General features: G+C 45.0%; 6 protein-coding genes across 6 annotated transcripts; 4 read left to right on the top strand and 2 right to left on the bottom strand.

The window, feature by feature from the left end:
- Positions 1-715: 715 nt before the first annotated feature.
- On the top strand, positions 716-1,669 carry LOC136638629 (olfactory receptor 10R2-like). The gene has a single exon (XM_066612666.1). It carries the CDS (start codon positions 716-718, stop codon positions 1,667-1,669), a length of 954 nt encoding a protein of 317 aa, XP_066468763.1.
- An 8,127-nt stretch (positions 1,670-9,796) lies between these two features.
- Positions 9,797-11,226, bottom strand: LOC136638628 (olfactory receptor 10T2-like). The gene is given in 2 exon segments (XM_066612665.1): positions 9,797-9,827; positions 10,304-11,226. Coding segments are annotated over 2 exon segments (954 nt in total).
- Positions 11,227-24,800: 13,574 nt separating this feature from the next.
- Positions 24,801-25,754, top strand: LOC136638627 (olfactory receptor 10R2-like). Its single transcript, XM_066612664.1, has one exon. It carries the CDS (start codon positions 24,801-24,803, stop codon positions 25,752-25,754), a length of 954 nt encoding a protein of 317 aa, XP_066468761.1.
- A 6,547-nt stretch (positions 25,755-32,301) lies between these two features.
- LOC136638626 (olfactory receptor 10T2-like) lies at positions 32,302-33,246 on the top strand. Its single transcript, XM_066612663.1, has one exon. The coding sequence runs from the start codon at positions 32,302-32,304 to the stop codon at positions 33,244-33,246; it is 945 nt and encodes a 314-aa protein (XP_066468760.1).
- Positions 33,247-39,173: 5,927 nt separating this feature from the next.
- Positions 39,174-49,341, bottom strand: OLR1 (oxidized low density lipoprotein receptor 1). The gene is made up of 6 exons (XM_066612662.1): positions 49,254-49,341; positions 47,338-47,436; positions 43,543-43,692; positions 42,006-42,157; positions 40,147-40,259; positions 39,174-39,318 (listed from the first exon to the last, which is right to left on the bottom strand). Exons 1-6 carry the CDS (start codon positions 49,339-49,341, stop codon positions 39,174-39,176), a joined length of 747 nt encoding a protein of 248 aa, XP_066468759.1.
- An 8,300-nt stretch (positions 49,342-57,641) lies between these two features.
- On the top strand, positions 57,642-62,554 carry TMEM52B (transmembrane protein 52B). The gene is made up of 5 exons (XM_066612661.1): positions 57,642-57,695; positions 59,145-59,188; positions 59,689-59,727; positions 61,142-61,311; positions 62,328-62,554. The coding sequence occupies exons 1-5, from the start codon at positions 57,642-57,644 to the stop codon at positions 62,552-62,554; spliced, it is 534 nt and encodes a 177-aa protein (XP_066468758.1).
- The last annotated feature ends 8,500 nt before the right edge of the window (positions 62,555-71,054 follow it).

Raw genomic sequence — 71,054 nt, 5'->3', positions numbered from 1 at the left:
CAATCCTATACCATCACAACCCCCCCCCTTTGCTGGTGCAGCTGCCCTGAAAACAAGTATGCAGCTGGGGGGGGGGGGATAAGTAGGCTTTAAAGTGGGATAAATTCCCTTACACTTCTACTCTGCAGTGGGTCTCCTCTGACCTGTGCCAGTTTTTTAGCTGCGCAAGTTTGAGAAAAGAATTAATGTGGGGAGGCTGAGAAAAGAGGGTAGGATCTGGGTAGCTATCACCACTGGATTCACCCTGCCACAGTCTTATCTAATCCAGCAGGTCCAAGGAGGTTTGCCACTTGATGGGAAGCATTCCCCAAATGACCAGTGACTGAGTGCCATGCACTTCATTGGCAGCCATTGTACGTGTCTCAGGCCAGCCCACAGCCTGTGCTGTTCTTTTAAAGATTGGAGGAAAGGAGTACCTTCTCACGACAGAGACAGCATGAGCCTAGCCTTTCCGTCTTTGCTTGGGCACAAGTTCTCATCGTGGAGGGCAGGTACTGTCCTTGGCTGTTACAGTAGGTTAGTCAAACTCTGTTCCGCTGTCATAAATCGCTGTGCATGACAGCCCAATTCCGGATAGAATCAGGTGGTCTGACTTGAAGGCATACATTTAGGAAACACATTTTTAACAAAATATTTTTGCATAAAGGATCAATTAATCTATACTGTTTTAGTTTGTAACATGTTAATATCTCTCCCACGTCCAAATTTAGCATCAATGGGAACAGAAAACCTAACTGTGGTGACGGAATTCATCCTGCATGGATTTTCCAGTTACCCAGATCTGCAGATTATGTTTTTTGTGGTGTTCTTCATCATGTACGTGCTAACTTTGGCTGGAAATATCATCATCATCACTACAATAAGGTTGGACAGCAGCCTGCATGTTCCCATGTACTTCTTTCTCTCTATTCTCTCATCTTCAGAAGTCCTCTACTCACTCAGCATCATCCCCAACATGCTTGCAAATCTTGTAAGACCAAAAAAGACAATTTCTGTCATTGGCTGTGCTCTTCAAATGTGTATTTTCTTGGGCCTTGGGTGCACAAACTGTATGCTCCTAGTAGTGATGGGGTATGACCGATATGTGTCCATCTGTAAACCTTTACATTATCAGATTCTGATGAACCAAAGACTCTGCAACAAAATGGTGGCTTTTGCAGCAACTGCTGGGTTTTCGTTTTCTTCTTCAGAGACAATCATCATATTTACTTTGCCTTTCTGTGGTCCAAACAGAATTGATCACTTCTTCTGTGATTTAGCCCCTTTGCTCAAGCTGGCCTGTGCCAGAAACTATATAGGAGAAATTGTCATTTTTATTATATGTGTTTTCGTGGTCCTTTTGTCATTCTTCCTGATCCTTCTCTCATACACTTTGATTGTAAAGACAATTCTGGAAATCCCTACTACAGTAGGGAAGCGTAAAGCCTTTTCAACTTGTGCCTCCCATCTTATTGTGGTGGTTGTGCACTTTGGATGTATATCCATTATCTATTTAAGACCCAAGTCCAGATACACGCTGGATGCAGACACTTTTATTGCTGTCTCTTACACAATGGTGACACCCTTGTTGAACCCCGTGGTTTACAGTTTGAGAAATAAAGATATGCAGAAGGCACTCAAGAAATCTCTCGGTAGCAGAAGCAGGTGTACCCAGAAATTCGGACAATGAAGTACTGATGAGTCCTTGGGAAATGAAAGCCTTTTTCTAGGGCAGGGAGCTAAAAATGTTTCAGGACAAGGGCCACACTGTATATTTTGCACACTTTCATGTGCCGAAAAGAACTCAGCTTTATAAAAGAATGAATAAAATGTAAATGAATGAATAAGTTTTACTTGGATCTTTCTGTGATCAGCATGATATGATCAGGGGCATCCCTAGGGTTTGTGTCATCCGGCATGGGAGGCAAGCATGCCACTCCTATGATGAACCTCCTCTCATGCAGTGGGAAAGGCAACGCCCCAGCAGCGCGCATAGATGTACCATCGCCCTGCTCCTGCTGGTTTCATGGCTATAATCTTTGATAGAATAGAGATATTTCAACATTATTGGTTTTATTTTGTTCTGCATGAAATTACATATCGATTGATATATAACATGATGGTAATATTCAAAAATATCCAGATTTTTAAAATTTTGGTGAGTAGTTGTATACCCCCCCCCCTTATGCAAGTCACCCAGTGTGGCCCACACCTCCCTCGCAATGCCACTAGATATGATTCAGAACAAAAGAGAAATTGAAAATTACAAAAAAAAAATGCTGTGCTTAAACTAAGAAATGATGTATCATGAGTGAAAATGTCAAACATTAGCAAATTCACTGTCAAACAAAAAACAATTCATTGTATGCTGTAGAAAATCTTGTGGTGGGCCAGATGTGGCCCCCAGGCTGTTGTTTAGAGTTCCCGGTTCTAGGGGAAGAAGTAAAACTATCCCTTAGAAGAGGAAACCCAGTTAGCAGGTGTAAGTGTATGGACAAAGACAGTCTTATAGCTTTTTTAGAACTCATCATCTGTATTGGAATTGCGGAAGAATTACCGAGGAGATAGGGTGTGGTGTCCACAGTGCCCCTTGCTCTGAGTAAATGCAGGATTAAAGCCCAGGTGGTAGCGGGAGCTGTGCTGCACAGCTGCAGCCACTAGAGCATAAGGAGATCCCTCAGGTATATAGGGAGCACCTGAGGCAGAAGGGTTTTGGGGGGTTTTGAAGGAGTGCAGGTTGGAGAGGAGACTGACTTGGTTTATGGAATTGGGAATCAGACTGTGGATTGTGGTTGGACTTTGGCTTTGGACTTTGATTTGGATACCCTGATGGATTGGACTGACCTACATGGAACCTGACTTTGGACAGTAACTTGGCTTATTGGCAACTCTGATTGATTGGACTGGTTTACAAGGCCCAGTGGATTGGGATTTGGCAAAACATCATCCTAGTTTGGATATTAGTTTGACCTCCACCCCCCCACTAGTTGAAGTGGAACAGCTTGTGTGTGCACATATACTTAATTGCCTGTGGGGTCCCAGCTCTGATGGTGTGGGCTGACCCACATCCTGTGTGCAGTGTTTATATTACTTTTAGATTGCATTTTGCCACTGCTAGTTCTTAAAATGGTTTCACTGTGCGTTATGACTGTATCTTAATAGAAAAGTGGCATATAAATATTCTTCAAAACCCTGAAATCATATTTTGTACATATTTGTACAAAATGTCAAATTTAATATTGCCTGGCACAAATATCTTCAGTGGCTTGTGACCCATATTAATTAGGTGGGGAGGGCATGAACTTTACCCAGATTCCCTTTATTCAAATCAGTGAAATCTGTGGTGGCTTTAGACTTCTTTGTTGAGCTGCTGCATAAACCTTGGATAACTAGTTTAAGCAATTCAAGTTATTAGCTTGTTTGGTATCTGATCCTTTATTTGTTCTGAGGTATTATCCTAATTCTATTCATTTCAGAACACTTGCTTTTGTAACAGTGCCTGTTTAATCTTTAATCTCCCTTTTGTGCACTGTGTCACGGTCAGAGTCAGGACCTTTTTGCCTCAGCAGTAATCATAATTGGACAGCTGGCATATGGTAGAACTGGAACACCATATGACTATACTATAAATATGTACTTATAATACCTACTATAAGTGGTACAGTATCACTACTATAGTACCAGTACCAGTAATGTACTACAGTACCAGACCTATAAGTAAGTATAGTACGACTTACTTGAATCTGCCTTATAGACTCTTGGGGATTTTCTATGTCTCAAAAAATCAGTAAGTTGACAGCCCAATCCTAACTAAATCCTGATGCATGTGCTGCATCCTATGGGGGCAGTCATGGAAGTCTCCTCATTGTAAAAGAAGTTTGTTCCCTTACCCTGGGGCAAGCTGCTGGATCTCCTTGGATCTGTGCCAGCCATTTGCTGGTTCAGGTCCAAGGAGAATAAGGGAGAGGGAAGAGGAGGGAGAACCAGGATTGGATCCTGGTACACACCAGTGCTGCTCTTCCCCTTTCCTGTTCCATCTCCTGCCTGCCCAGGCATTCCCCCATTCCTCCAACTCAGTCATCCTTATGGATGGGCTGGCCCTGTAAACTGGTTGGCAACCTTCCACCTCAAAAGACTATGGTATAAGCCTATAGCACCCAGTATTCCCAGGCAGTCTCCCATCCAAGTACTAACCAGGCCTGACCCTGCTTAGCTTCTGAGATCAGGCATGTGCAGGGTAGAACAGGCAGATTATGAACTGTGCCTTTGTTCTTGTGCAAAAATGCATTACGTCTCATTACTGAGTAATCACAGGCACCCTACTACATCTGGGGAGGTGTGAAAGGGTTACTAAGTCATAGAGCATTGTTTCCAGGCAGGCTTGATCTCTGATTTTAATCTTCTCAGAGATTCATCAGGAGTAAGAGTGTGCATTTCATTTGAAAACAGATGAAAATGAATACGCTCCATTTGTTTTCATTTGCTTTGCAGTAAATGCAAATGAGAATTAAAACAATGAGCCCCAAAAGACAATATGTTCATTTTTTGGTTCCATTTGTTTTAAATGGGTACTTCAGGAGCCTTGCAGCAGCATGTACTGACACAGGGTGAAGGGAAGAGCATGCATTAGCTTTCATTCATTGTTTAAAGAAGAGCCTATCTTAACTGTGGTGTGAAATCCTATTTACAGTTCTGTTTGCTGTTGATCAGGCAAGAGCAATGCCTCAGCAGTGCAGAAAGACCTGGTCACAGCTTGGGTGGTCCTCATAAAGCTGTTAGTTCTTGGTCCTTGTTCACATGACAACAATCATGATAGCCAGGAGGAAACTGCTTTGGTGTCAAATAAGGATCTGGTCCACAACCCAAGCACCCGGACCTTATAGGTTCTTACAGCCCCTGGCCCTGCTGTCCCAGCTTCCAACAGTCCAGGGGTTTCCATGCCCAATTTAGGTTCAGACAATTAAGGGTCTAAATCTCAGCTTAAGTGTCAAGTTGGGGTCTTTCTGTTCCTTGCAGTCTTAAAGGGACACAATGTACTTTAAGACATCACGGTACAGTTCTTAGCCAATTAAATCCAAATGACTAAGTACTGAATCTTGGTAGTATTGCCAGCATCCTGAACATGCCAGTGCCTCAGTTCAGGGACTAGGATGCCCTACAGGCCCTTGCTGTCCATAGGCTCTCTCCCACACAGGGACCCAGGCCACAAGGCTCTGGAGCATAACTTAAACTTTGGTATCTCCACTAAGCAGCTAGGCTGGCTCGTACTAGCTGTACTCAAGACAAAACTCAGGCCTGTAAAATATATTTTGGTTTCTTAAGAATCCAATCCTCTGGAGCCCTAGCGCCGGTGCTGAGCTCCAGCTCCGGCTCTGCACGTCATAAACATGCCATAAAGCATGTTTACAGCACCCTCTGAGTGGGGAGTGTCAGCACTGGGAAGAGGGCAACGTGCCACCACCAGGGTAAGTTGCACTGATGGGCAGCAGTGCAGCTTCTGGAGGTATGGGGAGGGTGGGGAGAAGACAAGAGGAGCGGAGGAACGGGCCCAGGAGGGGGTGGAGATGGAGGAAGCCTCCACCACTGTATCCGGTGCCCCTTCCCGGTCTAGGCAGATGGACACAGGCCTCCTTGGGTCTGCGCCTGCTCAAAAGTGGCTGTAGATCCAAGGAGATTCATTGGTGCCATGGCTGCACTACCTGAGGTAAGAGAGCTTTTCTCGCCTGAGAAAGACTGGAGTCAAAAGCAGTGAGCCACTCATTGTTCCCTTGCTCCTCAACTTGGGGGCAACAGGGGCTTGGACAGGGGGTGGGGTGATGGGGGGATAGAAGAAGGGGTTGGCAAGGGGCTTGCCAATACCTAAGTATTATGTTCCTAAGTACGTTCTACAAGTACTAAATACAGTCAGTTCTCTTTATATGCAACTTCACGATCTGTGAATGTGCTTATCTGTGAAAAGATAAGTCCCCTGCTAATTGGGTAAGAGGCACTTTTTCAAGTGGGTGCTCCTCTTTTATTTAGCAGGGGGAGAGTAACTGGCCCACCTCACCCCAGCAGTGTCTTTTCTAGTGGCTGTCTGCTGGTGTTCTTTTTGCATCTTTTTAGATTGTGAGCCCTTTTGGGACAGGGAGCCATTAGTTATTTGATTTTTCTCTGTAAACCGCTTTGTGAACTTTTAGTTGAAAAGCGGTATATAAATACTGTTAATAATAATAATAAAAGCAGAATTGCCACCTATCTCTCAGTTATCTGCCACTCTTTTCTTGTTATCCACTAATACTGTGCTGGTGCCACAGCAGATTTGCCCCTGGAGAATTGCCAGAAACATTTGCGTCCATTTCCAGACTTGCCCCACCATCTTCGGCGGCACCATCTCAGGGATTCCAGCTGAACCTTCGCAACCCTGGTGATGATGACAGGCCAATGATGAGAAGTCTGTGGAAGGCTACCTGAGGGCTGCTCTGGGTTCATAAAGTTCATGGAGAATATGGTGAAAACAGTCCCCTGGAAACTAACCCCATTTTCCTCATAGGCTCAATGATTCAGTATCCACTAATTTGGTATCCACTAGGTTTTCCAGGAATCCTAACAGATAACAAGAGCTGACTGTCCATTCCACAAGGGAATCTGCCATGGTCCTCAAGACCAGGCCTGAACATGAGGGATGCTACAGAGCCAGATGAAAATGGCATGTAACATCTGGAAACAATTCCAGTGGAGCAGGAGCCCTAAAACAGTGCCCTGTTGGTGCATAAAATGGGGTAACCCTAACAATCTGAAAGCAGTTCAGGGAACAAGTTTCAGCTCTCTACGTTCCACAGGAAAAAATTAGAAAAACTGGTGAGGACTGTTTTTTGATGTCCCACTTCTTCCAAGTGGCGCACAAATGCATCCATGGTAAAACAACCCCCCATGGTGTCTCCCTGTTCAACCTGCACCTTCACACCCCTTAAATGATGCCACTGCGCATGGCCCCCATCCTTGCCACTCTGTTTATCTGCACATCTTTCAAAGGAGAGAGGAGGAAAGGGAAACAGAGCTGCTGGAGAGTGCCCGTCTCAGTTCTTCTTCCGTCTCCTCTCTACCTTTCCTCTCCTTTCCTTCCTGCCTTTTGAAAAGGATGGAACAGGCTGGAAAGAGGCCACTGCTGCCATTCTTCTCCTGATTCACCTCCCCCTGCCCCCGCTGGTGCTACCCTTTCAATGGTGATGAAGGGAGGGGGGGAGGACCTGTTCTAGATAACCTTGTCCTTCCTTCCTTCCTTCCTTCCTTCCTTCCTTCCTTCCTTCCTTCTTTAGTTCTCCATCTTTTCTACCCTTCTTGCCTTTTGAAAGGGCAGCACAGGCAGTGAAAATGATGATGAAGAAGGTGGAATGTCTTTCCATCGTGGGGAAGGCAACACCTGAGATCAGTCTCAACCACCAAGAAGCCTTGTGCCAAACCAGAATGCACAGGTGTGCATTGGAGATGTAGAGAGTTGGCAAGGCAGACTCAGGGCTTCAGTGAATCAAAGGCAAACAAAAGCTTTGTGCAAGGTAATAATGTTTTAGTTATTTTTCACATTTTCATACTGCCCTTCCTCCAAGGAGCTCAAGGTGGTGTATATAGTTCCTTCCCTCCTTCTATCCTCTCAACAACCCAGTGAGGTAGGTGATGCTAAGATATAGTGACTGGCACAAGGTCAATAGGTTCAAAACGTTATATAATAAAAATACTACCTAAGGTCATAGAGCAGTGGTTTTCAAACTCAGTCGCTCAGGGGGCTGCAGGGGCTTGACTGGACTTACCAGAGCTTCCTGCAGCCTCCCAGGGGTGTGGGGAGCCCTGCGCAACCATCTGCAGGGCTCCCCAAAGCTTGAGAAGTGAAAGTGGAGCAATTGCACCCCGCCTCTGCAAAACTGGAAGTGGAGCAAAAACCAGAAGTGGAGCTCCAGAAATTTATGCTGGTTGGGATCCAGCATAAATTTCACTATCTGTGGAATTTAATCTCTGTTTGCAGCACCTGAGTATGCTCACTTTTGGTGAAGAAAATACTTAAAGCATAGGTTGAAGATCAGCATTGGCATTATTTACATAGTAAATGCTAACTTAGGGTGGTGTAATGTCTATGGTGGGCGGAGACCTCGCTGAGTGTGGGGCGCCTACCCTGTCAATGAAGGGCGGTCATCGGCGGAAAAAAGAACGGAAGCAGACACAGCCGTTTTGCACAGGCAGTTTACTTGAGTCAACCGTTTGACATTCATGGGCCCTGTTATGTCACAGGCCCTTGCCGTCGGCGCACATTTGGATCGTTGCCCGGCCCTTCCCAACCCCTTGAGGTTCTGTTGCAAGGTGTTGCAAGGTTCAAAAGCAAGACTCAGTAGGCAAGAGTGGTGATCGTCTGCAAGCTTTATTTCGTTGCCAGCAACTGGAGTCTCAAGGGACTCCTGTCCAAAGCTTTGAGTGCCAATGTCAATCTTAACCAGACCCTTTATAGCATTTTGGGTCCTTTGTTTGAAGAGTTTTACACTTTTCATTGGCTGGGGTTTGACATCATAGATGGGGCTTTACTTTTCATAGGCTGGAGATAGCCTTAGAGACATTTGATTGGTGAGTTTAAAGCTCAAAATGATCTTTGAAGTGATTGTGTTTTTTCAGTGTTTAGAAGCGCAGGGAGACCTACAGAGTGCTCTGGAGGGCTCCCTGCACCCGCCCGGATGCCAGCAGGGATGGAGGTATATTAAAAAATAGCCAGTATGTCCCTTACGGCATTGCAATTCTGGGGATTGCATTGCTGCCTTCTACCTTTCCCTGCCCCTTAAATGGGTAACAGCTGGGACTGCTGGTTCATGACTCACCAGTTTGAGAACCACTGTTCAACAAGGTTTGAGGTTTGGAATAACATTAACAGGTGCAGTGGCATAGCTAAAGATTGCATAGCCCAGTGCAAAGCTCAAAATGATCTTTGAAGTAATGTCACACTTCATGGAAGTGTGGAAGTGATGTCACAACCCAGAAGTGATGTCACAACCAGAGGTGATGTAAAAAGCCCAGGCTTTTTAAAAAGTGAAAATCAGAGGAAAACCTGCCTCCTCCCCCTTGAAGCTCCCACCCACTTGCCCTGCTGCTTCTCCCCAGTCAGTGGCATAGCTAAGGCATCTATCCGCTACCTGGGTTCAAAGAAGATATTGTCGCTCCCCCACAACAAAATCAAATGCAATTAAGTAAGAGTGCAATTTTAACCCCTTATGTCAGTGCTTTCCAGCACTGACATAAGGGCAATGCAGCTCTGAGGGAACAAACACTCCTTACTTTGAGGAAGCCTCCTTGAGTGACACCCAACTGCAGGATGCAGCACATGTCCCATTGGCACCGCTCTGCCAGTGCTGGAAACCACTGACATAAAGGGTTAGGACTGCGCCCTAAATTAATTAAAAGTGTGCTTATTGGCCTTATTGGTTAGAGACACTGTGCTGGGGTGAAGGGGTCCCTTATACTCTCCCTGCTAAATATAAGAGGAGCACCACTTGAAAAAGTGCCTCTTTATCCAGTTAGCAAGGGTAACTGTATTATGATACGTGGAAATGAGAGCTGACTCATATTAACACTTTATTAACTTTATTAACACTGATTCCATGTTTCCTGTGTGTGATATGCATTTATGGATTATGGAGCCATTTTCTGATCTTATATAAATTTGAATTTTATTTGTATATTGTTTTGATGTATGTATATGCCAATAAAGGTTACAACAACAACAACAACAACAACAACTTTATTAACACTGATCCCAAGTTGTATCATAATAACATCTCATTGACTGTCAGAACAGTCAGTCTCATAGGTCAGTTTTAAGTTAAGAAAATCCACTTTTTGTTCCATACAAAACAGTTGTGTTTTCATTCTCTGGTTAATTGACCATAATGTTTGATGGGATACAGATATTTCAATAATGTTTGTTTCATTGCATTCTGCATTAATTTACCTTTCCAATGATATATAATATGATGGCATTATTCATATATTCCAAGATTTTCACAATTTTGGTCACTAGTGTCAAGCTCAGCTTCTTGCCCCCCTAAAGCTTGTTGCCCGGTGCAAAGGTTACACCCTCTTACATATGCCACTCTTAGCTACGCTGCTGAACCAGTGTTTTCTTTGTGTAGCAGTACCCATAATTCTGAGTGTGATAGAGACTAAGAATTCTGTGTTGAAAGAAAGACCTGGTTTACAATAAAGATGAAATCTTCTTTGTTGGGTCAGCATCTATATTGGCCCTAAAAATACGTGATCTCATGTTCTTGCCATCCTGAATTATAAATCTCTTCATGCACGTGGCATACACCTTCTGCCTAATGTATTTTTGAGGGCAAGTTGCACATCCTTGTTTCTGAGGCTGTAAACCAGGGGGTTCAATAAGGGTGTCACCATTGTGTAACTGACAGATATGAAGATGTCCTGATCCAGTGAGTAGGTAGATTTGGGCCTTAAATAGACGATGGAGGCACAACCAAAGTGCACCACAACCACAGTGATATGGGATGCACAGGTGGAAAAAGCTTTCTGCTTTCCCTTAGTGGAGGGGATCTTGAAGATGGTATTGAGGATGAGGGCATATGACAAAAGAACCAGCAAAAAAGAGCCAAAGATTATTACAATGCAAAAAATGAAAATGTAAATTTCAGTGATGCTGCTTTTTTTGCAGGCAAGCTTAAGAACTGGACCCATCTCACAGAAGAAATGGTGAATCTTATTGGGCCCACAAAATGGCAGTTTCACTATAAGCCATATTTCTATTATGGTAAAAAAAAGACTTATTATATAAGCAGAGCCCACCAGTTGCCTACGGAAGCGTTGGTTCATAAGGACTGGGTAATGGAGAGGTTGGCAAATGGCTGCATAACGGTCATAACCCATCACTGCCAACAGCAGGCAGTTTGCAGCTGCAAAAATATTGAAAAAAAATAATTGGGCTATACAACCCCCAAAAGAAATGGTTCTTGTTTGTGTTATCAGATTTGCCAGCATTTTAGGGACTATAATGAAACTGTAGCAGACTTCAGAACAGGACAGAACAGAAAGGAAGAAATACATGGGAGTGTGAAGTGTGCGGTCAACCCTTATTACTGTGATTAGGAGAGTATTCGCAACTAGACTGGTCCAATATAACAGAAAGAATGATACAAACAACACAATCCGTAGATGTGGGAAATTGGAGAATCCAATCAGGATAAATTCATGCACTGCTGTATTGTTTCTGCCTCCCATTGATTCAGGGTGTCACATCTGCAAAGAAATCAGAATAGAAATACTGTGCAAGGTTGAAACAAATAATGGGTTGGTAGAAATGTTGACAATACAACATTACAACATTAGGGGACATCCACTAAAAGTGCACGGCAGGGAGTCAGAAGACACAAAAGAAAACAGTTCTTTATCCAACATGTAATTAACCAGTGGAACTCCATGCCACAGGAGGTGATGACACCTGGCTTAGAGGCCTTTTTAAAGAAGATTCACCAGATTTATGGAGGAAAGGTCCATCACAAGCTATGCTGGGTGTATGCACCCTCCTGCTTTTAGAAGTAGACGGTCTCTAAATGGTAATGAGTGACAACAGGATAGAGGTATCTTGTCTTGTGTGCCCCCTGAGGTATCTGGTGGGCCACTGTGAGGTACAGAAAGCAGGACTAGATGGGCTTCTGACTTGGTTCAGCAGCAGTCTTCTTATGTTCTTACAACAAATCCAGTTCCAGTGAAATGAGGACAGTGATTTATGATGTGATCATATTTGGAACACTATACACAGCTCTGGTTGCCCCATTTCAAAAAAGATATCACAGTCAGAAGAGGTGCAGAAATAGGCAGCCAAAATGGTCAGTGGATTGGAGCACTTCCCCTGAGCAAAGGCTAGGGGCACTTTAGTTTAGCATAAAGGTGAATAAGAGGAGACACAATAGAAATTTAAATATTTAAATTTGGGATCATCCAGTGAAGTGGATGGGCAATAGATTCAGGACAGACCAAAGCAACCCTTTCTTTACACAACACATAATGAGTTTAGGGCTTTTGCAGTCCCACTGTGTGGTGATAAGCACTTGATTAGATGTCCTTAAATTGTACACATTCATGGACAATAAGTCTGGCATTGGTTATTAGTCATTGTGATTGATATGTGGAACTTACAACTGCAAAGCACCACACTACCACTCAATACCACTGCTGGGGAACAGCAGCAGAAACTGCTGGTAAGTTTCCCAGGAGCACTAGGCAGGCTGATCTGGCAGGTCTCTTCTGATGATCACGAGTGTTTATGGTTTCTTTATTCAATCAAACTACATTTGTACTATCCAAGTTCAAACACAGCCTTTAGGATATCACACAGCGCCTGGAAGACAAGCTGTTTTGAATTGTCTGTGAGGTGTCTGCTACCACCCTGCATCGCTTCTGTGAATGGTATGGCTTGAACTGGGACTCCCAAAAATCTCAACCTTGATTTGGAAGAACATAATCAGTTTCAAATGCCAACTACTGAATGTCGAAGAACTTCAAAGCTTTAACGCGCTGGCAGCACAATAGCACCGCTGGTGAAAATGGAATGATGCTGAAAATAAGTAATTTGGGCCTATTGAGAATGGAAAGCTTAAATGAGAGAAGTCACTTACTGAAAAACTGCTAAAGAAAGACTTGGATGCCCTGCAAAAGGAGGCTAGAAGCAAATGCTCCCCTTTATCTGGAAATTAAATATCCCACCATTTTTTATTTATTAATATGTTGGTAGTTCTTGAACTGAAACCATCTTAGATGCTTGCACATTGTGATGCACTTCCAACAGCCCAGATGAGGACCATTTTCTTAAGATACACTCAAACAAACATTGTAATTGTCCTTTGGTAGAACTTGGCATACCATCTCACATCTTTTTTTACTGTTCAAAATACGAAATGGCAAGAGAGAGATTCTTAAAGAAATGGCTGGTGAAATATTCAACCTTCCCTGTTACTGCAAAATTAAAGCTACTTTTGAGAAGCTTCTGTAAAAATTGTGTTGTAGATGTGGCAAATTTTTGTTATCACATGTTTTTAAATTCTTAAATTTATGGTGTATGACCTGTGGGCTATTAAACCAAATAAACTTGAAACTTGAATCCAAGTGGGTGTCTCTCCTAATGTTGCTGTAGAACCTAGGAGAGAGGAAGGACACATAGGACAGGAGATCACATAGGACAAGCCTTCTGCTTTTGATTGCTTGCTCAAATGTTGTTTGCTACTGTCTGGTTCAGGTTTCAAATTTTTTTAGAAAAAATTGATTTTATTGAGCAATATGCATAAAATTTTCTCTGCCAATGAAGCAGTTATTTACGACAGGCCATACAGGTGAGAGACAAAAACGTTTAGAGGGACAAAGAATGGAAATCCACCCTCTGCCAGCTTCAGCAACCTTTGGACTCCAGTTGCATTCATGACAATGTTGCCTTCCTCTATCAAACAAGATTTAGCAATCAAGTACGAGAAAAAGGACAATTTGGCAAGGAGAATTCAAAAGAAAATGCAGTCAAAAAACTTACTATTCAAGAGGCATTAAACAAAAGACAGTAGTGGGATTGAGTATGGCATAGATCTTTGTGTGCTTCTGATCTTTGCTGCCAGGAGCATTCCTTCTTGTTCAAAAGTAGAGAAAGGAGAAGAGGAGAAACGAAGCATCATAGTTACATCATCCAGGAAGATAATGTGATGTGGATGGAAACCAAGGCTGAGTGTTGGATTCTATGCGGAGAACTCACAGCACATGCCCCACCTTTACTGATATCTCCAAATAAAACAGATTTCAGCCACTGGGGCATGACTAGCAACCCATAAATAGCAGCAATTGGCAATTTTATTTGCAACTGGTGATATTAACAGCGACATTTATTTCCACAACACATGTTATTCTACATGAGAATACATTCCCTCATGAAACTGTTAATTGGGCTGCTTGAAAAACATACCCAGTTCATTAAGAATGGCTAAAAAGTAACGATCGCTGAAATGTCTGTTTTTAAAAAGCTGCCCATGTGCAGTGCACAACAAAAGACGACAATTCCATGCACAAATCAATGTTAAGTCACCAGAGAAACCCTAATGGAAGGGTCAAAATTTGGGCAGAGTGGGCATGGAGGACATCTATGTCCACATTTTTGCCATCTCTCTCTATCTTTTTGGTACTGCTGTTCCTAATATATTTTAATAAACATCTTAGGTTTTCTTTTTTTTTTTTTTAGCTTTTATCTGCCTGATATTTGCTCATAAGGGAAAAGTGAACTGCCACACCTCCCTGATTGCTTAAGCTCCATTGCATTTTGCTCAAGGAGATTTCTTCCTCACCACACAACATTAGTAAGCCAGGAAAGAGGTTTTACCAAGGATGGGAACTCATGTCAAGTGACTTGAATCCAAGTTGTGAAAACCAGCATTTTTTGCTGACTCGTGTACACTCAAGTCGCGCATGTGGAAGACTCGGCAAAACACTTGAGTCGAGGGCCCCTTGACTTGGCACGTGTCCCCAGGCGTGCAGACTTGACTCTGTATCTAGGTGTGCTTACTTACTATTTTCAGTAAGGGAAAAAGAGAGTGCAGTTCCATACGCTATAAAGAGATTCATTACTTGTAGCAAAGAAAGAAGTGATATGACGGGCTGTCTGTTGTGCTGTTTACTTTTTCTTTGATTTGTAATAGGTGTTTTTAAAATAAATGCATCTAATTAAACCTGTTTGCATATGTTGCCGTATATTGCATTACTGCAATATAATATATTGTATAAAATATATTGTATCTGGGTGTGCTTACTTACTATTTTCACGGCATGAAAAACCTCATGGGGTCATCATTCAAGCTGGGCGAGCAGCAGGGAAGTTCCCGCCAGGAGGCAAGGAAGGGTAAATGTTTTGCTCTTGCATTGGGCTGCAGGCAGCAGCAGGCTCTGGTGCCCATCTCTATTGGAACTGATGGTCATTGGAAGAAGGATGGGCAGTCTGGTTTTTCCTTTGGATGAGGTAGGGCAGAAAGAAGAGCTCAAGGGGGTTCTTGCTTTAGGATTGGTAGGAGAAGCCCAGGGAGGGGAAGCTGGGGGAAGGTGTTTCGTAGCAATCACACTTTCCACCCTCATGGCTTCTTTGGCAGGGAAGGGTTAATGTTTGCTTTTGTATCCAATCAGGAGGGGGAGGCAGGAGCAGGTTCTCTTACCCATCTATGAAGGAACCAATGGTCATTGGTTGAAGGTTGGGTGGTCTGATTTGTTTCCTTGGATGAGGGAGGGTAGGAGGAGGAGCCCTTCTGTCCCTGTTCTCTTGCAGTCTGTCCCATCCCTTCCTGCCTTGTTTACAGATGGGATGAGGCAGCATGGGAGTGTTTTAAGAGAACTCTGACAAGCACATAGACAAATGTGTGTGCACACGCACACACACACACACCAGCAGCAGCTCTGTTTTTTCCCCGTGCCTCACGTGTATCAAAAAGACTCGTGACTCGGAAAGTGCCCATTAGAATTTGTCTTCTAGTCAAGAGCAGTCGGATGGAGACTCGTGATTTGACTCAAGTCAAGCCACACTGGATTTACCCATCCCTAGATTTTACCAAGGCAGCCACTCTGACTGGGTTTCCTAGCTTTGGATGGTGGCAGTAAATAAACCTAGATTCATTTAGATTCATCTAAATGAATCTCTCCATTTCACAATGGAGAGAAGTGAATAGCGGTGTGCCCCAAGGATCTGTCCTGGGACGGGTGCTTTTCAACCTCTTCATAAATGACCTGGAGACAGGGTTGAGCAGTGAGGTTGCAAAGTTTGCAGACGACACCAAACTTTTCCGAGAGGTGAAGACCAGAAGTGATTGTGAGGAGCTCCAGAAGGATCTCTCCAGACTGGCAGAATGGGCAACAAAATGGCAGATGCGCTTCAATGTCAGTAAGTGTAAAGTCATACACATTGGGGCAAAAAATCAAAACTTTAGATATAGGCTGATGGGTTCTAAGCTGTCTGTGACAAATCAGGAGAAAGATCTTGGGGTGGTGGTGGACAGGTCGATGAAAGTGTCGACCCAATGTGCGGCGGCAGTGAAGAAGGCCAATTCTATGCTTGGGATCATTAGGAAGGGTATTGAGAACAAAACGGCTAATATTATAATGCCATTGTACAAATCGATGGTAAGGCTACACCTGGAGTATTGTGTCCAGTTCTGGTCACCGCATCTCAAAAAAGACATAGTGGAAATGGAAAAGGTGCAAAAGAGAGCGACTAAGATGATTACGGGGCTGGGGCACCTTCCTTATGAGGAATGGCTACGACGTTTGGGCCTCTTCAGCCTAGAAAAGAGACGCCTGAGGGGGGACATGATTAAGACATACAAAATTATGCAGGGGATGGACAGAGTGGATAGGGAGATGCTCTTTACACTCTCACATAACACCAGAACCAGGGGTCCACTAAAATTGAGTGTTGGGAAAGTTAGAACAGACAAAAGAAAATATTTCTTTACTCAGCGTGTGGTTGGTCTGTGGAACTCCTTGCCACAGGATGTGGTGATGGTGTCTAGCCTGGACGCCTTTAAAAGGGGATTGGATAAGTTTCTGGAGGAAAAATCCATTACGGGGTACAAGCCATGATGTGTATGCGCAACCATTTCCATTTTAGAAATGGGTTATGTCAGAATGCCAGATGCAAGGGAGGGCACCAGGATGAGGTCTCTTGTTATCTGGTGTGCTCCCTGGGGCATTTGGTGGTCCGCTGTGAGATACAGGAAGCTGGACTAGATGGGCCTATGGCCTGATCCAGTGGGGCTGTTCTTATGTTATCTAGCTGTCCAGCAAAGGGAGTGAAGTAGAAAGAAGGAACTATTTCTAGCCACTAACCACAAGGGGCTACAGCCCAGGAAACCCTCCAGTCAAGCTCCAACCTTCACAGGACCTGCACATGACCTCAGAGGAGTAGGCACTATGTTACCCAAGTAGCCAATCAGATCCATCACAGGTTGAGTGGAAGTCCATGTCACCAAATGTCACATGCCATTTTCATCTGGTGCTGTAGTGTCTCTCATGTTCATGCCTTGTCCTTAGGACCATGGAAGATGATCCAAGTTAGGAGGATCTCCTCCCTCTCTTGTGGCATGTACTTAGGAATATGGTGCTTCACTCTATGACAGGGCTTTTCAAACTGGGGCGTCACAACGCCCCAGCCTGAGGGCCCTGGCCTCTGCCCCCTTAAGGGGTGGGGGCAGCGATGAGGCAGCGAGGAGGCTGCAGGGGCTTGACTGTACTTACCAGAACCTCCTGCAGTCTCCTGGGGGTGCAGGGAGCCCTGCGTGACGATCTGCGGGGCTCCCCGAAGCTTAAGAAGTGAAAGTGGGGCGATTGTGCTCCACTTCCGGTTTTGCGGAGGTGGGGTGCAATTGCTCCACTTTCACTTCTCAAGCTTTGGGGAGCCCTGCAGATGGTTGCGCAGGGCTCCCCGCACCCCTGGGAGGCTGGGTCTCCGCCCACCATAGACATTACACCACCCTAAGTTAGCATTTACTATGTAAATAATGCCAATGCTGATCTTCAACCTATGCTTTAAGTATTTTCTTCACCAAAAGTGAGCATACTCAGGTGCTGCAAACAGAGATTAAATTCCACAGATAGTGAAATTTATGCTGGATCCCAACCAGCATAAATTTCTGGAGCTCCACTTCTGGTTTTTGCTCCACTTCCAGTTTTGCGGAGGCGGGGTGCAATTGCTCCACTTTCACTTCTCAAGCTTTGGGGAGCCCTGCAGATGGTTGCGCAGGGCTCCCCGCACCCCTGGGAGGCTGCAGGAAGCTCTGGTAAGTCCAGTCAAGCCCCTGCAGCCCCCTGAGCGACTGAGTTTGAAAACCACTGCTCTATGACCTTAGGTAGTATTTTTATTATATAACGTTTTGAACCTATTGACCTTGTGCCAGTCACTATATCTTAGCATCACCTACCTCACTGGGTTGTTGAGGGGATAGAAGGAGGGAAGGAACTATATACACCACCTTGAGCTCCTTGGAGGAAGGGCAGTATGAAAATGTGAAAAATAAATAAAACATTATTACCTTACACAAAGCTTTTGTTTGCCTTTGATTCACTGAAGCCCTGAGTCTGCCTTGCCAACTCTCTACATTTCCAATGCACGACTGTGCATTCTGGTTTGGCTCAAGGCCAAAGACGCCATGGGGGGGTGTTGTTTTACCATGGATGCGTTTGCACGCCACTTGGCAGAAGCGGGATATCAAAAAACTTGTTCCCTGAACTTCTTTCAGATTGTTAGGGTCAACCTATTTTATGCACCAACAGGGCAAAGATCACTGTTTTAGGGCTCCTGCTCCACTGGAATTGTTTCCATTCATTTCCCCCTCCCACCCTAATAAAAAATGAAACTTTGGCATACTGTTTATGGTGAGGGAATAGACCTGGTAATCTACTTTGCTGGAAGCCATTCAGTAACAGATAAATACCTGCAATCAACTGTGGAACACACTTGTAAGCAAAATCTGGGCCAAGAACCATATCAGCTGGTTCGTATACTGGACCTTTTGATATTCCAGCTTGGCAGAACAATACGAAAGAACACACACAAAACTGTTCTCTCAAACTCAACCAGGATTTTTTTTTTTTTTTTTTGTAAAAACTGGGAAAGAGGACAAGAAAGTAGAACCACAGCTAAAGGGCTATCAGCCTGGTGACATTCAGGGCTGAGAGCCAGAGGCCAACGGCCCTAGTGGCTTCAGAGAACCGAGAGCCTGAGTGAGGGTTTAGAGCAGGGGTGCCCAGACCCCAGCCCTGCGGACTGCACCGGTGCTGGAAAGTTGGATAGGACTGGGTCCTAACACTCTGGCTGGCAGAGCGAGAGCCTGCTGGCTAACATCTCCTACTAGCTGGCAGAAAGTGAGAGCACTGAGCAGCTTGTGAGCTCTCCTTTTATGCGCTGCTGCATGCCCTAATATGAGCATGAGCCAGGAGGTTCCAGACCTCTGAGGCAATATTTGTTCACTTGGCCAGATATTCTGTCTCCCACTCAGGAAGAGCAGGAAACTTTGCCTCAGGAGCTTAACTCTTTGAGTGACAGTTACCCCTCTTGTCACAGACTTCCGCTGACATTTCTGACAGTCTAGAACAGTGGTTCTCAAACCAGTGGGTCACGACCCACCAGTTCGTGTAATGCTTCCCCCGTCCCTTTAAAGGATTGTGTCGCTAAGGGGGATGGGGGTGCTTTCCACTTACTTTGAATGATGTAAGGCTTCAGCAGGCTTCAGCAGGTGTGGGGAGCCATGCACGGCCCTTTGCAGCAAATCTGCAATAGAAGTGGGTGCAAAGCACCTTCTGCAGGTGCTGCAGCTCTGTGTCGTTCAAAGTGAGTGGAAAGCACCACTTCTGGGTGGCGTTGCTGCTCTAGCCCCTCCCCCGCAAGAACTTACTGAAGGAGTCAAGCTCCCTCAAAGTTTGAGAAACGCTGGTCTAGAAGATAAGTGATGATGGTGAACTTTTGGGCTCAGTGTGTCAAAAATACCTAACTTGAGTCTGCTGGTGTGTCACACACACCCCCAAAACAAAAGTGAAATATTTCTTTACGTATACATTTATTTAAAAATAAATACTGTCCAATCGTGTAGTGCTATGTATTATATAAAGAGGCATCAAATAATTTTTAAAAATAAAATATAAGTCAAACAAACACAGTTGTTGTCGGGTGTTGGTGAACGCTGGCATGTCACCCAAAATGTTGTGGTGTGTCACCTTTGACATGCATGTCCTATCTTCGTCATCATCGGTCTGGATGTTAAGAATATGCCAATAACGTATTTCTTCAATGTTTCTACTTGCTATTTTGTAGCCTGGGGTAGGAGTGAAGTCCTTTGTATCTTTTTTGTGACAAACCTAGACTTTCTGAGGGAACTTTTCTGTGACCCCCCTCCAAAACAAATGAGAAATATTTCTTTACATATTCATTTATTTAAAAAAAAAATACTGTCCAATCGTGTGGTGCTATGTATTATATAAAGAAGCATCAAATAATTTTTAAAAATAAAACATGAGTCAAACAAACACAGTTGTTGTCGGGTGTTGGTGAACGCTGGCATGTCACCCAAAATGTTGTGGTGTGTCACCTTTGACATGCATGTCATATCTTCGCCAACATCGGTCTAGATCAGGGGTGCCCAAACCCCGGCCCGGCCCGACACTCCCAATCAGGCCCTCGGAGAGCCCCTAGTCTCCAATGAGCCTCTGGACCTCCGGAGACTTGCAGGGAGCCCATGCTGCCCTGACGCAACTGCTCTTAGCATGAGGACAACGGTTCTTCCTCTAATCTGAGTTGTGGGATAAGGGCTCCCTCCACTACTTACTGTTTCATGTCTGTGATGCAGCAGTGGCAGCAAAGGAAAGACCAGTCTTGCTTTGTGCAAGGCATTTTATAGGACTTGAGCTAGTCCAAGACCTTCAATCATTCATATAGGTTCCATCTCTAATATATTCATTTATGTAAATTTATTTAAATTTTAAATGGTAAATTCTTTCTTTCTCGGTCTCTGACGCAGTGTCAGAGAGATGATGTGGCCCTCCTGCCAAAATGTTTGGACACCGCTGGTCTAGATGTTAAGAATATGCCAATAACTTATTTCTTCTATGCTTTTCTATGCAATTCTATGCTTGGGATCATTAGAAAAGGTATTGAGAACAAAATGGCTAATATCATAATGCAGTTGTACAAATCGATGGTAAGGCCACACCTGGAGTATTGTGCACAGTTCTGGTCGTTGCATCTCAAAAAAGACATAGTGGAAATGGAAAAGGTGCAAAAGAGAGCGACTAAAAGAGAGCGACTAAGATGATTACTGGGCTGGGGCACCTTCCTTATGAGGAAAGGCGTTTGGGCCTCTTCAACCTCTTTTCTAGAGGCGCCTGAGGGGGGACATGATTGAGACATACAAAATTATGCAGGGGATGACAGAGTGGATAGAGAGATGCTCTTTACAGGCTGTAATTTAGTCTCAAGGAATGTTTCTTGGTAAACTGTCAAGGACATGAGATAAGGTGAACCACTTCATGAAAAAAGGGAGTAAGAAGCTGGAATTTACATCTGAAGCTTAATTGCTAGTATAATAAATGAAACTAAACTGAACAGATGAATACCCTTGGGGAAAAGGCTTTTTGGACTTTTAAAACATTTAAATTTCAGAAGGACTGAAAGAGTTATTTACACCAGAGCATCATAGAAGTGCAAAATAAATTACTAAGTTAGCATGCTTGCAAGCCAATAGTTCTTTAATGCATCAATAATTGTTAGAGATTTTTTTTTTTAAATGTAATCAATATATAAAGGCATAGTAGTGAATCTTAGCTGTTATAATAGTTTGATCAAAGCATAAAATACATAGAAAGGTAAAAAGTTATTAAGTTTTACTTAAAGCCACAAGTGTGAAAATGTAATTCAAATGTGACCTTGAGAAGCAAATGACTGGCAAAAGCCATTCCAGCTCTAATCAGGGTCTGTCTCGCAGACAGCTCACAGATATAGAATATGGGAGCTGTATCTCTGCTACCTTGAAAACTCCAAGTCTTGCAGAATTCATTGCAGCTCACAGATAAGACTCTTATCTCCTCTGTAGACTCAAAGTGACAGATTTAGATACTTTTAATTGGAACTAGAGAGTTACAAGTGAGATTAGATACAACATACAGAGGAACTAGGGAGTAGCCAGGAAGCCGATATCTCTTGGCACCAAGAAGCAAGAACTAAAGGTTATACACAGGTTAGAAGCATTTTTAATGAGGAGATCTAAGCAGACAGTTTGTCTTGTTTGACAGACAGAGATAGAGTTTTCTAAGATATAGACACCAGCTAGATAGGAACAGATAAGCAGAAATAACATTCCAGAGAAAGTCCCCTAATTAAGCCAAAACATAATGGGAGCCTCTGTCAGAGCTGAAAGCTGACAGAAAAAACTGAATTTAGTTAGAAAAGTCTCTTAAAATCCTTTTTACAATAAGAGGTTAGTTTGTCCTGTATTAAATAAATGAAATTACACCACTATACAGATCACATATAGAGAATTACACATGGAATGAAGGGAAGACCAAAAAGGGCTTAGTTTAAGCAGAGGTTAGCAGAAAGCCCACAGTGATTGATGGGACCAGACAGAAAGGAATTTAGAAAGATAGCACTAGTAGCTCATGACAAGGTCAGGCCAGTGAGGAATGGCAAAAGATAATTGCAAAGGACATACCAAAAACAAGTCCTGAATAATAATTGAGTAAACATTGCCATCATGTGGTTGTTGGAAACAATGTTTTCTATATGTCTTAATGTATGTTTTCTCCTTTTTTGGAACTTGTAACTTGAAACCAACCAATCAAATGCTTGTAAAGTTATCTGTGGCCAACCCTGAGAAAGCCGCCATTTCTGATGTCACACACCAGCCAATGAGAAATGTAAGACTCCTCAGACAAAGGAGCCAGAATCAAATATAAGGGAGAGGCTCACACTGGAAATTTGCTTTTCTCTGAGGGCTCTGAGAGTTCCCACATGGCTCTCATTGCTCTCTTCACTTTGGACAGGAGTCCCTGAGAAGCCCGTTGCTGGCAACGAAATAAAGCTTGCAGACGATCACCACTCTTGCATACTGAGTTTGCTTTTGAGTTTGCTTTTGCCCTTGCAACAACATAACACCAGAACCAGGGGACATCCACTAAAATTGAGTGTTGGGAGAGTTAGAACAGACAAAAGAAAATATTTCTTTACTCAGCATGTGGTTGGTCTGTGGAACTCCTTGCCACAGGATGTTGTGATGGCATCTGGCCTGGACGCCTTTAAAAGGGGATTGGACACGTATCTGGAGGAAAAATCCATTACGGGTTACAAGCCATGATGTGTATGTGCAACCTCCTGATTTTAGAAAAGGGCTATGTCAGAATGCCAGATGCAAGGGAGGGCACCAGGATGAGGTCTCTTGTTGTCTGGTGTGGTTCCTGGGGCAATTGGTGGGCCGCTGTGAGATACAGGAAGCTGGACTAGATGGGCCTATGGCCTGATCCAGTGGGGCTGTTCTTATGTTCTTATGTTCTTCAATGTTTCTACTTGCTATTTTGCAGCCTGGGGTAGGAGTGATGTCCTTTGTATCTTTTTTGTGAGAAACATAGACTTTCTGAGGGAACTTTTCTCTCATACAGTTGCATGAAGTTGAACACCACCATTTCATTAGCTGTTTCTCACTTCGTTTCCATGATGATGATGATGATGATGATGCATGTGAGTGTTGAGAGGTGACCAGAAGGCATGGTGAGTCTCCCTCCCACCCCAACTACGAGTATTGATGTGTGTGTGTGGATGGGGTGGGGGTGAAATGTTTGCAAAGTCTTCTTCATCGTAATTACGATTGCACCAAACAGTGAGTGGGGAGATACTGGTGTGTACGTGCACTGGAGTGCATTGAAAAAGCACTCTCATTATTATGCTGTTTCATGACCTGATGTGCAGATTTCCCCAGGGTTACAGTTACGGGCATTGCATCATAAGATGTAAGAGCTCCCACTGATAATAAATAGTTTATTTGTTTTAAATTTTGAAATCTCTAGAGAGAATATGCTGTGGGATTTAGAAACTTGTTTATACTGCTCTGTGCTGCACACAAACCTAGTAAGAAAGATACTGTGGCAAACTGCGGTCATTTGCAACACTTGTCCTACAGTAAACATTTATTTACCGATAAATAAATTCAGCAGAACCTCAATGTTGCAATACTTTGTAGCACTGTTATTTGTGCGTGTTCTCCATACCCCTTCAGCTTCTGTACCACGCCTGCCTCTCTTACAACCTCACAACAACGTGCAGCTCCTCGTCACTCATCAGAGCAGACTCTGTCCTCCTTCAGCCAGTCTGCAGAAGAGCTCATGGTAGCCGGACATGCATTAGCAGCAGAAGCTCCTTCATCAGTAAGCAGGGTTGAGAAACACAGAAAGACCATTTGAGGTAATTGTCATGTTATTTTCTCATTGCTGAGATGTTATTTGCTTCTATTGAAATGTAGAAAGAAATGTTCTTAGAAATACGTATATAAACCAGCTCTTAGGACACTTTCGGCCCAATCCTATACCACCATCCCCAAACCCACCCCCACCCCCACCCCCCCGCTAGTGCAGCTGCCCTGAAAACAAGTATGCAACTGGGGGGGGGATAAGTAGGCTTTAGAGGGGAATAAATCCCCTTACGCTTCTACTCTGCAGTGGGTCTCCTCTGACCTGTGCCAGTTTTTTAGCTGCGCAAGTTTGAGAAAAGAATTAATGTGGGGAGGCTGAGAAAAGAGGGTAGGATCTGGGTAGCTTTCACCACTGGATTCACCCTGCCACAGTCTTATCTAATCCAGCAGGTCCAAGGAGGTTTGCCACTTGATGGGAAGCATTCCCCAAATGACCAGTGACTGAGTGCCATGCACTTCATTGGCAGCCATTGTGCGTGTCTCAGGCCAGCCCACAGCCTGTGCTGTTCTTTTAAAGATTGGAGGAAAGGAGTACCTTCTCACAGCAGAAACAGCATGAGCCTAGCCTTTCCGTCTTTGCTTGGGCACAAGTTCTCATCATGGAGGGCAAGTACTGGCCTTGGCTGTTACAGTAGGTTAGTCGAACTCTGTTCCGCTGTCATAAATCGCTGTGCATGACAGCCCAATTCCGGAGAGAATCAGGTGGTCTGACTTGAAGGCATACATTTAGGAAACACATTTTTCCCAAAATATTTTTGCATAAAGGATCAATTAACGTATACTGTTTTAGTTTGTAACATGTTAATATCTCTCCCCCGTCCAAATTTAGCATCAATGGGAACAGAAAACCTAACTGTGGTGACGGAATTCATCCTGCATGGATTTTCCAGTTACCCAGATCTGCAGATTATGTTTTTTGTGGTGTTCTTCATCATGTACGTGCTAACTTTGGCTGGAAATATCATCATCATCACTACAATAAGGTTGGACAGCAGCCTCCATGTTCCCATGTACTTCTTTCTTGCTATTCTCTCAACTTCAGAAGTCCTCTACTCACTCAGCATCATCCCCAACATGCTTGCAAATCTTGTAAGACCAAAAAAGACAATTTCTGTCATTGGCTGTGCTCTTCAAATGTGTATTTTCTTGGGCCTTGGATGCACAAACTGTATGCTCCTAGCAGTGATGGGGTATGACCGATATGTGTCCATCTGTAAACCTTTACATTATCAGATTCTGATGAACCAAAGAATCTGCAACAAAATGGTGGCTTTTGCAGCAACTGCTGGGTTTTCATTTTCTACTTCAGAGACAATCATCATATTTACTTTGCCTTTCTGTGGTCCAAACAGAATCGATCACTTCTTCTGTGATTTAGCCCCTTTGCTCAAGCTGGCCTGTGCCAGAAACTATATAGGAGAAATTGTCATTTTTATTATATGTTTTTTTGTGGTCCTTTTGTCATTCTTCCTGATCCTTCTCTCATACATTTTGATTGTAAAGACAATTCTGGAAATCCCTACTACAGTAGGGAAGCGTAAAGCCTTTTCAACTTGTGCCTCCCATCTTATTGTGGTGGTTGTGCACTTTGGATGTGCATCCATTATCTATTTAAGACCCAAGTCCAGATACACTCTGGATGCAGACACTTTTATTGCTGTCTCTTACACAATGGTGACACCCTTGTTGAACCCCGTAGTTTACAGTTTGAGAAATAAAGATATGCAGAAGGCACTCAAGAAATCTCTCGGTAGCAGAAGCAGGTGTACCCAGAAATTCGGACAATGAAGTACTGAAGAGCCCTTGGGAAATGAAAGCCTTATTCTAGGGCAGGGAGCTAAAAATGTTTCAGGACAAGGCCCACATTGTATATTTTACACATTTTCATGTGCCGAAAAAAACTCAGTTTTATAAAAGAATGAATGAAATGTAAATGAATGAATAGGTTTTACTTGGATCTTTCTGTGATCAGCATGATATGATCAGGGGCATCCCTAGGGTTTGTGTCACCCGGCATGGGAGGCGAGCACGCCACTGCTTTGATGAACCTCCTCCCGTGCAGTGGGAAAGGCAACACTCCAGCAGTGGGCATAGAGATGTACCGTCACCCTGCTCCTGCTGGTTTTATGGCTATAATGTTTGATAGAATAAAGATATTTCAACGTTGTCTGTTTTATTTTGTTCTGCATGAAATTACATATCAATTGATATATAACATGATGGTAATATTCAAAAATATCAAGATTTTAAAAATTTTGGTGAGTAGTTGTATACCCCCCCCTTATGCAAGTCACCCAGTGTGGCCCACACCTCCCTCGCAATGCCACTGGATATGATTCAGAACAAAAGAGAAATTGAATATGACAAAGAAAAAATGCTGTGCTTAAACTAAGAAATGATGTATCATGAGTGAAAATTTCAAACATTAGCAAATTCACTGTCAAACAAAGCACAATTCATTGTATGCTGTAGAAAATCTTGTGGTGGGCCAGATGTGCATTGTTTCCAGGCAGGCTTGATCTCTGATTTTAATCTTCTCAGAGATTCATCAGGAGTAAAAGTGTGCATTTCATTTGAAAACAGATGAAAATGAATACGTTCCATTTGTTTTCATTTGCTTTGCAGTAAATGCAAATGAGAATTAAAACAATGAGCTCCAAAGACAATATGTTCATTTTTTGGTTCCATTTGTTTTAAATGGGTACTTCAGGAGCCTTGCAGCAGCGTGTACTGACACAGGGTGAAGGGAAGAGCAGGCATTAGCTTTCATTCATTGTTTAAAGAAGAGCCTATCTTATCTGTGGAGTGAAATCACATTTACAGTTCTGTTTGCTGTTGATCAGGCAAGAGCAATGCCTCAGCAGTGCAGAAAGACCTGGTCACAGCTTGGGTGGTCCTCATAAAGCTGTTAGTTCTTGGTCCTTGTTCACATGACAACAATCATGATAGCCAGGAAGAAACTGCTTTGGTGTCAAATAAGGATCTGGTCCACAACCCAAGCACCCGGACCTTATCAGTTCTTACAGCCCCTGGCCCTGCTGTCCCAGCTTCCAGCAGTCCAGGGGTTTCCATGCCCAATTTAGGATTCAGACAATTAAGGGTCTAAATCTCAGCTTAAGTGTCAAGTTGGGGTCTTTCTGCTCCTTGCAGTCTTAAAGGGACACAACGTACCTTAAGACAGCACAGTACAGTTCTTAGCCAATTAAATCCAAATGACTAAGTACTGAATCTTGGTAGTATCGCCAGCATCCTGAACATGCCAGTGCCTCAGTTCAGGGACTAGGAGGCCCTACAGGCCCTTGCTGTCCCTAGGCTCTCTCCCACGCAGGGACCCAGGCCGCAAGGCTCTGGAGCATAACTTAGACTTTGGTATCTCCACTAAGCAGCTAGGCTGGCTCGTACTAGCTGTACTCAAGACCAAACTCAGGCCTGTAAAATATATTTTGGTTTCTTAAGAGTCCAATCCTCTGGAGCCCTGGCGCCAGTGCTGAGCTCCAGCTCTGGCTCTGCATCTCATAAACATGCCATAAAGCACGTTTACGGCACCCTCTGAGTGGGGAGTGTCAGCTCTGGGAAGAGGGCGACGTGCCGCCACCAGGGTAAGTTGCCCTGATGGGCAGCAGTGCAGCTTCTGGAGGTATGGGGAGGGTGGGGGGAAGACAAGAGGAGCAGAGGAACAGGCCCAGGAAGGGGGTGGATATGGAGGCAGCCTCCACCACTGTATCCGGTGCCACTTCCCGGTCTAGGCAGACGGACACAGGCCTCCTTGGGTCTGCGCCTGCTCAAAAGTGGCTGTAGATCCAAGGAGATTCATTGGTGCCATGGCTGCATTACCTGAGGTAAGAGAGCTTTTTTCGCTGGAGAAAGACTGGAGTCAAAAGCAGTGAGCCACTCATTGTTCCCTTGCTCCTCAACTTGGGGGCAACAGGGGCTTGCACCAGGGGGTGGGGTGACGGGGGGACAGAAGAAGGGGTTGGTAAGCAGCTTGCCAATTCCTAAGTATCATGTTCCTAAGTACATTCTACAAGTACTAAATACAGTCAGTTCTCTTTATATGCAAATTCAGTATCTGTGAATGTGCTTATCTGTAAAAAGCAGAATTGCCACCTATCTCTCAATTATCTGCCACTCTTTTCTTGTTATCCACTAATACTGTGCTGGTGCCACAGCAGATTTGCCCCTGGAGAATTGCCAGACACATTTGCGTCCATTTCCAGACTTGCCCCACCATCTCAGGCACCATCTCAGGGATTCCAGCTGAACCTTCACAACCCTGGTGATGATGAGAGGCCAATGATGAGAAGTCTGTGGAAGGCTACCTGAGGGCTGCTCTGGGGCTGTGGCAAGCCAAGGGATGGAGTCAAGAGACAGGTGGAGAAGGAGGACAGGCAAAGCTGCCCCCTCCCCACTGCTGACTGCTGAGGCCTTATTGTTGGGCCAGCAACCTTCAATGAGGAATAACCAGCAAGGATAAATTGCCATGACCATCAGCACAATGTTCAATGCATCCAGGGATATCCAGCAAAGAGAAGGAAGCATCAGATGTCAGAGATGTGAATGAGCCCTTGCTATCATCCATCCTCATATACTTCAAATTAAGATTTAGGTTCATAAAGTTCATAGAGAATATGGGGGAAAAGTCCCCTGGAACCCCATTGTCCTCATAGGCTCAATGATTCAGTATCCACTAATTTGGTATCCACTAGGTTTTCCAAGAACTTAACCCTAACAGATAATGAGAGCTGACTGTCCATTCCACAAGGGAATCTGCCATGGTCCTAAAGACCAGGCCTGAACATGAGGGATGCTACAGAGCCAGATGAAAATGGCATGTGACATCTGGTGGCCTGGGCTCAACCCATTTATACTCAACTCATTATGGATCTGCTTGGCTACTTAAGTAACACAGTCCTGCTTTCCACTTGATTCCCTTTACTGAACAACCAGGTGAATCTAGTAGTTTACTTACTGCCACCATCCAAGCTAAGGATCCCAGTCAGGAACCATATTCTTTCACTATGCAATGCTCAAGGGTATCTTTTTAAAAACAGAAATTTCAGCAATCATTCATTAACAATGAACTGTGTATGTTTATTCAAGCAGCCCAATTAACAGCTTCAGGAGGGAATGTATTCTCATGTAGAATAACGTGTTCTGGGAATGGATGTCACTGATAATATCACCAGCTGCAAATAAGATTGCCAATTGCTGCTATTTAAGGGTTGCAAGTCATGCCCCAGGAGGCTAAAATGTGTTTAAGTGTCCTGTGGAGTTACCAGTTAAGGTGGAGCGTGAGATGTGAGTTCTTGGCGTAGAGATCCAACACCCAGCCTTCATTTCCATCCAAATCACATTATCTTCCTGAACACTGTAACTATGAAGCCTCCTTTCTGCCTCTTCACCTTTGTCTACTCTTGAACACTCAAGTTGGCAAGAACACTTGCCAACACTCTCTTGGCAGCAAAGGTCAGAAGCACACTGCAAGATCTACACATTCTTCAATCTCACCCCTGATTTTTTATGCCTCTTGAATAGTAAGTTTTTTGATTGCATCTCCTTTTGAATTCTCTTGGTCAAATTGTCATTTTTCTCTTACTAGAGACATATATCTTGCAGTGAATAGTGGAAGGCAACATTGTCATCAATGCTGTTAGAGTCCAAAGGTTCCCAAAGTTCACAAAGGTGATTTTCTTTCTTCACTCCTCTAAATGCTTTCACCTCTACCCTGTATGGCCTCTCATAAATAACAGCTTCATTGGTAGATTTAGGCCGAAATCCTAATCCACTTTCCAGCACTGGCATAGCTCTGCCAATGGGACGTGTGCTGCATCCTGCAGTTGGGGGGCACTCACGGAGGCCTCCCCAAAGTAAGAGAATGTTTGTTTCCTTATCTAGGAGCTGCATTGTCCTTATGTTGGTGTTGGAAAGTGGGTTAGGATTGCGCCCTCAATATTATGCATATTGCTTACTAACATAAAGAATTATTTAAAGTTTTAATACAGCAGAACAGGATAGGAGAAAGCAACTTCTGAGCAAGCAATCAAAAGCAAAACATGCTCTGAAAAAGTACAGCCTTCTGCTACTTCCATAAGGATAGCAAGGCGGAAGCTGAGTGAACATCTCTCAAAGATAATATTAATTCACATTATCTCAAAGAAGAATGAATTATGTTATCATTTATACACCCTCTACAAACCTAGGTGCAATGCTGACTGTATCACAATGTCTGGCTCCAAAGAACACTCAGCTGCAGGCTTGTTACCACAGCATGGGAGAAGTTGATTTTCCGTGGTTTTGTCACATGCCAGAAATAGTTGGAAGGCCTGTAGTGCCTTGCATTGCAGCAGCCATGTATGAAGGGACTCTCAAATGGTCCATGATGGGAATTTCTCTGCAAATTGCAGAGTATTTCCACCACACCCATCTTCAAGTTGCTGTTACTGAGGGGGGTTGTGTACACTCACAGACGATTGAAACAGCTTACCTTTCAGGTGCTACGTGATCTCCTAAGGCTTTGTTTAAAGGATAGTACAGGATAGTACAAATGTGGTTCAGAACAAATAAGGAAAGCCTAAACACTCATGAGCATCAGAAGAGACCTGCTGGATCCAGCTAAGGGTCTGCCTCACCTGGCATCCTGATGTCCACAGTAGCCAGCCTGGTCCTCCTGGGAAACTTACCTGCAGAGCTTTAGGCAGCTAGTACTTTCCATTGCTGTTTCCCAGCAACTGGTATGGTGTGGCAGAGTGGTGCTTTGTAGTCAGAGGTTCTGCATATCAGTCATGTTGACTAATAGCCATTGCCATGCCAGGTGCAAGGGAGCAGCACCTGGATGCAGGTCTCTTGTTGTTTTATGTGCTCCCTGAGGCATCTGGTGGGCCACTGTGAGAAACAGGAAGCTCGACTAGATGGGCCCTTGGCCTGATCCACAGGAGATCATATGTTTTTGTGCCATTTTCCATGAATGTGTCTAATCCTGCTTTAAAGCCTTCTAATCCAGTGCCTATCACCACACAGTGGGTCTACAAATGCCATAAATTATGTGTTGTGTAAAGAAATACGTGCTTTGGTCCATCCTGGATCAACCGCCAATCAACTTCACTGGATGACCTCCTGTGTTCTAGAATTGCGACAGAGGCAGGAAAATGACTTTGTAAGCAGTTTCTCTGCACCATGCATAATATTTAAATTCCTATCATGTCTCCCCTTAGTTATCTTTTCCTATACTGAAAAGCCCCTAGCCTTTCCTGTTAGAGAAGGGTTCTCCAATCCGCTGACCAAGTTGGTTTCCCTTTTTGAACTCTGTGGCATCGTTTTTGAAATGGGGAAAGCAGAGCTGTGCATAGTATTCCAAATGTGGCCACATCATAAATCGCTGTCATCATCTCACGAGAAATGTATTTGTTGTAAATAATGTTGACGTTTATTAAAACCCATTCCAACCAGGGCCTAGGAGAGGGGGGTAATTTGTACCTGAGCCCAGGGTCAGAAAGGGGGCCCTGGAGCCAAAGGAGGGGGCCCAGAAAGTTCCTGGGACCTGACATTTTCCTATTTTACCTGAACTCACTGCCAGCGCATAATGCTGGGGCACAATACAGGTCCAGGAAAGCATCCGTGACCCTCCTCCAAACAGTGTCAAATCTGGGAGGAAACTGGCCTGCTATAGTAGCTCTTTGGCTTGTGGATCCCATAACCATGAAGGAGTGTATAGAAGTTCAGGGACACAGCTGTGGGTCTACAGCTGCTGCTGCAGTTCATTTTGATCCATTTTAATGTGAGCCTGAATACAATAATGCTAATATTCTGCAATCCATTTTCTATATTTCTAAAATTTCAGAGAGACTTAGGAATGTGTTTGGCGAATCTGATAACAGAAACAAAAGCCATTTCTTTTGGGGGTTGTATAGCTCAACTATTTTTCTTCAATACCCTTGGAGGTGCAAACTGCATTATACTGACCCAGATGGGTCAGTTTCTTCTGGGCCCCTTCCCAAAGAGGAAGGGGGGCAATGGGAGGTGGGCAGAATGGGGGGCAAAATAGGGTGGGGGAGGTGTTGACAGCCACAATAGTCTTTGGAGCTCAGATCTACTAGTCCAGGTAGACCTGGACTCTGCATCAAGAAGCCTAGTAGATCTGAGCTCCAAAGACTATTGTGGCTGTCAACACCTCCCCCACCCTATTTTGCCCCCCATTCTGCCCACCTCCCATTGCCCCCCTTCCTCTTTGGGAAGGGGCCCAGAAGAAACTTTGTACCCCCTGCTAAAATGCCTCTTATAGGCCCTGGTTCCAACCATTTCTACTATGATTTCTTTACAGATTTGACACCTTGAATCAATGGGAAGCAGAAATAATACTGTGGTGTATGAATTTATCCTGACTGGATTCTCCAGCTTCCTAGATCTGAAGACTGTATTGTTTGTTGTATTCTTCCTGATATATTTGACCAGTATAACTGCTAATACTCTCCTAATCACAGTTATCTGGGTTGACCGCACACTTCATACTCCCATGTATTTCTTCCTTTCTGTTCTGTCCTGCTCTGAAATCTGCTACAGTTTTGTTATAGTCCCAAAAATGCTGGCGAATCTGATAACAGAAACAAAAGCCATTTCTTTTGGGGGTTGTATAGCTCAACTATTTTTCTTCAATACCCTTGGAGGTGTAAACTGCATTATACTGACCCAGATGGGTTATGACCGTTACGCGGCCATCTGCCATCCTCTGCGTTACCCAGTTCTCATGAACCGACGCATTTGTAGGCAACTGGTGGCCTCTGCTTATATAATAAGCCTTATTTTTGCCATAATAGAACAAGGGCTTATAGTGAGGCTGCCATTTTGTGGGCCCAATAAGATTCACCATTTCTTCTGTGAGATGGGTCCAGTTCTTAAGCTTGCCTGCAAAAAAAGCAGCGTCACTGAAATTTCCATTTTCATTTTTTGCATTGTAATTATCTTTGGCTCTTTTTTGCTGGTTCTTTTATCTTATGCCCTCATCCTCAACACCATCTTCAAGATCCCCTCCACTAAGGGGAAGCAGAAAGCTTTTTCCACCTGTGCATCCCATATCATTGTGGTTGTGGTGCACTTTGGTTGTGCCTCCATCATCTATTTAAGGCCCAAATCTACCTACTCACTGGATCAGGACATCTTCATATCAGTCAGTTACACAATGGTGACACCCTTATTGAATCCCCTGGTTTACAGCCTCAGAAACAAAGATGTGCAACTTGCCCTCAAAAATACTTTAGGCAGAAGGACATGTATGTCAACAGCATGAAGAGACTTATAATTCAAAGTGGGAGAGAATATGCGATCAGGTATTTTTAGGGCAAATACAGATACTAACACAATAAAGAAGTCTTTGTTTTAAACCAAACACCTGTCCATCCTTCTTTCCATACAATGTTTTTACTCTCTATCACACACGGAATTTATTGGTACTCCCACATAAAGGAAACACTGGTTAATGTCATTCCAAACCACAAACCTTGTAGAGTAAGCAGACACTGGACAATCTGCACCAGAATTTTCCACTGAAACCTATGTCTATAAGCTATAAGCTTATAAACTATAAGCTGCCACTCTCTAGCCCCCTCAGTTGCCCCCTCAGTTGCCCCCCCCCCAGCTCCCTCAGTTGCTTATCTATATAATGGCAGTCTCTAAAGCAGCCATTTTCAACCCACTGCTGTGCCATGGGTGGTCTGCAGGTGCACCGTGAGAATTTGGAGGAGGATCATTTGTTAGTAGGGACACTGGGGGATGCAAGTCCCTGCTGTCAGTGCAGTGTCAATTGTCAAAAAACTGATGGTCTACCTTGACAATTTTAGTGCCTTGTCAGTGTGCCATAAGAGGATAAAGGTTGAAAATCACAGCCCTAAAAATGGGTTGTGGTGCCTCCGCCCACACAGTATTATGGGTGCTCTGGCTGGGGTACTCCTGGGCCTTGTGGAGGGTCTACTCCGTGTGGAATGCTGCTTTTATGGCCTTCCAACATCCCCTGATCCCAGGGCCCTCAACTGGATGGTTGAGCTGGTCTTGCTGTATGAGTTTTGTGCCAAGGATCTCCATTTGACCCTTGGCTGGGGCAGGGGCTCTGGTCATACCAATCAAAACAAAGCCTTCTTGGAGGCCACTGGTGAAACCAACAGTGTACGAGGCTGCCATATTCATATGGGGTGGGGACCTTCAGACACCTGAAGATCTCTGCAGAAGGATGCCAGGGACACATTTTGCACCTCCTTTTGCACCTTCTGCAAAACGGAAGTGCTTTGTGCCCGTTTTTACTGAATGTTCCAAGCATCGGGGAGAGCTGAGGAGGACTGTGCAGGGCTCTCCACACCTCCTGCAGCCTCCAGCAGCCCTTCCTAGTTTAAAGTAAGTACAAAGCATGCCCCTTTCCCCCCTTAGTGATGCGATCCTGGGGATCGCATTGCTGCCCTAGCTCCTACCCCGCAAACACTTACTGAAGGAGTAAAGCTCCCTCAAAGTTTGAGAAACACTGCCCTGCAGCTTTAATCAGTAGACTTCTTTCAATGCAATGCTTTCTGGAGACTGTAACACAGTCCCCACAGATTGTATTGGGAGAATAGAAGTGCATTGAAAGTGGATTAAAGCTGTAGTGGAAATGCATTCCAGATCTTCTCCATAAGTACCAACATGTACATCATGATGGCCCTGGGTCACATCACCTGGCCTTGGATACCCACACTCCCAGCTAAGCTACTGCTAAGATCATAAGTTGATATTGCTGGAGGTCAAATTTAAATGGAAGTGAGAGAAAGAAAACAGATATTTCTTACTGGCTTAAGAACAATAACTAGAAGGACAACAATAGTGGCGTAGCTAATGATCGTGTAGCCCGGTGCCAAGCTCAAAATGTTGCCCCGGAAGTGATGTCACAACCGGAAGTGACATCATGCTTGAACTTTTATAAAAGTGCAAATTGGGAGAAAACCTGCCTCCCCCCCCAGCAGCTTGCCACCCACTTGCTCTGCTGCCTCCCCCCCAGTCACTGCCATAACTAAAGCATCTATCTGCTAAGTGGGGTCAAAGATTTGTAGCCCCCCTGCCAGACAAAAGCAAATTTAATTAATTAAATAATAAAAGGTGTGCCCCTGATTGGTTCGAGAAACTGCGCTGGGTTGAAGAGGGATGGTTGTTCTCCCCCTGCTAAATATAAGAGGGGCACCACTTGAAAAAGTGCCTTTTTGCACAGTTATCCCTCATCCCTTCTCTCCCTTTGCAATCCCCCAGTACCCACAACCTCCCTCTCTCCTCCCTCCCCCTTCGCAATCCTCCATTACCCTCATTCCTTCTCTCCCTCTGCAGTCCCCCATTACCCACAACCCCCCTCTCTCCTCCCTCCCCCTCTGCAATCCTCCATTACCCTCATTCTCTCTCTCCCTCTGCAATTCCCCATTACCCACAACTCCCCTCTCTCCTCCCTCCCCCTCTACAATCCTCCATTACCCACAACCCCCCTCTATCCCCCTGCAGTCCTCCATTCCCCACAACCCTCCTCTCTTGCCCTGCAATCCTCCATCCCCCACAATCTCCCTTTCTGCCCCTCCACTCCTGCATAATCCCTTGGGGGCTGGGGATAAGAACAGGCCCTCAGTTTGGCTGTACTTGTCGTAAGAGGTGACCAAACAGCCACTGGGTAGATGTGACTCGTCAGCCTGGGAAGGAACTCCTCTAAGAGAAGGAAACTCTGATGTCAAACCTCCACTGCCTTGTGGCTATATCCAGTTGTGGAAAAGGCTTCAGGAGTCAACCTCGAGGCAAAATCAGGAGCCGGAGTCCCTGAGGCAATTCGCAGCTGAACACAGTCACATTCTGGCAACTCCTGCAACGCCGCTGGAACCAACCATATTGGCTTCTGCCTTTCCATTGGACCATTCCAGCGACGTGGAGAGGGGGGATTTGCTGCATGGGTAACAGCCTATCCTCCATATCTTCTTTACCCAGGCTTCACGCACTGGAGAGGACACTCCAACTTCGCCATATGGCATCAGCACAAAACGGGAAGCAGCAGTTTTACCAGTTATAAGTCTTTGCTCGATTGGCGTAGAGCGTGATGCCAGGGGCTGCTTCCGACGGTGGGAGAGATCATTGCATCTCATTGGGCAGCTACTGCCTGCCTTAAGCTGGGCAGTCCCCAGCCAGTAAGGTGTTGCCTTGCCACGGTCCGTTAACCTCACGGGGTGTGTGGGGTTTAGGGTGAAAACCGACAAGCGGATCGACAACTCTGCACCATGCAACAGAAAACAGAAAACTTCTGCCCTAAAGCTGGGCACCTGGAATGTAAGGACAATGACACCTGGCTTCTCTGATGACCTGCAAGAAATAGACAATGCACGCAAAACAGCTGTCATCAACATGGAGCTGAGCAGACTGCAGATGGACATCGTCGCCCTTCAAGAGACGAGGCTGCCAGATTCTGGATCTGTCAAGGAGAGAAATTTCTCATTTTTCTGGCAGGGAAAACCACCAAATGAAACCAGGGAACATGGCATTGGCTTTGCGATCAGAAATACCCTGCTGAAATCCATCATCCCACCTACTGCGGGAAGTGAAAGAATTTTGTCCCTGCAGCTCCAGTCATCAGCAGGAGCTGTCACTCTCATCAGTGCTTATGCACTGACTCTGTCGTCTCCAGCAGAAGCCAAAGACAAATTCTACAATGACCTGGCCACCACTATCAAGAAGATCCCCGTAAAAGAGCCATTGTTCATCCTCGGTGATTTCAATGCTAGAGTTGGTGCTGATAACAGTTCATGGCCTTCTTGCTTAGGTCAGTTTGGCACTGGGAAGATGAACAAAAATGGCCAACGCCTGCTAGAGTTTTGCTGTCATCACGGTCTCTGTGTCAGCAACACGTTCTTGAACACGAAGCCCCAACATAGAGTCTTTTGGAGACACCCAAGATCAAAGCACTGGCACCAGCTCGACCTGATTCTTACCAGACGCTCCAGCCTTTCCAGCATCAAGATCACACGCAGTTATCAGGGTGCTGCCTGCGACACTGACCACTCCCTGGTGTGCAGCAGAGTGAAACTGCAAACAAAGCGACTGTATCACACGAAAAAGGAAGGAAGATGTTGCATTGATACCAGCAAGACCCGGGATCAGAGAAAAGTGGAGAAATTTGCACGAGTGCTTAAGGAATCTCTTCCAGGCCCAGCCGACGCAAACGCATCCAGCAGATGGGAACATTTCAAGAATGCCGTTTACAACACCGCCTTGTCCATATTCGGCAAGAAGACCAACAAGGCGGCAGACTGGTTTGAAGCCCACTCTGAGGAGTTGACACCAGTCATTGAGGAAAAGAGGAGAGCTCAAGCAGCATACAAGGCCTGTCCCAGTGAGCGCAACCTGCAGGTCCTCCGAGCTGCTCGCAGCAAAGTCCAGCAGACTGCCAGGAGATGTGCTACTGGCTCCAGCTCTGTTCCCAGATACAGATAGCAGCTGACAAGGGCAACATCAAGGGGATGTATGATGGTATCAAGCAGGCCCTAGGTCCAACACAGAAGAAAATTGCCCCCTGAAGTCTGCTGCAGGCGAGGTCATCCAGGATCGGGCGCAGCAGATGGAACGCTGGGTGCAGCACTACTCTGAGCTATATTCCAGAGAAAATGTAGTCACCGAAGAAGCGCTGAACAACATTGAGTGCCTGCCTGTGCTGTGTCATTATATGGCAACTGTGACTGGACTTAGTATTTGAGAAGAGCAAACATAGAAGTAGCCACTTTATGCAGAGAGCAAAACTCACACCCTTCCTGAAGGGCATCTGATGCTGACTTTGAGACTGGGGGGAAAGGGGAGCTTGTGCAGCATGGTGTACCTGAACTGCTGGTGAATGGCCAGCATTGCCCAATTTGGCCTGGTGATGCCTGTATCTGAGCAGAGTTGAAAGGACAATTTGCCACCAGTAGCATATATGGTACCAATAGTCCAGAAGCACCCTGGCTGAAAACGGAGCCTAGATCCAGTCCTTGTATGTTTGTGTGTGTGTGTGTGTGTGTGTTACAAAAATGTAATGCAATATACGGCAACATATGCAATCAGGTTTAATTAGATGAATTTAATTTAAAGACACCTATTACAAATCAAAGAAAAACAGCACAACAGACAGCCCGTCATATCACTTCTTTCTTTGCTACAAGTAATGAATCTCTTATAGCGTATGGATCTGCACTCTATTTTTCCCAAAGCACTACTACTCTGAAGATCACTAAGGTGCACAGGAAGAGAGTGCAAGAGGCTCTGTACAAAGCTTCAAGTCTGGCAAGAACAGTCAAGCCTTCAACAAAGAAAGATCCTTGTGGATACAGAAAGTGCAGCTATGGACGTACCATTAAGCAACAGGGGCAAATGCCTCGGGCACGTGTCTCTAGGACTGTGTGGGAAGCCTCAGATGGTTTCCCCAGTCAGTCCTGGAGCCATGTGAGGCTCTATTGCGCTGCAGGTGAGTGGGAGGGGGCGGCTTTGCATGGGGGGGGGCATCATCACGGATCTTTGCCCCAGGGCACCTCTGGGGCAGGTTTACTACTGGAAAAATGTACACAAGATTCAGATGTTATCATGGAGGTGTGGTTGTCACCATGATCGCAAACCACATAAGCAGCTAACTATGGCATTACATGCCCATATGAAATGGCACTCTGCTGGTTTTGGAGATTTTTTCACCAATACCAGAAAAACCAGATAAACATTTCCTTATTCATAGCAATCCTAAAAGCCAAACCCAAACATATTTTATTTTTCATTGATTCAGGGCGCAATCCTAACCAACTTTCCAGCACCAAGGTAAGGGCAAAGCAGCTCTGAAATAAAGGAACAAACATCCCCTTAGCTTGAGGAGGGCTCTGTGACTGCCACCCAACTGCAGGATACAGCACATGCCCCATTAGCACTGCTATGTCAGTGTGAGAAAGTTGGTTAGGATTTGGGCCTCAGAGATCTATAATTCATGGCCTTTCCTCAAGTTCTCTAGCTAGGAAGCTAGGAAGCCAAGAGTCAGGCGAAGAGGGGCTCTGCAGAGTTGACTGGTCCAGGCAAGAAGCTTCATGGTGGAGTTTTAGTTTAGCCTGAAACTAATAGTGATGATGAATGAGCTGATTTGATTGAGATGTTATTTCTTATCAGCAATGCCCCTGGACAGAAAACCAGAGTCTATATTGTTAGTTTTGAAGGTGTTTCATTTTACTGATGGTCAAGATTTGCTGAATCTGTCCCTTTCTCACAGATGCAGAACCGGTACCCTGAACAATCTGAAGCAATCAGATTCCCACCCTGAATGGACACACAGATGGGATAATTGCTGGAGCCAGCTTCAGGAATGTTGAACCTGGAAGAGAAAGCAATAATGTAGACAAAGTACATAAATATTTCATAGACTTGCTGAGCAGTGGTGCCAAACCAAATGCACTTCAGAGTTCATCTTCTTATCAAATTTTCTGAATTGAAGCAGGATTCTACATTATCTACAGCAGGGGCAGGATAAAGTCCATTGTACATGTTGTAACAAGAGCATTTCACTATTGTGATTGACAGTCATACATCTATTGCTCCCTTTTAACTGGGTGGGCTCAGTTTGTGGAGGACTGCATTGTATCAGAGAGAACTTGGAATGACATGATCTCTGGCAATTTGCGCGAAGAAGAAGGAGGAGGAGGAGGAGGCCGAGGCCTTCTCTCTGGCAACATTCTATCAGCAGCTGACAACCACTTTGCCCTCTCTGGCTCATGAAGCTTAATAATTTCATTTGTTGCAGGGGGTCATTGCTTGTTTCCATCTTGCTTAGTCAATGCTGGTTCTGTAATTCTGTTTTATTTAAATTGATCATGGCCACTGGCGTAGCTAGAGGGGGGCAGAGCACTAAGTTTCGCAGGGAGCCTCCCCACAGCGTTCAAGCGGACCCTCCCCCTCCCCTTGGGAGCCATTTGCCTCAGTTTTGCCCCCCCCCCCAAATGGTTCAGAAGGGGAGGGGAGGAGCCACTTGCATGCTGCGGTGAGGCTCCCTGCAAAACTTAGTGCCCGGCCCCCCTCTAGCTATGCCAGTGATCATGGCTTCTTTACTGCATAAGTGTTTCTCTGCTGTAAGAAACCTTGGTTGCCAACTTTTTCCAGCATGACATAATGTGCCCCATTAGGTGGTAGAAAGACAAAGACTTACAGGTCAGTAGAGAAGGTGCTGTTGTCCTCCCATAGCCAAGGTCCACCAGCTCTACTGCGGACTAAGCCGATCCAGAACGAATTATAGGCCTGTGCTGATTCCAGAATGAACTCCTGAATGAAACATCAGCAAGGACCCAAATTACATTTCATATGAAAACAAAACAAAGAAAAACACAGTGACAGGCAAACTGAAACAGATTATTTTCTTGTGAAGTGTGGCCTTTTGTGTATGAATGAATTGCTGGGATACAGACTTTTCGCTAAAACAAAGACTCTTCAGATCTGTTGTAGCACAAGTTTTTGTGGACTACAGTTCACTTCATCAGATGCACGAACTGCACACTTCCCAGAAGGAAGTACAGGTCTAACCTTGTTCTACACGGATTTTTTATACATGGATTTGACTCAACACGAATGGGAGATGAGAAGGAATGTGCTGATCCTTGGAGAAGAGGAAAAATGCACCCCTTTAAAATTTCTATTTGGCAACCTTCAGTCTCGAAAGACTATGGTATCGCGCTCTGAATGGTGGCTCTGAATGGCTCTGAACCCCTTTAAAATAACAGTTTAAAAAACTGCTTTTTACTGTTTTAGGGAGACAGTCATGCAAGTGAGTACAGGTATAACTAAATTATCCACAGATTTTTCACTGGGGGGTGGGGGTCTCCAAACTTTTTGGCCAGAGGGCCGCATCAAATATCTGGCATGCTGTGGAGGGCCGGGGGGGAAAAAATTAAATATAAAATTTAAATAAATAAATTAGAGATGGAACTTAGATGAGTGAATAAATTAATGAATGGGCTCATTCATTCAACCACTCTGACCCTCAGAACACCCTCCAGACACAATCAGAGCACAGTTCTGGTCATGTTCAGTTGAGCGGGCCAGAGGCTTTCAGGGGACGAGAGGTTGGCCACGGGCCGGAAAGAGGCTTGCTGCGGGCTGCATCTGGCCCCCGGGCCAGGGTTTGGAGAGCCCTGCTTTAAATTAAAGGAAAACAGTCTTTTAACAATAGCCTCGTTAATGGGACAGCTGGCTGACAATCCATCAATCATTCTCTGTCCAGGCTTCATTCCTCCCTTCCCCGGAGCACATGAAAGAAGGCTAAATGGTAGTGATGGTCACCCATTCTTTTCCCCTTGCTGGGGCTCCTGGTGCAGGGAGGAATTGCTGTCTCCTAGTGAAGCCTAATTGCCTGGAGAGAGACCAATTGCCTCTGTGTGCATTACAAAAGCTCAGCAAGGCTGTTTTTAAATCACCAGAGCAAAGGGACTTTGTTGTTTAAATTGTTTTGCTTTAGTGCATTTTTTGCATTTTAGTGCATTTTCTGGAAAAGGAACCCTTGCAAATAATGAGACACAACCTGTATAGAAAAAAAAAAATTAAAACAGGTTTCAAGTAGCAAGAAAAACAAGAGGTCTGGTCTTGTGATGAACTTAAAAATATAAAAAATACGTACTGTACCGAATGTTGATTTTTTTCTGGTGTGAACGTACTGTTCAGTGTGAGGTAATTTTGTCTGTTAATTATTAATTTTATTTTTGTTGTGTTTTGTGTTTTTAATGTTGTGAGCATGCTTGAACCCTTCCGTTTCCTATGAATTATTAGCTGAGTGCTTCGGAGCATGTCAGATATAGGAGAGGGTTCTAGAGTGCAGTGCACCACTAGGATGGGAGAAATGGTGATATATTCTGGTGGAAAAACTGCCCAGTCACATGATCTTGACACTCTTGATCATCATCATCTCCATGAGATGGGATGATCTCATTGATCAAGTAACTTGACGTGCCTGTTAATCATGTTAAATACCAAAAAAGGATGTCCAAATTATGAAAAAAGAAGAAACATGGTCTTTACCAGCTCATCCTTACTCTGTATTTTAAGAAGCCTGGAGTTAAAAGTAGTGCACAGAGCTCTGCTTTCTTCCCATGTGTTCCACTTTGCGGAAAAGAAGTAGCAATTGTCTCCGCGCTGCTGCCATCTCTCTGGACACGGGCTGCAGCGATGGCCTTTGAAATGAAACAGAACTGAAAACGAGGAACATTTTACAAGTCATTTTACAAGTCATCCTACCTAATCCCTGTGTGGCGATGCAGCGGAGGGGGCATGGCTTCTGCTTCATTTTGCAGGCAATTTTTGGCTGCTTGAGGTCTTCTTGAGGTGACACTTGTCCCCTTGCCCTGGAGTAAGCCTAGGGGCAACTTGGAGCTGTGTTGGGGCAACTCAAACTTATGGGGCAACTTGGACCTGTGCCAGCTCAATTGCTGGCGGAAGTCCTTGTTGCTCTGTGAAGGCAGATCAAGTCCAAGAAAGGGGTCCAGGATTTGGTGTACATTGCCCTCAATCCTGCCCTTCCCCGGGCCTGATCCATTCTCCCCACCCCCACCCCCAGTGCCTATGCACCCCCTCAGTAGTGCTGGCTTTCATTGTTCCCGGGATCAATTGCCTTGTATTTATTTGATTTTCTTTCATTTTTTTCCATTGGTTTTGTCATTATTGTTATTGTTCTGTTGTTATTTCCATTTACAAACAGAGGAGGAAAAAGAAAGTTATTCCATGGACCATTTATGACAGCAGACCTAGCAATTCATTGTTGTCAGTGACCCTGTGATGATACAAACATGTGCAATAAACTGCTGGTGGAAATGGCCAGAGCAGTGTTTCTCAAACTGTGAGTTGGGACCCACTAGGTGGGTTGCAAGCCAATTTCAGGTGGGTCCCCATTCATCAATATTTTATTTTTTATATGTTAGACTTGATGCTACCATGGTGTGTGACTGCACTTGAAGAAATGTTACAGATCTGCACTTTTAATAGGCTACTATTATATGCTTTTAACAATGATAGTAAATGGGACTACTGGGTAAGTGTGGGTAGGATTGCAGCCTAGGATTGTCAAAATTCTTCCTACTTCATGATGTCATTTCTGGTCATGACATCACTTCTGGTGGGTCCTGACAGATTCTCATTCTAAAAAGTGGGTCCCGGTGCTAAAATTTTGAGAACCACTGGGCCAGAGGCTTCATAAGTGCCAGAACTGCCCGGATGTTCCACCAGTCCAGGTAAGGTGAGGGGTGGTTGGGGGGGATCAAGGTGGTACTGGGCTGGGCTACAGTGTGTTGAGGGCAGTCCAGAGCAGATATTGGCGGCGGCAGCAATGTTGATATCCTATGCCCCTGACCCGGGCCCGATATACCCTCTTGGACCTACTCAGACCTACTTTGACCCACTCTCCTGAACCTCCTGCAAACATTTAGTGGAGATTTTGCCTTAGGAAAGTCCGTACAACTGACATAGGACACTCTACTTCTAACGTTGTCCTCTAGAGGGCAGAACAGTCATAGAAAACTCTTTAAAGTACATAAGAAACCTCTAAACTTCAAAGCCTGTTTACCTCTGTCATTGGACAGTTGTTGAAGGGTCTCAGAAAGGTTTAAATTCTGGGCTTGAAGGACATTCAGCTTCTTGAGCAGTGTTTCCAATATCTCCTTCTGCGCTGTCAGGTTCTCATTCTGACTGCTCACTGTGTGGGATGCCTGCATAACTAAAGACCAAACAAACTTACCACAAACGCTTCCACAGTACTGGTATTAGGATCATAGGTTTTATTTTCTCTCGTGTTATGCCTGTGGTGACAAAACCTTGTTATCAACAGGGCATGTGTTGGGCAGGAGGAGAGGAGGCACTCCTGAAGCTCACAGTCTAATACAGGACTGTGTCCTAGCTGCCGAGCAACTCAGGGGGTAATCGGCTGGCATTTACAGTGATTGGGAGCATATCCCAGTAGCAGAAGCAACTGGACTGGGCCAGTGCTTCTTGCCTTATTGCTCTGGGGCAAATTCTCCCAGTACAGCTGCCAGCACAACACCAAATGACAAAGAACAGAGCCATATTTTTGCACCTGCCTGAGCTGATGCTTGGATGAATGGAGATCAGAATACATGGGCTGTCTTGACCATATGGTAACTCATTGAAGAGTGGATAACCATTTGGTAAACTAGTCATTGGGGCTGTTCTATCCAGTAATGAGGAGAATTTTCCCACTCCACCTCTGATCATAAACCCACTCAGGAAGAGGTGTGGTCAAATTCTCCTCACCAACTGAGAAGCCAGCTAACATGATTGACTTCCTGAGTTAAAAGCCCACTGTGGTGTGTCGCCACTTGACTGCTGGTATTATTCACCCATTATCTTATATTTCCACACATCTGAGAACATTGTTGATATAGGATGTAAGAAGAAAAGCTCTGCTGGATCAAACTGACCTGCATTGCATTGTAAACTGGTCCAGCATTGTATTTCTAACAGCCAGCCAGCCAGCCAGATACCCAGGCCCAGGATTCTAGGGGGATTCTAGGATTCTAGGGGGGGGGGATTCTAGGCGACTATTTTTTCAAGGGGGGCAATGACGTCAGCTATCTATACAGGTGGGCAAAATGAACGGATAAGTCTGGAGAAACATCAAATACCTGCAACTCCCCCAAATGTCATAAAGAGAAAATAATTTGGGTGTGTTTTTTTTGAAAGATGCATTCATTAGCTGTAAATCCATGTAACAATAATTTGCATAGACTAAATGCATCTCTGCATGCCATGTAAAATGTATTGCCTACATAGAAATGACATGCAACATATCCTTTCATTTACACACCAGTGCAATACACAGCCTTGCAACCCTGCAAAAGTAAAACATATCACTGTGATGCAGGTAGTATTTACTTGTATTGAAAGTGCCTATCTAACACCTATATAGCACCTATCTAACACCTATATAATGCCTATCTAGCACCTAACGCCTATCTAGTGCCTAACACCTAGCACCTATGTAGCGCCTATATAACACCTACATAACACCTATTTACCGCCTATATAGCACCTATTAACACCTATTTAGCACCTATCTAATGCCTATTTAACACCTATATAGTTCATATATAACACCTATCTAACGCCTATCTAGCTTGATAGCTTGAGCTGAATCCTCCCAGCTTTCTGAGAGTTGAATCTCCTTAGAACCAGGAATGGATCCAGTATCTGTATTTGGGAGGGGGCCATGAGCACTACCTTCAGAGCCCAGGTCAACCAGGCAGGTAGCTGGTAACCAACCTGGGCTTATCGCTTCTGCGGACATTTACTGGCAGGCAGATCTGGGTTCTACCTGCTGTGTAGACCTGGGCTCCTGCTTGTGTTTATCACTTCTTCGGACATTTGCTGGGCAGGCAGGCCTGGGTCTGGGCTCTCATCTGGACTTGGAGGCCAAGTATATCTGCTTGGGTAGACCTGGGCTCCTGATTGAGCTTATAGTCTGCATAAGAACATAAGAAGAGCCCTGCTGAATCAGGCCACAGGCCCATGTAGTCCAGCTTCCTGTATCTCACAGCGGCCCACCAAACGCTTCAGGGAGCACAAAAGACAGTAAGACACAAGCTGCATCCTGGTGCCCTCTCCTGCATCAGGCATTGAGGTAGCCTACTTCTAAAATCAGGAGCTTGCACATACCTATCATGACTTGTAACCTGTGATGGACTTTCCTCCAGAAATTTGTCCATTCCCCTCTTAAAGGCATCTAAGTAAGTTGCCATCACCACTTCCTGTGGCAAGGAGTTCCACAGACTAATTACACGCTGGATAAAGAAATTTTTTGTCCATCTGAACTCTCCCAACATTCAATTTTAGTGGATGTCCCCTGGTTCTGGTGTTATGTGAGAGGAAAAAGAACATCTCTCTAGCCATCCCTCACATAATTTTATATGTCTCCATCATGTCCTCCCTCAAGCCTCTGTGGCTATTTGCTGGGTGGGTAGAACTGGGCTCCCGCCTGGACTTGGAGCCCAGGTCTACCTATTTGGGTAGACTTGGGCTCCTGATTGAGCTTAAAGCCTCTGTGGCTGTTTGATGGGTGGGTAGACCTGGGCTCCAATTCCAGCCAATCTCCTTGACACCCACCCAATGGGTGTTCCCCTGACACCTAATTTTGCTCTCCATCCTGGCAGGTGCCCTTCCCTGCTGGCAGAACAGTTGGGGGGTATGCACCCATGGCCTCCCCCGGATCCGCCCCTGCTTAGAACGTTTCCCACACTTAAGTTCTTGGTTCTCTTTAGCTCAAATGCTTTCCATGTTTTCTCCCACCAGAAAAAGGGTCTCCCCAGCCCCCAAGCAGCAGCCATTAATTTTAAAAGTATATCTGAAAGGCAAGAACCCGCCCCCATGATTTCTCCAAACACAAACATTTCTCCCTGTCCCCCTACAGCAGTACCATTGTAGTAATTAGCATGTTCCACAGTAGAAGAAATAGCTCCCTCCCTTCCCCCAGCCAGCACAAGGAGATATCTCTCCAAAACTTCTTGTAGCTGCTCTTGACCAGCCCTGCTCTCCATGTGCTCTGGATGGGGCAGGGTGACCAGAGGTCATAACTTCCAAGAAGCCCCCCCAGGACCCTGTTCTACTCACTCTACACACATGCACTCCCTCTCTCCTCCCCAATCCCTGCCAGAAGCACCGAGCAGTCTTCCTTCCTGTGCACAAAAAATGTTGCAAAAAGGGCTTCAAATCACTCCCAACTGATGCCAGATTAAATAAAGAGGACAGGCTTGGAAAAAATGCTGGGGGGGGGGGGAACTGCTGGCTGGGAGCAAAGTCCCCCCTGCCCCCCCCAGCTACGGCCCTACAGATACAGAGAAGTCCCCAAGAAGATCACAGTTGCGTCAACCTTTCCCTGCCTTGTCCCCAGCATTTGGCATTCAGAGGTATACTTCCTCTGAAGAAGGAGGTTTCACATGTGTGTAAGTGGCGGGGACAGGACGGGACTTGCTATGTTCAGAGCCACTAGGATTTTAATTCCACAAACGTGTGCCCACAAAACCCAAAATCAAGATCCCAACCACAATGCAATTTGCTTTCCTTCACTTCCTGATTCATCTCAGGCTGGAACCAGGTGCTATACAGCAAACAAGGCATGGCTGCTGAAACATCATGATGCCCTTCCCTTGCATTTGGGTGCCACTCTGGGACAAGAAACCACCTTTTCATCCCTTTTTGCTACGTAAACTGCTCTGAGAACTTTTTTAAAGATACAAAATGTAGCACATAAACCATCTATATATTAATAATAGTAATAAATAATTGGTCATCTAAAAAAATCTATAAAGCAGGTCTTGTACCACTGTTCATTTTCTCTCCTGCTGCATACCCTTGAAACTCAAAGTCACCGCTGCTCCAAGCAAACCCAGGCAGAAGATTCCAAGAGTCACTGCTGCTGGTCGCCAGTGGTAGGATATTAAGGAAGATGCTGAGGTAAAAGAAAGGAAGAGCGCAAATAAAACAAAGGCCCTTCGACGAGCCTTCTTATTTGTGTTCGCTATGTAACTACATAAGAACATAAGAAGAGTCTTGCTGGATCAGGCCAAAGGCCCATCTAGTCCAGCTTCTTCTGTCTCCCAGTGGCCCACCAGATGTCTCAGGGAGCACACAAAACAACAAGATACCTGCATCCTGGTGCCACAACCTTGCACCTGGCCTTCTGAGGTAGCCTATTTCTAAAACCAGGAAACTGCACATACCCACCATGGTTTGTAACCTTTGATGGACTTTTCCTCCATAAATCAGTCCAACCCCCTTTTAAAGGCCCTTTTAATGGCAGCAATTTCCAGTGGGCTCTAGGTTTTGTGAAATGAATCCATACCCACCGACATCTGAAATATCAAAATGATTCAGGTTGTTCCTCTGAACTAGAATCCCCTGAGCTGGTACCACGTGGGGAGGTTCACTTTGGGTCATGTGGATGGTCTTAGGGAAGGATACCAAAGTGATGGCTCATGCATTCCCTTTCTACTCTGTTTTAGAGCCCAATCCTGAGCTTGGCGCACCAGCTTCCTACCAGCGCGCACTGTCGCAAACATGCCATAAGGCACATTTCTGAGGCTTACTGCTGGGCCAGCGCCCATGCTAGCCCAGCACTAGTCAGGCACTGGCACTGGTATGGCACTGGTATGGCACTGGCTGGGCGCCCAGCCTCCACTGCTCAGCGGTAGCACAGACCGCCAAGCCACAGCATGGTAAGTGGGGGCAGGGAGTGACGCAGGGAGGAGGCGTTCCAGGAAGGGGGGAGGCAGGCAGAGGGCAGAGAGAAGGCAGGGAGAAGGCGTGACGGGGAGGCGGGGAGAGGTTGGTTGGGAGGCATGCCAAAGGGAGGGAGGGAGGGAGGGAGGGAGGGAGGGAGGTCCGATGGAGCTCCGCTCCTCCGGATCCTGCGCATTCGTGTGGGGCTTGGCGCCCTACACCAATGCCTTTACCCTACCGCCGACCTTTTGGTTGGAGGTAACTTGAGTAGTCCCATTGCGGGGCTACTTCCCTTACCCAGGAGAAGGGGATGAAAGTCCCCTTCTCCTGAGGTGCTGCCTGCGGTAGCCCGTGGCGCGCAGGATCCAGCGGCAGGCGTTTTCGGAGCCACTGAGGCTGTGTGCCACAGGAGCTCAGGACTGGGCTGCCCTCTGTTTCTGTGGTTCTCACTCAAAGTGTTAATTTTTTTTTATAATGACTATTTTTTAAAATTATTATATTATATTCACTTTTTAACTGCACATGGCACATAGTTCACATGTGCACTATTTTCTAAAAGCTGGAATCCCATTGATCAGAGGGAGAAGAAAAGTCTCCCCCCGCCCTGTGTCCCTGTGAAAGAGATTATCAGTGGGATTCCTGTTTGTAAACATGGGCTATGTGCACATTTCTGTAGGAATCCAGTTTCTTATACAGCTCTATGCATAAGCAGCCCTGCCTGCTGGGTATTCATTGTGTGGATACATTTTTTTTTGTTTCACAAATAATACAGTTGTACATCCTTGTTTTGTTGTCTATCATAGAGATGTCCTCCTTTCATGATGTACAGAGGATGAGACATGCAATCACTTGCCATCTATCCCACATTATACTCATGAGATGGCATAAAAGCAGGATACAGCCTGAGCTCTTGCTAATCATTCCTGATAATAAGTCAGTCCCTTAAGCAAGCGTGATCATTTCTAGTCTTATATTTGACCTATTCCAAAACAAAGCCTCTCGGTGTGAAGGCAGAACTGTGAGCATGCTAACTTATTTGCACATTACCTTTGCTTTTGCCTTTCTGGAACTCCTGCTTCTTGACCTGCTCCACTGTCATGAACTTCAGGTCGGCGTAGGTCACTTCTTCAGCCATTTTCTGCATGCTGTCTTCAAGGCAAATTAGGGTAACTCCTTGCCATATGAAGAAGAATGCAGCCAGCCAGAGGCTTTATAGTCATAAGAGAATGATGAGTGCGTACGCATGCACATCAGGAAGTTGTGACTAAAATGACACATCCTTGAAGTCCCACAAAATCTGGACAAAAGAAGACTGGAAGGAAGAGAAGTACAAGTTCTTCAAAACTGAAGGAGGGTTTTTAAAATGCTTATGCTGCCAGCTCTGTCACTGGGAATTGAAGGGGAATTAGGTGTGAAGTCTTCCACCAGTCCCCCCAGCCCCCCCCCCCCCGTGAAGGCTGGGGAAAAAATGAGAAGGGGGGGAAGAGTAAAATAGTGGGGAAGATGTGTGTATGACAATCAATGGTTGTGCAGTAATGTTCTTGAATGTGACACAGATATGAAAGTTTAGTGCTTTTAACCCTGATCTCATTTTGGGAATCCAATGATCACAAATCTCACAATTCCTGTTTTGTTTTTTTAACAACTGTCATACACACAATGCTGTGCGTAAATAGGTCCCTCCCATCACTCTGGCTGCAGCATTTTGCACTAGCTAAACAAGCCCAGCTGAAGGGCTCAATCCTGACCATGCTTTTTGTTAGGTGACATTATGAAAATTAAACCTTTGAAGTTGGTGTCCAAGGCTTAAGAGTTTAGTGCACAACCGAGTCCAGGGTTTCAGGGCAAATAAATTTGTCCAATACTTTGTTTTTTATTCTAAAAACAAAGTTTGGGAATCATCATTGCAACACTTGGAATGGGACTCCAAAATATTTTGTTGCACAACGGACAGGGTGCTAAGTTTGACTTTCCTAGTTGCAACTATATGCCCCGTACCAGAAAGATATTCATTAAGCATTTGAGGAAGAACGAATGATGCTCAGACATTCAAAATTGTTTCCGTCCTCTGTGTTTCCAGGCCGAAAGGGGAAATGCTGATTGTAACTGACTCACTTCAAAACACTTCACAGTTGATCAACAGGACATAAATAACACAATAATTTTCACTGCTTTCCAGTTGAGTGGCACAACCAAATTGCATTGCAGGGAAAAGAAACTTGACTTTAATTTCAGCCCAGGCAGTGGACAATAAAATGCGTTAAGGAGTCATAATACTTTCAAAGCAAACAAAAATCTTTAAATGTAAAGTATATGCACCTCGGTTTTACCTTCCAGAAGCCTTCCTTAAAAGGAAAATCTCTTGCCACCCAAAGGCAGCCAGAGCCTGGCTCAGATGAGTCCCACTGAAAGAGTGCAAGTGGTCAGGCACCGCAGCAGAGGATACTTTAGCAACATCCTCACCATCAACCTGACATCCTGAATAGTTGGGATGGATCCTGCCCCTCTGCAGCTGATACTGATGACAAGGCGTAGCCTGGCTCCTCCCTTTCCATGTCAAAGTGAGCTGTAGGGCTGAAAGTGTCTGAAAGGGACCAACAATAGTGCAGTGTAGCTCTATGCAACATGTAGTAGGAGCAGTGGTGGGATTCAAATAAATTAACAACAGGTTCTATATCCTAATGACCATTTTAAGTATACCAAAGGTAGTTTAACTCTTGGGTGGATGCCATCAGGGCCTGGTGACTTATTGATCTTTAACTTATCAATTAGGTCTGAAACATCTTCTCTTTTAATCTCTATCTGACTTAATTCCTTGGTCAGGAGGGACCGTTTGGGCAGCGGTATCTGCCCGAGGTCTTCTGCCGTGAAGACAGATGCAAAGAACTCATTTAATTTCTCTGCCATCTCTAAGTCTCCTTTTATCTCCCCTTTCCCTCCCTCTTCATCCAGAGGGCCAACCGCTTCTCTGGTGGGTTTCCTGCTTCTAACATATTTAAAGAAGCTTTTATTATTATCCTTAATGCTGCTGGCCATGCGTTCCTCATAGTCTCTCTTGGCCTCCCATATCACCTTCTTACATTTCTTTTGCCACAGTTTATGTTCCTTTCTGTTTTCCTCATTAGGGCAAGACTTCCATTTACGGAAAGTAGCTTCCTTGCCCTTTATGGCCTCTCTAACTTGGCTGGTTAGCAATGCAGGCACCCTCCTGGACTTAGTCAAGCCCTTCTTCCTTTGCGGTATACACTTCCACTTTTTTTGCACCTTTTCCATTTCCACTATGTCCTGAGATGTGATGACCAGAACTAGACACAATACTCCAGGTGTGGCCTTACCATCAATTTGTACAATGACATTATAATATTAGCCGTTTTATTTTCAATACCTTTTCTAATGACCCCAAGCTTAGAATTGGCCCTCTTAACCGCTGCCACACATTAGGTCGACACTTTCATCTAGCTGTCCACCACCACCCCAAGATCTCTCTCCTGATCTGTCACAGACAGCTCAGAACCCATTAGCCTATATGTGAAGTTTTGATTTTTTGCCCCAATGTGTATTACTTTACACTTACTTACATTGATAAGATAAATGAAGTTATAAGAATGAATATACTAACAGATTACCCAAGTCAAACTTAGAAGCTAAACATTTAAATAAATTAGAGGAAACCAATAAGAATTTTTGGAAAAGTTGGGCTGAAAAAGATCACAGCTTAGCAACATTTTTCCTGTGTCACTCCATTTTAAGTGGACAGATTTTGCTGTGGTAGTTTGCTTTGGAAACAGACTTACACCAAAGTCTAGTCCATTAGTCTTATACCAAAGGACTAAATTCCAGACGGCTTTCACTGAAGTGTCAACAACACACAGAGACAAGTGCACAACTTTCCACCCAAGGCAAATACCAGTCATAGGGAGAGGCATGATCAGAATGATGGGGTAAAGAGTTTAAGCCATCTCTCCTCACTGTGCTTTGCATTGGGACCCGACAATTTACATTTGTTATTCTAATAAAGAAACCAAGCATACATGTTGGCTCCAATCACACAGTTTTATTGTTTAGTTTAGCCCCAAAGTTTCAATACACCTGAAATCTGGAGATTTACTTACTTTGGTACAACCACTAGTAATGTAATCAAGTATTCAGAATCGAGTACAAAGTCCTTCTTCTTTACAATTTCAGCAAGACTTCTTGTTAGCACACTCCCTCTGTGAAATAATAAGAACAGTATATAGTGAGTATATAATTAAACATTTTTAATTTGGTCTAGCAATTAACATATGCAGGAAACAATATTCATTGCTCAAATGTACTTTGGGTTGGTAACACAACTGGAACAAATATATTTAAAAAACAACAACTGTATACTGCACCTTTCTCATATGATCAAACACTGGCCATAGGCCCATCTAGTCCAGCTTCCTGTATCTCACAGCGGCCCACCAAATGCCCCAGGGAGCACACCAGATAACAAGAGACCTCATCCTGGTGCCCTCCCTTGCATCTGGCATTCTGACATAGCCCATTTCTAAAATCAGGAGGTTGCGCATACACATCATAGCTTGTAACCAGTAATGGATTTTTCCTCCAGAAACTTGTCCAATCCCCTTTTAAAGGCATCCAGACCAGACGCCATCACCACATCCTGTGGCAAGGAGTTCCACAGACCAACCACACGCTGAGTAAAGACATATTTTCTTTTGTCTGTCCTAACCCTCCCAACACTCAATTTTAGTGGATGTCCCCTGGTTCTGGTGTTTTGTGCGAGTGTAAAGAGCATCTCTCTATCCACTCTGTCCATCCCCTGCGTAATTTTGTATGTCTCAATCATGTCCCCCCTCAGATGCCTCTTTTCTAGGCTGAAGAGGCCCAAACGCCTAGCCTTTCCTCATAAGGAAGGTGCCCCAGCCCAGTAATTAGCTTAGTCCAGGGGTTGGCAACCCATCTCTGGGCAGCAGCAGCAGGAGGCATGCAGCTGCGGAGCTGCACCTGCACTTCACAGGGGAAGGCAAGGCACAGGGGAAGGCAAGTCTTCCCTTGGCTCCTCTCACTGGGGACCTTGAGCCCATCCAAGCTGGAGAAGTGTGCCGGGGAGACATAAGCGATCTTCAGTCCTTTCCTGTGTGATAGATGGGGGGGGGGGGTTGATGTCTCTTAGGGGCAAAAAGTCTTCTGGGGAGAGCCACTGGTGGGGTGAGACACTGGGAGACTGACCCTCTTGCCTGGATCAAAGGTGGAGGGGGAGCTCCAAAAACTTCTGCAGTCTGGAGCTGGAAGGAGGAGGTGCCCCTTGGAGGTCCGGGGGCTGTGTTTCATTCTCCTCCAGACTGACAATGCAATGCTAGGCATTTCTACTCAGAAGTAAGCCCCATTGTGTTCAATGGGGCTTACTCCCAGGAAAGTGTGGCTAGGATCGCAGCCTCAGTGACGAAGATGAGGTGCTTCCTTCTTCGCCTTCTGACTGACAGTGTCTACTCAGAGGTAAGTCCCACTGTATTCAATGGGGCTTACTCCCAGGAAAGTGTGGCAGAGTTTGCCACACTTTCCTGGGAGTAAGCCCCATTGAACACAATGGAACTTACCGCTATGTAGGCACTGAGCACAATCCTAACCAGGTCTACTCAGAAGTAAGTCCTATTTTGTTCAATGGGGCTTACTCTCAGGAAAGTGTGGTTAGGATTGCAGCCACTGTCAATCAGAATGTGAAGAAGGAAGCATCTCATCTTCGTCACTGAGGCTGCAATCCTCAGGGCGCTGGACGGGCAGCTGAACTGCTCCTCGTCAGCGAGGCAGCATGCTGGCACTGAACTGAAGTCCTCGTCAGCGAGGCTGCATGCTGACTGCTCCTGTTGCCCTCGTTAGCGGGAGGGGACACATGGCGGCAGGGGGGCTCGCCCTCGGGGGCAGCGGGGCTCTTTGAGCGGGAGCGGCTCCAGTGCCCCCCTCTTCCTCCCACGCCCCCCGACTCACCGGGAAAGCTGAGCCAGCTAGTTCAGCCGGGGAGGACAGGCGCGGGGTGGGCAGCTGCTCCTGTTTCCCTCGTTAGCAGGTGGGGACACATGGCGGCGGGGGGGCTCGCCCTCGGGGGCGGCGGGGGCTCTTTGGGCTCCAGCGCCCTCCTCTTCCTCCCGCGCCCCCGACTCACCGGGAGTGCTGAGCCTAGCCGGGGAGGAGAGGCGCCTGGCAAGCAGCTGAACTGCTCCTCATCAGCGAGGCTGCACGCTGGCCGTTCGCGCCCTCTCCTGCATTCTCCGCGCAGTCGCAGGAGGGTCATAGCTGCGCGTGCGCTCCCCAGCCAACAACCGGTGAGCTAGAGGTGAACTAGGTGAACTAGGAAGCGGTACTATAGAACCGCCGCGAACCGGCTCAATCCCATCACTGAGTAGGAGGGAGGGTTTTGTTTGACTCCTGGTGTTTTCTGTGCATGGAAAGAACTCAGACTTGAGAGATGTATGCTCATCCAGACATACCCCAAACATCCGCAAAATGCTGCCCCAGTGTCAAAGCTGGTATAGGGACTTAAAAATGCATAAGAAACAATGGGGAAGGACAAAAGCACTATAAAATCTCAATTCTCGCCACCCCACCCACTTTCCTGTAAGGGAGGATAAGATACACTTTGCAGCTGATCACAGCACACCAACCTCAGTACTAAAGTCCTTGGCAGGAAGTCCAGAAGGCAATGACAAGCTTGTGTTGATTTACAAACTCTACTGCAGACAGTGAACTAATTCATGTAGCCAGGCAACACTGACACCGGATACCTGGCTGTCTGTTGAACAGCTTGCAAACAACATCAACTAGGTATTTACATACTTCCTTTCTGGTCATCGGATTACTCCTCTGACTTTATTCAAGGCAGTTTACTTGAATAGTAAGGCAGGCATTTCTAAATCCCTCAAGGGGATTTTTACAATCATAGAGGTTCTCTCTTTCAAGAACCAACCACATTTCAGAATGGATCTTCCTGGTTTGGTCTCACTTCTGGCCTCCAGTTCTCCCACGCAAGCTGACAAGCAGCTCCATCTCTCACATGGAGGGCAGCAAAGACACTTCTTGCTCACATCCAGAGTATGTGAAATCACTCAGCTCAGCTTGCCAGCTGCTTCAAGGTCTCACCATTCTCAGTCGTTCAGGGAGCTGCCAGTGTCCTCAAACTGGTGACCTTCTGATGTTATCTTCGGGCTATCGGAGGCTCTACCCTCTAGACCAGCCCTCCTACCTTCCTGCAAAGGGACAACAATTCTGTGGATGGAGATGGCTGACAACCCCCACATGTGTTTCTCTTTCAGATGTCTGTCTTTGAGACCATGCAATCAAAACTTTGTCCTGATCACATTTGAACTTGTTAGGATCCCTTCTCCCTTTCCTAGTTGTTCCTTACCTTATCTGACCTCAGGTTTTACTCTACAGGAGAGGGAGGGGTCTTGTTGCCAGGCCTCAGGGTCTGCGTCCTCCACATTCTCTGACTCCTTGGGTTCCAATGGCGGGGGAGTTCCTTGTTGGTCATGATCCACCGGTTTTCTGCTGACATGATGTATAAAGCAGACAGTTGCAGGGGGGAAAGGAAGGGCCATGTTAAGTATAAAGCCATATTAAACATTGTATTATTCATTCATTTCATTTTTGTCCCACTTTTCTCCCAGATGGGCACCCAAAGCAGGTTACAAAAGCATATAAAATATATCAAAACAATTCAAAACATTTAAAACATAACTAAAAACAACTAAAAATCAGCCAGCAGCAATCTCCAGAGTTAAAACAGCAAGGATATAAAATACAAAATAGCAATAAAACAGATCCATAAAACCCACAGAATATTCCAACACTAAAATGACTATACTGAAATCATAAGGCTAATCTAAAAAGAAATGTTTTTCTAAATTGAAAAACAAAACATTATGCAAGTGTTTTAATTCCACTGACAGTTTATTATGGAAAAAAATGTCTCTGTAGGCCTTAAAGCCTACTGAGTGTGAAAGCAATCTGTGACTAGGCATTTCATTTCAATGGCTGTATATTGCATTAACTTCATTCTTGATGTTTGTCTTTGATTCTTTCTTGAAAAACATTAAAATTCTACAGCCCTGTGTGCACGTGCGTGCATGTGTTTCTATGAGTATGTCTGTGTTATGTGTTCAAGAATCCATTGGTTCCGCTTTCTGCCTCTTAAAATTATGCTGGAGTAATGATTCACCAGCTTAATTGTCAAGAGAACATGGTCACAGCAAAGGATAACAAGCCCTTTTAGATCCAACACTGCCCAGTCCTTCACAGACACAGGCTTTGCGTGACTCAGATGTTGTGTCATTAAGCACAGAAATGGAATATATTATCGCTCGCTGACTGAAATGTTATGTAGTGATTATTGGGACATGTTTCATGTATCTCAGATATTGGAACACTGATAGAAGATACAGTATTTATACTGCATTCAGTCAGCTGAATTGTGTACTTATTCTCATATATGTATATAAAAGTACACAATTCAGCTCACTGAATACAGTATATATATTATATTCACTGAATTTGCAATAGTGCAGTAGGAACCCAAAAAGTTTACATGAGGGAAAAAAAACAGTAAATATGTAACAGCACAAACCTATTCATGTTTACTCAGAAGAAAGTAAACTTTACAGAAAGTAAAATTCTGTTTTCAGTGGGACTTACTCCCAGGTAAGTATGCTTAGAACTGTAGCCTAAGAGATTATAGTTTCATAATTTCACAGCTGCAGGGAAAATGATGGCAAAATGAAAACAGCAAGATTTTTCCCCATGTAGTAGAAAAAGGGAGGAGCTCTACACCGAATGAATACTGAAATAGCAACAGTTCTAAAATGCCTCATCAACTTTGCTTTGGAGCAAGGTATTCATGCGTGGTATTCTTGGAAATGCTTTCTGGATGGTTGCACAGATATCACCTCCTGCCCCAAAAGGGACAAAAGGATAAGCGCATAGGTGCAGGGGGAAGAAGGAAAGATCCTAGGTAAAGCAGAAAGTCAAACAATATGACCTTCACCTTAAAGCGGTCTCTCTATGAAGGGAGGGACCAAGGAAACCACAGATCACAGGAAAGAGGCAGGAATGCTTTCCACGGAGCAATAGCCTCTTCCTTCTAACTTGTGTGAGTTTTCCCACTGAGACTCTGACATTAATATGAGCAGACCGGGAGAAAATGTACATGCATACACATTTGTGCATGTCTCCATCCACGAGAGAAAGTGAGACGAGCCTCCTCCAGAGAAACACTGATAAAGCAAAAGAAATAAAGTCAAAGCCATGAACAAATAGGGAGAAAATAATGTGAAGAGAGCCACTGCATCAAAAAATAATTTCTCTGCCTATTATCCTGATCAGAAAGAGCTGCAAGATGAATGTGAGATAGGAAGAAGCATCCAACTTTGGACAAGAGAAGACTCAAAGCATTTACTCATGGGAAAGTGGAACCAAGTGGTGACCATCTCTGCTCTCACATGTCTAACTCAAGTAAGTCACAACGGATTTCTCATTGCTCAGGTTAGTCTTTACTTAGGGTTGCTCATTGCAGGAAAGTTGGGTTAAAATAGAGGGGAAAGCTGACAGGAAATGAGAATTGAAAGATGATTAGAGATTCAGATTGGTAACATGTACTGAATACAGTGGGCCTGCCGCATCAATGGGTCCCATTTTCATGGATTTAACCAATCACAGCCTGAAATGTATTTGGAAAAAAATTCCACACACCCTGCCAAAAACTCCACATACCCTGCTGCATGTGGCCTCCCACCATTTCACAGATTTCTCTCCACCACTTACATCTCATTTGCAAATTAAGCAATTGATGAGACACAATTTACATTATGCAATTCATGCCTTTTACGCGGTTTTACACCATTTTATCTGTGGACTTGAGCATATGTGTTTTTTGGTATCGGCACGGAATCCTGGAACCAAACCCCTGCAGGTACAGCAGGTCCACTGTACATCTCATCCAGAGGAAGGAGAAGGAATTTGGATGAAGTTAAAAAAGATGTATATGATGACGTTAAAAAAGATGTACATTTCAACACAAATATAGCCATGTTAACATATCTGATGAGACTGGGGAGAAGAATGGTGTCTAACATTGTATCCATGTGCAGGGGCTGCTGCTTCCTCATGCTCACCCCAAGGGGGGACTCTATATTGTATGGTGTGGGAAAGGACACCTCACCCTATTACCTGGGGAGGTGTGGCTAATAGAGGAGATGTGGGTGCTGCATACAGTTGCTTTATCCAATTGGTCTCACAAGCGTGGGGGGGGGGGTTTAGAAATCCTAGATACTTCTCAGACCCTTTCTCCTTGGTGTAGTCCCAAACACCTTTCTGAATTTCAGCTGGTATTCATCAGAATTTTTTTCATCCCAGGGTTTTGGATGGCCATAGCCATAGCCTGGCAGGGCAAGAGCTCTCTCTCTCTCTCTCTCTCTCTCTCTCTCTCTCTCTCTCTCTCATCACACTAGCCTTGCCAATCTTCGTTGCTCATTGCTCATTGCTTGTTCTTCGTTGCTGCCTTCTTTCTCCCTTGCTTGCCTCTTCCTTTTTCCCAGAGGACCCCCTTTTCACCCCCCCATTTCCTTGTGCTCTCTCCTCACTTGTCTTTGCCTCTCTGTTTCCTTCTACTGTTTTGCCTCTGCGCTGCCCCTGTCCTCTCCTCTTGCTTGCTCTGCCTCCCTTAAATTCTTTGCTCCCTTGAAGCCTGACCTCTGCTAACTACCAAGGCCAACTCGGGTCTCTTCCTCCTCGGTGTCCAGTGCTGATGCTGGGCATCCTGGAACATTGAGGCAGCTGCTCTGGAATGTTTCCTGCATCTGGGGATCCCACAGGGTCCCACCATAACAGGAGGAATACTGGGTAGATGCAGATGGACACATTAAAGCAGAGCATCCAGTCAACTTGACTTTTTTCCCTTTGAAGATTCCTCAGGTGAGATTGCAGGAGAGCTGCACAAAGGCTAACCAGTGAGTATATATACAGAATTAATTTCTTATCAGTGTTATAAACACAGTGGTGATCTAGACTGCAGAACTAGGAAAGTGGACCATCTTCATAATCTTTTTCTTCCTTGTTTTAATTTGTGCAGCAGATCATCCTGTGAATGAGACAGTTAAAGATCACATCTAGCAATAAGGAGAGAATTTTTCATGATCACAGACTGCAGCCAGTAGACAAATCAGAGAATTTTTGTTTGGGGAGGTTGAGTAGGTTGGATGGGGATCTTTTCAATGTTATTTTAGAGAGAATTTGTCAGGTTATGAATCAGAACTTTTCTTAGTGCAAACCTTTTATTAATGTAAATCTCAGGAAAATGTTTGCACTAAGAAATTCTCACCCATTCAGTTGTCAAGTGCTGAGTAACCAAGGGAAGATAAATCAACTGATGTATGTGTAAACCAGATCTTTGTTTCTATGATATTAATTTTCTCTTGAACCCCTTTTCCCCCTTCCCCCCCCCCCAAAGCTGCTCAGATGCAGACTGGGTTCATCTCTGGTACATTTGGTAAGTTTAAGAAAACAACTGACAATGTGCTTGCAACTGTGTCTATTTCAGGAATGACTTTTTGATTTATGGTGTTTTTAACCCATTTCTGCCCAGCCCACAGGTGTACACATTTGATCTCTGTTGCGTGTATGCAACATTGGGAAGAAATGGCATAACCCATTTCTGCCCAGCCCACAGGTGTACACATTTGATCTCTGTTGCGTGTATGCAACATTGGGAAGAAATGGCATAACCCATTTCTGCCCAGCCCACAGGTGTACACATTTGATCCCGGTTGTGAATATAGACTAACATTGGAAAAAAAAAAAAAGGGTGAACTTAGGATCAGTCCACTGCACACACTATGTTCAACTGAAAATGCTGCATGATCAAGCCTCATCTGTAAGTATGATGGAACAACAGGAAAAAATGCTCAAGTCAGTTCATATATACACGTGCACATGTGTACTTCGGGCTTGTATGATTTCCCCCTTGATTGGCATTCCCATGTGTCACATAGCTGCCCATATTTTTATTGGTTTGTTATATTTTATTGTATTGTTTCAGTCTGTTAATTGTTTCATTCTGTATTACTAATTGTATGTGAGCCTCAAAGCTTATGCTGAAGGTTGGCTAATAAATGAACCAATTATCTAACAGCCCAATCCTATCCACACTTTCCTCAGAGTTAGCCCCATTGACTCTAATGGGACTTTCTTCTGAGTAGACATGCATAGGATTGGGCTCTAAGACTACAATTCTAAGATCATAGAGTTGGAAGAGACCTGCAAGATTGAGTCCAGCCCTCTGCCAATGCAGGCTGTCCACAGTTGGTGTACAACATCCCTAATGGGTGGCTTGCCAGCAATGAAGAATCTACCACCTTCTCAGGTAGATTGTTCCACTGCCGACATTTCTTACAAAAGTTGTCACATTTGCTGAGGCCCATGCCCAAAGATGCAAGAGTGGAGTTTGGGAGCTGTGTTGCCTGGCAAATCAGAGGGTAGAGCTTGGTGGAATGAGTCAATCCATTCACATCCTCCTATTGGCCTGGAGGGAGAAGAGGAGGTGGAACATGTATGCTCATGAGCAGAACAGGAAGGGAGAGTCAGAGCACCCACTATGCATTCTGAGACAAGTTGGCCTGTGATGGCATGGGCGAAGGTGGTGGAACCAGGAACTCTGTAGCTGAGAGAATTGGGAGGGGAGTGAGCAGTGAAGCAGAGAGCGACTGACCTTTCCAAGAACAAAGATACTGAAAACAGAAATTAATTTCAGAACTTATTTCAGAATTTTTTCTAGATAAACCAGAACCTTCCTCATGATAAAGCAAAGGAGTGGAGGAAATCCACTCATCTCCAGTTGTGTATATTCAGTTCTTAGAGTTCCTTGAACTATAAATGGTGGCGCCTTGACCCTTCTTCCCTTCTAGGCTCGCGGTTGCAATTGGCGGACTGCTCCTCATCTGTGCTCTGGTCGCAGTTTGTGTGAGATGCTGCTGCTTGAACTGCCGCCCGGCTGGAGAAGATGCCAGCCCCCACCCCTATGAGGTCACCGTCATTGCATTTGATCACGACAGCACACTTCAGAGTACAATCACTTGTGAGTGGCACCATAATGTTACTCTCAAAGAATCTGAAGCAAATGAACATCACCGGATCAGCTGGGGGAAGCACTACATTCATGGCTTAGGAGTAGCATAACTTTATGAATGCCTCTTGCGTAATAACCACTATTCTGTTGATTAAGTTATATAGGAAATTCCCTACCAAGCCTACCTGCCTAAGAAACTAACAGCTCGATCCTATCTAATCCTTTCTGCCAATACAGCACCCTGCACATGCCTGATCTTGGAAGCTAAGCAGGGTCAGGCCTGGTTAGTACTTGGATGGGAGACCGCCTGGGAATACTGGGTGCTGTAGGCTTATACCATAGTCTTAAGAGACTGAAGGTTGCCAACCAGTAGCTCTGCTGGAGCACACACTGCATCATATGGGGGGGGGGACAGTTCTGGAGTTCTCCTCCATATAAGGGAACATTTATTCTCTCATCCAGAGGTAAGCCTCCACTGCCTGAATGAGTCTGCTTGGACCTGCACCAGCAATTTTACTGGCACAAATCCGAGTGGAGCCGTGAAAGTGAATTGAGGCCTAGAAAGGGGATAGGATATTGGAGTTACTGCTCCTGTCAACACTGCCTCTTCCTGGCCTTGACACATACCCCTTCCTGCCCTGGTCTCCTTCCCATTCCTTTCCCTTCCCACCCCGTTCCACTCACCCTTCATGCCCCATATTGATTTTCTGGTGCATGGGCTTTTCCTGGGGCTGCTGGCGCATGGCTGCCCACTGCTTGTGTTGATGGCCTGGCTGTGCGGAACGAGTCATGACCTTCTGCAACTACCATAAACCACACTGCACTTCTGTGATGCAAGTTCCAGTAGGGCAGTGCGCCTATAAAAAGCAGTGCGCCTGTAAAAGCAGGGTGCAAGTCTTTCTCAGAGTGAGTTGGATGTTACTTCCTAGGGAGAAGACATGTAATTTTCCCTTTCAATTTTAACATTTCTCCTTTAACATCTGAAGTGGAAGTTTATGCATTTCTCTCTTTCTTTTCCCTTTTAGCTCTCCATTCAATGTTTGGCCCAGCTGCTAGGCGAATACTAGCGGTTGCGCATTCCCACTGCGCTATGCCAGCAGCACATCTCTCTGCTGGAGTGGAGGCACCTCCGGTTTATGAAGAGGCTGTACACATGAGCAGATTCACGGTGGCCAAAACCAATGAACTAGCCCCAGGTTTGGAACCCGTGGCAGAAAAGCAGATAGCAACTGCTGAGAAAGATGATCCTTGAGCAAATCACCCATGAAGCCCAAGTGCCTGAGACAGGCAGGCATTTTTGAGTACTTCAGAAGGTTAATATCCTCGACTAGAGATTTGCCAATATGCAAATCCACTGCAGATTGTCCTCTTCTGATATCTAAAGAAGGGTTGTTGCTCTGCTTTCTAAGCTGCAATCCCCGGATTATGTAAGGCAAATTAATTAAATAATAAAGAAAGAAATGCATGAAATGATGAAACATTCTGAGTCTAAGCTACCTAGCCACAGACGAAGCTGCTTTCTGTGCCTCTACATCAGCAGTTCTCAAATATGTTTGTTTCTAGAGCTCTTTACACTCCTAAGTGAAGTCTCAGGTATCCCTATGGGCACATGTGTGGAGTCTTGGAGAGCCCCAGAGTGCTGGTGAATGTGCAGAGTGGCACAGTGTTGAGCAGATGGCATCTACTTATGGTGTGCTTGTGGAGCCCCTGGGCCCGGGGTCTTAGGGAGCCCCAGTGCTCCTAGGAGCACATTTTGAGAAATATTGCTCTAAATCAGTGGTTCCTAAACTGTAGGAGCCTGCAGACCACTGAGGCAAACATTGGAATTGTCATGGACCACAGCAACCCCCTCCACCACACAAAACAATGCAATTCAGTTGGTAGCCTATGGGGGAGCACTTGGCAAGACTGGAAATGTCAAGCCATAGGGGGTCCAGTCTCCAGGGCCTAGGAGAGGGGGGTAAAGGGGGTAATTTGTACCCGGGCCCAGGGTCAAAAGGGGGGGAGGCCCAGGAGCCAAAGGAGTAGGCCCAGAAATTTCCTAGGATCTGCCATTTTCCTGTTACTCAGACTTGTTGCCCGTACGGGATGCTGGGAACACTGCCATGACTGGGGATGCTGGTGTTACCAAAAGGGCTGTTTTGTTTAGGGGGAATTATTACACTACCCTTATTGGAACCTCAGGATTGCAGGCTGGATAACAAGACGGCATAATGCAGAGAAATTCCCTTTAGCCCAAGGAGGAGACTGGGAGAAAGATAACTTTTAATAAAAGATTATAGCTTTATTACAAAAGCACAAAGGTAAACATAATGCACATGGAAAAATGATAGGTATATGTTCCTTGGTCCTAGTACTTGAATCCAGTGTACCTAGCTTTCATGGTGGTTGCGTGTGGAGAGTATTTGGTGCATCTGAGGAAATTAGAGAAAGGAAAGGTTGTAGGAAAGGATTTTAGGGGTCCCTGGTCTGCCAAACCCAGTTGCTGACTAAAGATGGGGAGAGAAGGGGGAAGAAGGGAAAGAGTTCCAGACACGAGATAGTTACCTGTCTTGTAGAGCAGTTGGATGGGGGGGGGAGTCCTGTGAAGGATCCTCTGACACAACACAGATGTGTTGTGTCCTTGGAGGGGGGGGGGCAGAGAGAGAGAGAGCATGTGAGGAAGCCCTCTCTTAAAAAGGGTTTTTCTGACTGTCTGAGCTGGATGGTAGCTTGCATCATCCACACAGTGGGGTACTTGGAATATGTAAAACATTGGAAGGATTATCAGCAGAATTCAATAGGGTCAAATGACTGTCTTCCTAGCTGGGGGAACTTACACATTACAGTAAATACAGTAAATACAGTAACCCAGGAAGGCAGTTCAAATTTGCATAGAGTACTTAAACGGTGATTGAGTTAAAACAATACAATGAATAGGAGACACTCAAACAATGGTTTACTATGCCAGACTTCTTCCTAGAGAGGTGGAGGTTGTATCTTCCTAGAGAGGTGGAAGTTGTATCAGCTTGTGACTTGATCGGAGTTTTTGGAAATGTGTGCTGGGAGAAGTGTGACCTGCATGATGTTTTAGTAACATAACCAGATATAAAATCACAACTAAGGAAAAAGGGGGTTTTCACATAACACTGGGGACACTACTGATGCCACATGGGTAGATCTGAGCTCCAAAGACTTTTCCAACTGTCTCTACCTTCCCCTCACCCTGCTTCGCCCCTCTCTGCCCCTATTCTGCTCACCCGTCACAACCCTGCCCCACTTTTTCACCCCTCTCCCTTTGCAAAGGAGCCCAAAAGAAACTTTGTACCCCTGATACAATTTCTCTCAGAGGCCCTGCCAGTCTCTCCCCTTTCTGATGATCCATGGGGAAGCATCTTGCTAAGCGAGTGTTCTTCCACAGACTACCAGAAAGGCTCAAGAATTGGACCTTCCCACTTCAGCAAGCTGGCACTTCAGCAAGCGCTGGACCACCAGAGAGGGCAGAGAATGAGCTGCTTACAGCCACAGCTGACACTTCAGTGATCCATGGGGGAGCATTCACTTGACTAGACACTGGAAGTGATCCAAGGTGGTCAACCTTTTTTCCTGAGACCTTGTGGACCACTTTTCAGGGTCTTATGGACACTTGTGGTCCTCAGATCATAGGTTGGGAACCACTGCTCTACATGATTCACCACTCAGCCCTTGTATCTATGCCATAAGCCTTCAGTGTGCGTCGGTAATTTGCCACATCTCTGACTGAACATGGCTGTATTGCATTTTTCATGGCAGCAGCCGTTTTTTACTCACACAGCTCCAGGATGATGTTGCACCCTTTTCCTGGGACGCTACTGCTGTTCGTCTGAGGCTAAGAGGCAAAGAAGGAAGGCCCATAGCCAGGGAGACAGACCAGGGACAGACTGCACTTGCTCCCAGTGTGGAAGGGATTGTCACTCCCGAATCGGCCTTTTCAGCCACACTAGACGCTGTTCCAGAACCACCATTCAGAGCGCGATACCATATTCTTTCGAGACTGAAGGTTGCCAACAACACAGAACTGCTGTTCAAGATAACACCACCAGTAGTTGGCTTTGCATGACAGTTTCTACCACTACCAGCTAGAAATGGTCACAGGTTAATTTTGTTCTCATGTGGTTGATATGATATCAAACATATCTCACTGAACAGTTGTTTAGTTAATTACTCTGAAAGCTATATGGCTTATGAGGATTGACCAAAGATTTGCTGCCTTAGCAAATGTGTGTGAAGAGAGGAGGAGTTGCTTGAGTGTATTTGCTTTTAGGAGACTGAAAAAAAGAAGGGAGTGCAGAGCAAGCTGTGTGTCTATAGAGGAATTACTTCAAACAGCACCATCTGGGGATGTGCTGCTAAAAAGAGGAACTTGCTTTCTATGGAGAGGAATAGCTGAGACTAATAGATGTTGTAGATGGGAATTATTATCCAAGAAAACATGCCCAAATGCAGGCCCATAGAAATAACATTTATGGAACTGGGCAAAGGACAGTGGGGTAAATGGTATGCACAACATAAAAACAAAATCCAATTAAGAGAGTCACTGCCCCAAAATCAGAAAGTCTTTATTCCTAAAGGTGACACCAACATGACTATAAAGATAGCAAGCAAGAGTCTATGCAGCAGAGAGAAGATCACTGTTGGCAACAAGGATCAAGGTCACAATGCACTGGCAACTTGTCAGCTTTCCACAGACCTATTCCAAGTTAAGCTGACCACTTGACCTGCGCACATGGTAAATGAGCGCGAATAGGAAAAGTGGTTGTGATTTTTGTTGGTTGTTAGTCTGAAGCTGCTTAATCCGAATGTATTGAGAATTGATTTCCAAGCTCAATCATTTCATTTTAATCGGTTGCACCTGCTGTAACATTTTTGCTTAATAAAGCAAATTTGCTGTTGCCTTTGATTATGCATGTGTCAAGATGAACAGGGCTGTGTTAGCTGGAAGAGCGACAGCTTGTGAACTGAACTACCTGATGTATTTATAGTATGTGTGTCAGCAAGTGTGTTAATGTTGGCCTCTACTAAGAGTGGGTTGCCAATTTAAATACTTCGCTCCATACATCTGATAGATCACATTTTTGGATCTTAATATTTTGAGTCACCCAACCAATTTCTGGCATCATCTTGTCAGAGATGGACCATTTGAATCAAGGAAGTTCTGATTCTTCCTTCAAGCTCTGAATCACTAGGCTAGCCCAGCTCTGAACCATGCACTGTAGCCATTCTCTTGGCAATCACTGAATCTCAGCTTCAGTCCCTCATTCCACCTGTAAAAGGGGAATATTCATAAATGAATTTTTGGAAAGGCAGGTACAGTAGGAGATAAGAAGGGGAAGCTGTGGTATTATTTGGTGGGCTTACTCAGGAGACCTTTACTGAGCCCAAAGATAATACAGAAGTGGCTCATATGTTTCAGCTACTGTTTTTAGTCTTTTTGTCAATCATGAAGACTACCTGAATCATCCTGTGATTAAGCTCAAAGTAGTTTATTATTCCAGTTGCCAGTTACTGCTACAGCTTTTCCCTTCATTGCATATGAATTCTCACAGCTCCTACGTAGAAATTCTGCAAAAATTCTATTACAGTTCTCAAATGCCACAGAAAATTCTACAGTATGTACCAGACAAGGCCACACTATTCTAACAACAGAAGATCATGAATCTTCTTGTTGGCATCCTTCAGTCTCGGAAGACTATGGTGTCACGCTCTGAATGGTGGTTCTGGAACAGAGTGTCCTCTCCAGTGCGTGAAGCCTGGGTAAAGTAGGTATGGAGGATAGGCTGTTACCCATGCAGCAAATCCCCCCTCTCCACGTCGCTGAAATGGTCCAATGGAAAGGCAGAGGCCAATACAGTTGGTTCCAGTGGCATCGCAGGAGTTGCCAGAACGTGACTGTGTTCAGCCATGAACTGCCTCAGGGACTCCGGCTCCGGATTTTGCCTCGAGGTTGACTCCTGAAGCCTCTTCCATAACTGGATGTAGCCACAAGGCAGTGGAGGTTTGGGATCAGAGTTTTCCTTCTCTCAGATGACCTGCCTTCCCAGGCTGACGAATCCCATTTACCCGGTGGCTGTTTAGTCGCCTCTTACGACAAGTACAGCCAAACTGAGGGCCTATTCTTATCCCCCTGCAATAATCTCCTTGTTGTTGTTTTTTTAACATGCAAATACCAAGATGAGTAAAAAATGACACTGGGTGCAATCCTAACCCCTTATGTCAGTGCTTTCCAGCACTGGCAGAACGGTGCCAATGGGACATGTGCTGCATCCTGCAGTTGGGTGTCACTCACAGAGGCCTCCTCAAAGTAAGGGAATGTTTGTTCCCTTACCTTGGAGCTGCATTGCCCTCATGTCGGTGCTGAAAAGCACCGACATAAGGGGTTAGGATTTCGCCCACTGTCATTTCTTTGCCTTCTAAAATGCAGCACGTAGCCTTGAGCAAGCTTCTGACCCCCTCTCCTCATCTCATGATCATTCTAACTTACTTTACAAGGCTGCTGTAGGAAAATACACGGGAAACATTGTGAACACTCAAAAATGCTATACAAATGTGAAGTTTTACTACCGTATTGGATAGTGTACTTCCCCATGGCCAAAATATTTTGCCAGAAAGTTTCAGTCAGTTATGGTCTAGCTGATGGACTTCTGTTTGAAGGTTTAGCTCATTTTATTACTTTCTTGTTCAGCATAGCTGATGATTACTGCTAAACTGTCTCTTACTTAGTAGGTTGTTGCTCTCCATGGTGTGTGTGTGTGTGTTAATTTATTGGTTTACAGCTCCTCACTTGACATCCACAGGGGTTCCATTCCCAAGCCCAGCCCCCTCCCCATGCCAAAAACTGCAGATAATGAAATATGTGGTCAGACCTTGTGTTCTGAGGTTTTTCACTAAACCGGAACTGCCTGTCAGAAGGCTCTGGCAGACATTCTGAGGCATGGCAAGGTTGTGCATGACCTCTGAAGACCTCCCAGATGTGAACTCACATTGCATCTGGGAGTCTTCAGTTGGTCCTCCTGACATAGCTTTGGAAGCCATGGTGGATCAAATCGAAGGGTTCCAAACCTACAGATGGGGAGGCTACCTTATTTCACATTTTTCTTCCTAGTGGAATGAAAATAGCAATTTCATGCATGCAAAACACAATGTGAGGAACTAAAGCTGACTAAATAAGGGGTCATTAAGGAAAATTCAGCACTAATCTTTCTACTTTGCTGAACAGGGAAGTAACAGAGTGTGCTTGAACCTACAAATAAGAAAGCTTTTTAGTTAAAGGAACAGTTCCCCTTTAAGGAGCGCTTTACATAGTAGACTGCTTGAACCTACAAATAAGAGAGCTTTTTAGTTAAAGGAACAGTTCACCTTTAAGGAGCGCTTTACATACTGGACTGGTTGCAACTGCATTTTATATCCAAAAATGATCACCTATCAAGGCTGAGAGGAAAACCATGAGAACATAGAAAACTCTGGAATGCAACAATATAACAATGATATTGAGTGGACTGTAAAACACAAGTGAACAAAGTTTGGCAATTGGAGAGGAAAAGACTAGTTGTGAAAACAAATGCTTAAGTCTGGTTAACTTTACTTAACAGATTTGGTCAAGTAGCCTTTTCCTCACAAAAACCCTGTATTTTAACACATAAAACCAGCACATGGAAACGCAGACTATTTTTATTTAAACTTTGATCCAAAAACCTTTGCCAGATGACAAGCCTAAAATAGCTCAGAGGTTTACAAAGAATCACTAATGATGACCTACACATAACCACTGACCCCTCCTTGCCCTGTTGAGTTTTATTGTTGTGTATTATTTTGCAACTACATACCTAGTGCATTATGGCTGCCCTCTAGGAGGGTATTAATTGGAAACAGACTTTCCAAAGTAAATCGATTGGGACAAAAAGTTTCCAGATGAGTGACTTTGTAAGCTGTGTGTTACACTTTTACATTTCCTCTTTGTGGTACATGATTAACTGTTTAACTCACATGATTATCTTTGTATGCCTGAGGAGAGGGGCAAGAGTTACTGAAGCACGTGGAATAGCAAATGCTTAAGGGGGCAACCCTTACCTTGTCTTTGGCTGGCACAAGTCCCTTTCATCGACCCAGGAGTGTTGGAAACATGCTGTAAAGCATGTTCATGACTACTCTGGAGGAGGCTGGGCAGAAGCAAAGATGCACGCTGGCTACCCTGTGCTGGATCCAGGCCCCAGGCTGTTAAATATGCTCCAGCCAAGGCCGGCTGGAGTAGGGGATTGGAGATGGTAGTGGGAGGATGGAAGGGGGAGGTTGGGGCAAGAAGAGGGCAGACCAGTGGGTGGACCAGGCCTGGGGTGAGTGGCCTCAGCACCTTAGGCCAGATCCTAACCCCCCTCCCTGCTGGTCAAGCATTATATCAGGCTGCTTGGATTTGCATCAGCAATTTTGCTGACAGAGATCTGAGTAACCCCATAGGGGTGGTTGGCACGCAACACAGGGAAAGAGAATAAATATCCCCTAACTCCAAGTTGTGCCACAGCTACCTCCTATCCTGTGCTGGATACAGTGCAGACCAATTGGCCTGCCTGTTCCAGTGCAGGTTGGGACTGGGCTGCCTGGCTATTATTCTGTGCATGCTGTCTAGGGAATGAAGACAATGAAGGAAGTGGCTTACTTTTGGGTGAAGAAGTGTAAGGCAACTCTGCTCATAGTTTGAGGTTCAAATCCAGCTCTAGTCACACATACTGCATACGATGTGGGACTCAAGCCACATTCCCCATTGATGTCAACAAATACTTTTAACTGTGTTGGAGGAAATTAAAAATAGTTTCCTCTTTGGGGGGGGGAAGCAGAGTAGCTTAAGCAGCAGACCCCTCCCCCTTGGGTATCACCCCAGGGAACCTCCCTCACCCGGCTGACTTCTATTCAATAAAAAAAGACAAAGAGGCTTGTTAAAGTTGCAAAAAAGAATTTATTTACTTACTACCAGGTCAGCAGGGGAGGATAGCCCTTGCTTTCCCGATAGCAGAATGGCACGGGAACGTAGGGAGATAGCAAAAGAAGCAGGCAATCCCAGACAGAGCCAAGGAAGCAGACACAGGCTTGTTTGTTGCAGAAGCATGTATTGGCAAAAGGAGCAGGCAGAAGAGTAGTCAGTCAAATGGTCCAGAAGTCAGGGATACAGCAGGTCACAGTCACAAGAAGGCAGTCCAAAATCAATATACAAACCAACAGCATGGCACACAGAAACTCCTCCACAACAACCCACACCTTGGTGTCTGTGCTTGCCCCATATATACTGGGGCCAGCCAATCAGAGTAGGGCGACCTTATAGTCACAAGACAGTCTTGTGACCCACTCTGATTGGCTGTCCAGTAGTGCATTGCACCACTCCACCATAGCCTACGTGACTCTGCACACATCTTCCCAGAGTCATGTGACTCCCACCTGCAACAGGTGCAGCTGATTGCTTCACACCAGGCCCAGATATCAGGACCTCCTGCCACATCCTGGCTAATAACAATCTCATGCCTGGGATGCCAAAAACCTGACACTTACAGTTCCATTGAGTGTATTGTTACAGCATCTGATTAGGATCAGAGGTTCAGCTATTACTTAGATAGCAAGGCCCTAGAGCTGCCTCGCCCTGTATGCCATGTGCTCAAGATGGCATGGGCATCAGAGCCCTGCTGTGTGCCATCTTAACAGGTCAGTAGTCAGAGGCCAAGAGGAAGTGCTCAGAGGAGAAGGGAAGGATA

This window comes from Tiliqua scincoides, chromosome 2 (assembly GCF_035046505.1).
Source record: "Tiliqua scincoides isolate rTilSci1 chromosome 2, rTilSci1.hap2, whole genome shotgun sequence".
NCBI lineage: Eukaryota > Metazoa > Chordata > Lepidosauria > Squamata > Scincidae > Tiliqua > Tiliqua scincoides.
Note: the sequence above shows the minus strand (reverse complement) of the source record. Positions and strands in the feature narration are given on the sequence as shown.

Coding starts and splice junctions, on each gene's coding strand:
- LOC136638629 (XM_066612666.1), top strand. CDS start 716: ATGGGAACAGAAAACCTAACTGTGGTGACGGAATTCATCCTGCATGGA.
- LOC136638627 (XM_066612664.1), top strand. CDS start 24,801: ATGGGAACAGAAAACCTAACTGTGGTGACGGAATTCATCCTGCATGGA.
- LOC136638626 (XM_066612663.1), top strand. CDS start 32,302: ATGGGAAGCAGAAATAATACTGTGGTGTATGAATTTATCCTGACTGGA.
- OLR1 (XM_066612662.1), bottom strand. CDS start 49,341: ATGGCTGAAGAAGTGACCTACGCCGACCTGAAGTTCATGACAGTGGAG. Junction 47,437..49,253: donor CCAGAAAGGCAAAAGCAAAG/GTAATGTGCAAA, acceptor CTTTTACCTCAG/CATCTTCCTTAATATCCTAC. Junction 40,260..42,005: donor TACAGAGTAAGGATGAGCTG/GTAAAGACCATG, acceptor TGTTTCATTCAG/GAGTTCATTCTGGAATCAGC.
- TMEM52B (XM_066612661.1), top strand. CDS start 57,642: ATGGGAAAGTGGAACCAAGTGGTGACCATCTCTGCTCTCACATGTCTA. Junction 57,696..59,144: donor CTCTCACATGTCTAACTCAA/GTAAGTCACAAC, acceptor TTCCCTTTGAAG/ATTCCTCAGGTGAGATTGCA. Junction 61,312..62,327: donor ACTTCAGAGTACAATCACTT/GTGAGTGGCACC, acceptor TTTCCCTTTTAG/CTCTCCATTCAATGTTTGGC.